We start from the raw sequence: 72,089 nt of genomic DNA, 5'->3' as shown, positions 1-72,089 counted from the left end.
TAATTTGTGTGGAAGGGAATTGGGAAAAAGTGAATTAAATAAAGTGAAGAAGAAATAAGAATGAACTTGTGATGGTGAGATGACTTGAGAGAAAGAATGCCTATGGGGTGGTACACACTTTTGGGAAAATCTGGCAAGAAAGGGGTCTTATAAAAGCTGATGGGAAACAGGTGGAGCATGTCCAGCAGGTGGAAGAACTTTGGAGATGCTGATGAGACCCCATAAAATTGCCGTAGTTTATATACCAGCTCATCAGAGAGGCCATAGCTCAGAGGTGGTGGGAAATCGGTGGGCAGATAATGGGCAAAGGAGGCCGCTGGCCAATTGGAATTACAAATGGTGGCGGTGCCAATTTTGGATCCTCCGGAGAGCCCAAATCTGGAAACCCACTGAGTAAGGAAAGAAAAGGTTAAAAGAGGAAGGTTGCAGAGAGACAGAGAAAGGATGGCAAATAGAAGGAGGGGGAGAAGTAGTATCTCCCGAGGTTATGAAGGGAATTCTGGAAAAAGTGCATGAAGGAGCATTGGGGAACCGATGCTTTGGTAGATGCAGTGAAAGGAAGGTTTTGGTGCTTAACTATGTGAACCATAAAGGGCACAGGTAGACTGAGCTGCCAGAAGAAGGGGGGTGCTGGCAGAGCCCATAAATGAACAGGGTGTTTGCAGAACAACCCCAGGAAGAGAGAGAAAAAGAAAGAAAGAAAGAAAAAGAAAGATGAAATGCCTCGTTTTTAGCTCAAGGTTTGCGGCCCCAAAGAGGGGGAGGCAGGGGGAGTTCTCGGAAGATCGGGTCGAGGAGGTATTCCATAGAATAGAGGGCTCGAGAAACAGACAGGCGCGGAAAGGCCCTGGAGAGACGCAGGCTCTCTGGGGAGGGGAGTTGAGTTGAATCACAATAGGGCAGTTGAGTGTGGATTGTCTCCAATAGGCATGGGAGTGGCTAGATTCATCTTGATGGGAGCTATCGCCCTTTTAATAAAGCATTCCTTTCTCCTGGCTGAGAGGCAGGGAGGAAGAGCTTCTGTGTTCTTGCAGGGCTGTGATGGATTGCATGTGGCAACAGCCTGTTGAGGCATTGGTGTGCGGTTTTCTTTTTGGGAGCATTTGTTTGTCTGAATGTGTGCGTACACGTAAGGTTGAGAAACTGTTTTGAGTTGTGAAAAGAGAGTTGAGAGATGGTGTGAGTTTATTCCTTAGGAGGCTGCAGGTTCTAGCCATGCCTGCATCCACCATTTATTCTGGTTTTGTGTGTGTGTTGTGATTTGTGTGCTTTGAATGCATATGATGGGAAAGTTGAAAGGTTTTTGTCAATCCTTTCCCATTTTTTTAATTGTTTGAGGTGTATGTGTGTTTCATTATTTGCCCAGTCTCACCCAAACTTCCCCCCCTTCTTCTGCCTCTTGCCTGCTTGTTGCAAGCTTGAGAATCCAGATGAGGGGAGAGAAGGGTGACAGAGGGGAGGGGCAATGCTTTTACAGAGGATCCTTTACTCCCCCATCTTTTTAGGATTCTTCCTTTTACAGTGCCTTTACACACACCGGGGGCAATCTTTTAAGTTTCAGAGATGTCTCTTTCCTTCTCATTTCCAAGAAGGAAATGATTACTCCTCTTGTGAAAGGGGGGGAATGTGGGCAGTTTCAGAGAGGCAATGACTCAGAGAAAGGGGGGGGCACCCCTTTGCTCTCACAGCTCCACTCTGCTCTGCCCCTGGCATTCCAGTTTTAGAGAAGTGTGTGTTTTTATAAATTTTATATGGATTAAATTTTAATCACTCCTCAACATAGCACATGATGATAAAAACAGGAGAGGGAAAAAAATTTGGACAATAGTAGAGCCTCCATGGACTGGTATGATCTATCTGAATTTTTGTTTTTGTTTTTGTTTTGACAATTTTGGTTATGGAAACAGTCCAAACACTAGATGGGCTCTTATGTCAATGCTTTCTTTTTGTGGTGATTGTTTTATAGGCTAAAAGGACACTTGGAGAGGCTAGGACCAAAGGCAGGATTAACATGGACACAGCCTTTTTAGTGACAATACTAAGTCTCTGGATTGCTCCTAAGAAAAGACTTAGAGTCAGTTCATTTGAGATGGGTGACTCTATCTTGGAATTCTTAATGGAGAAGTAGGAGACATGCATGCCATGGGGAAGAAATTTGTCTGCAGCATTTGAAACAGTTATCTGCGCAAGTCTTGTCCTTGTCTCCCTATCTACAGGAACACAGAGCCCTACTGTTGGAACAAGCAGGCATCCTTTTAAGTCTGGAAATCAAGTTAAACCAGATGGAGGGGAGTCGGCAACTGAGTTGGGAGAAACCCCAAAGAAGACACTGGTGTTGCCAAATACTGCTGGACACTGGACTGTGCAGAAAAAGAAAAAATGCGCCTGAACTTTTTTTGTCTAATACCTTGCAGTTTTGATGACCATACGGGTCCCTGAACCTGGAAAAGAGAGTCACAGGGTTCAAGGGAAGCTTTGAAGATGCACTCAATTTAGAACAATAGGGAATTTATATTTCCATATGAAAAGGGATTAGAATACAATTCTGAAATCCAGCCTACCTGTTAGCCTTATAGGCTGGTGCCTGAGTCACGAGTGGACTGATAAACAACTTTCAAAAGAGGAGGTGCTTTAAAACCCAGAAGGAATAAAAGAGATGCACCGGGAGGATCATTTGACAGTGAAGTATGTGTAGACGGGGTGGAAGTGCCTAGGGGAGTGCCGGATGAGGACAGTGGCAAGAGGCCAAATCTTGGTGGGATTTGAATCCTTTCTGTTTTGGTAGGTGACGGTTGACGGGGATATGGATTGGATCATCTATTGTGGCCAACAGGGGTTCATGAACTGTACCGGAGATGTTGTGAAGGGAATTGCAGAATGGTTGGATGCCACTAGTGGGGTGGCCTGGAAGAGTGAAATGGCATTGGATGTGCTGTTGGTGGGCTGTTCACGAGCTGGAAGCAAGCTCTCATGATGGGAATTTTGATCCTGGTAGGATTATTGTGTATCCCATGTCTCATCCCGCTGATCAAAAATATTGTTCAAAGCACAATTGAAAGTATGGCCCCCCAAAAGATTATGTACCAAAGATTAGAGGAAATTGATCCAAAAAAATACATAGAAGAAAAACACATTTTAAACATTTTGAGTTTAAGGCAGGAAATATAAGTCAGTAGAAGAAGGGGGGATTGTGAGCGGGGAAAAATGAGGGGTTCACAGAACCCCTGGATGTGCCTTAAACTCATCTAGAAGAAAAAAGGACTGCCTGAAAGGAGGGGAGGGGGAAGGAAAATGGGTGCTAAAACAGTCATTAGGTTTAGAATTTGTAGCTGAGATAGTGGGTAATAGCCGGCGCCAGCAAGGTCACGCAAGGGGGAGGGATTATTAGGATTGTGTAAACTTTTGTGTGAAGGGGGAAATGCAGGCCCTGATATATGTATACAAACATTAGAATTAGGATGAAGTTAAATACATTCCTGAGGATGTGATCGATATCCATAAGTGTCTCAAGGATGTGTTGATTACTTTCATCACATGTCTGTTCTTCCTCTTCCTGACAAAAAGGCAATCACGGTTATCTTGACCTTATGTAAATTAAACTAGGATCTGGTGAGCCATCAGAGTCAAAAACAACGATAAGGATTGTAAGAACATCCTGACATCCTGCTGGCATTGTGAATTTGTAAATCAAAGTGGGTACTTCAAGGTAACAGGAAGAATGTGAGCTGAACCCTCCAAGGAGGGGGATGACAGGCAAGGAGGGTATAAAGGTATAGGGTTAACTTCATTCAGGGTTCCTTCTTGCACGGAGGGACCCGCCTTTGCAAACGCGTTACCAAATAAACTCCTTTCTTTGTATCATCGAACCTGGGTGATTGGAATTCTTCAGGGACATTTTTCCCGCTGACATTTGTGATTACATTGCTATTAGCCACCTAAAATCCACCCAACTGCTTTTGTAATAGCTAAGTGTCTTCTTCATGCTTACCTTCTAAACACGGTAGGTGTAGCACTGAATAGTTTGTCACTTAGCTGCTGATCACCAATACATTTTTGAAAATGTTGCTTTACGCACTGAAGGAGTTTTGTAAGTGATCCTAAGGAGAAGCTTTGTCTGCGTGAAGCTTTGCCAGCTTTAATATTATTTTCTAGACAAAATGGGCTCATTTACAACCCTAAAAGTAAAACTTCCAAAGCTTTAAGCCAAACTCCCCAAACTCTTGAGCTCATCGACTGCTTCATGAAGTTTCAGATTGTTCATTGACCCCCAAACATTTATTATAATTTAATAAATACTACATTAACTAATATTACTACAAACAACAACAATGGATAGTCCCATCGATCCTTGGGGGTTGATATTGCCCATTTTGCTTTAAGCAGACCAAGCTTAATAAGATTATATTGCTCTATTTAACTTAATTTTTTCTATCTGTTCAATCGTGTCCAATTCTCGGAGACTGCCTGGAGAAATCCCTGCAGTTTTGGAGAAACCCCTGCAGTTTTCAGGAGTGGTTTGCCATTGCCTCCTTCCTAGGGCTGAGGGAGAGTGGCTGGCCCAAGGTCACCCAGCTGGCTTTGTGCCTAAGGTGGGACTAGAACTCACAGTCTCTCAGTTTCTAGCCTGATGCCTTAACCACTAGACCAAACTGGCTCTATTTAACTTAATTATTATGTTAACAATCTTAACAATTTAGGCCCAAGAATTCTGAAGGCAAATCCTAGGAAAACTGTATTATGCAACAGATAAGCTGTAAGAGAAGAGATTGGCATATGGAAAGATACTCCCAGTGCATCACCTCCTTGAGGAGTTTGTCCCCCAGCTGGGTTCTAGGAAAAGAAGATTTCCCAGAATAGATTGCAAGATGCCACACAGTTGCAGTGCAATTTGCTGGAGCAAGCAGATCAACACCATTTCTAGTAAGGAAAGAAGGGGACTATAAAGACATGGGCTGTTGATGAGGCTTTCAGTTAAATAGGTGGAAAGCCTCTGGTTAAATGCTGTAATTTTCATAGCCTGATGAGTTCAGAATAATGCTGTGTTTGTAAGCTGCTTTAAAAACGGGGGGTCTATATTTATCAGAGCATACAAACATGTGAGTAGAACCGAGCCTATTAAGACCATTCTAGATGCTGGCTGGGGAATTCTGGGAGCTGAAGTCCACACATCTTCCAGTGGCCAAGGCTGAGAAACACTGCTCTAGAGACAGATGCTTGAAGTCCAAATGGAGAATTAAGGTGTATTAAGGAAGTTACAGGCCATGATAAAAAACCTGCCTCTCTGAGCCATCTGTCCTTGTGAAGGTGGCAAGAAGGAAGGAAGGAAGGAAGGAAGGAAGGAAGGAAGCGAAGGAAGGAAGGAAGCGAAGGAAGGAAGGAAGGAAGCGAAGGAAGGAAGGAAGCGAAGGAAGGAAGGAAGGAAGGAAGGAAGCGAAGGAAGGAAGGAAGGAAGGAAGGAAGCGAAGGAAGGAAGGAAGGAAGGAAGGAAGGAAGGAAGGAAGCGAAGGAAGGAAGGAAGGAAGCGAAGGAAGGAAGGAAGGAAGGAAGCGAAGGAAGGAAGGAAGGAAGGAAGGAAGGAAGGAAGCGAAGGAAGGAAGGAAGGAAGGAAGGAAGCGAAGGAAGGAAGGAAGGAAGGAAGGAAGCGAAGGAAGGAAGGAAGGAAGGAAGGAAAGAAGGAAGGAAGGAAGCGAAGGAAGGAAGGAAGGAAGGAAGGAAGCGAAGGAAGGAAGGAAGGAAGGGAAGGAAGGAAGGAAGGAAGGAAGTGAAGGAAGGAAGGAAGGAAGGAAGGAAGGAAGCGAAGGAAGGAAGGAAGGAAGGAAGGAAGCGAAGGAAGGAAGGAAGGAAGGAAGCGAAGGAAGGAAGGAAGCGAAGGAAGGAAGGAAGGAAGGAAGGAAGCGAAGGAAGGAAGGAAGGAAGGAAGCGAAGGAAGGAAGGAAGGAAGGAAGGAAGGAAGCGAAGGAAGGAAGGAAGGAAGGAAGCGAAGGAAGGAAGGAAGGAAGGAAGGAAGGAAGCGAAGGAAGGAAGGAAGGAAGGAAGGAAGCGAAGGAAGGAAGGAAGGAAGGAAGCGAAGGAAGGAAGGAAGGAAGGAAGGAAGCGAAGGAAGGAAGGAAGGAAGGAAGCGAAGGAAGCGAAGGAAGGAAGGAAGGAAGGAAGCGAAGGAAGGAAGGAAGGAAGGAAGGAAGCGAAGGAAGGAAGCGAAGGAAGGAAGGAAGCGAAGGAAGGAAGGAAGGAAGGAAGGAAGCGAAGGAAGGAAGGAAGGAAGGAAGGAAGCGAAGGAAGGAAGGAAGCGAAGGAAGGAAGGAAGGAAGGAAGCGAAGGAAGGAAGGAAGGAAGGAAGGAAGGAACTTTTCCAGTTGGGAGCAGCCTAAAGGGGACAACCTAGAGAACCAATCTTCCAATTCTAGGAAAGCAGAGCAGAAAATAATCCTGGGAAATAAAGAGAGAATCCCTTGCTTGCTATCTCTATTCCTAATGCCTTTTGGGGTCAGTAAGATAAAAGGTGCAGAGCCTTGGCGCTTAACAGAGGTGTCTGCAGGATCCAGCGGTTTTATCACACTGCAAACTCCCCCCCCCTTTGTACAGGTGTGCAACGTCACAGCACATGCATAAAAGGGGGTAAAGCTTGAGGTGCATTGACATGAGACCGCTTTCAGTATTTATCTTCCCCGGTGTCTTCCCCAGCGGAAGCCAAAGTTCCTTAAGAGAAGGCACCTTTGCCCTTTGGCTAATGGGAGGGTTCTGGTTCAAACTTCTGAAGAAGGGGTAACACATACATACACACCCACACTTTTTTGATGAATAGGTTTTCTCTCACTGAAAAGTAGTATTCTTGTTAGCAATTAATGTCTTTGCTTCTTTGGGTGTGTGTGCGTGGGGGGGGGGCTGTCTCTTTAATCCCCCAACACATGGGCAGACTCAACCACAGTTTCAACTGGGAAAAACTATTAGTGTTAAAAAACAAGCCAAATCCAAAAATGCTAGGGAATTCCTGGAAGCTTGGGATTCTGACAAATCAGCTATCAATGGACACATGGACGGAGACCTCATTTACATAACAAAAGCCTGGGAAGGAAACAAACAGCCTAGAATACATCCTCTCCAGCAGCCAACACCCAGTTAAGCAGGATTAACACCAGGCAAACGATCAAGCAGAAAACAATACCCTAACCAAGGAACTGCCAAGGAGAAAACCACACCCCACCAACACTGGCAGAGCAAGGTACTGTATATAAATGGGGAGCAAACTCCACAGTCACCAGCACTGATGATGCTACTCAGTTGGGTAATGAAATGTCTGCAACCACATGTCCTCCGGACTGTGAATGCAACCACATGTCAGCTTGACCCATGCCCTTCCTGGCTGATAAAATCAGCCCGGGAAGTGACTTGTGGTTGGGTCCAGGCGATGGTTAATGGATCTCTGAGGAAGGGGGTATTTCCGGCTGCCTTTAAGGAGGCCCTGTTATACCCCCTCCTTAAGAAGCCATCCCTGGACCCTACTATACTGGGCAATTTTCACCCTGTCTCCCACCTTCCCTTTTTGGGGAAGGTGGTTGAGAAAGTGGTTGCGTTGCAGCTCCAGAGAATTCTGGAGGAAACGGATTATCTGGACCCCTTTCAGTCAGGTTTCAGACCAGGATATGGGACGGAGACTGCATTGGTCGCAGTTATGGATGATCTCTGGCAGGAGCGGGATGGAGGCAATGCATCCATCCTGGCTCTCCTAGACCTCTCAGCGGCTTTCAATACCATCGACCTTTTGGGGCGGCTCAGGGGGTTGGGGGTGGGCGGTGTAGTTTTGCGCTGGTTCACCTCCTTCCTCCAGGGCCGCTCCCAATCGGTGGTGATAGGAGAGGAGAGATCTGGCCCTCGACCCCTCCACTGTGGGGTGCCACCGGGTTCGGTACTCTCTCCTCTCCTATTTAACATCTACATGAAACCGCTGGGTGAGATCATCCATCACCATGGGATGAGGTATCATCAATATGCCGATGACACTCAGTTATATATCTCCATCCTGGGTGAAGTAAGTGATGCGGTCTGCACCCTTTCCAAGTGCCTGGGGGCTGTGGGGGTCTGGATGGGGAACAACAGGCTTCAACTGAACCCTGGTAAGACAGAGTGGTTGTGTATTGATGGCCCCTCGGGTTCCAGGAAGTTGTCATCCTTGGTTCTGGATGGGGTGGCACTGCCCCATTCGGAACCAGTGCGGAACTTGGGGGTCCTCCTGGACTCGCAACTCCTGCTTGAAGAGCAGGTGGCAGTTGTGGCCAGGAGGGCCTTTGCACATCTTCGGGTGGTGCACCAGCTATGCCCATTCCTGGACTGAGATGCCCTCTGAACAGTCACTCATGCCCTTGTCATCTCCCATATAGACTTGCAATGCGCTCTACATGAGGCTACCCTTGAAAAGTATTTGGAAGCTTCAGCTGGTCCAGAATGCAGCTGTGTGGACAGTTACTGGTGCTGTAAAATCAGCCCATGTGACACCACTGTTACGCGAGCTGCATTGGGTACCAGTTTGCTTCCGGGTCCAATTCAAGGTGTTGGTTATCACCTTTAAAGCCCTACATGGCATGGGACCAGGGTATCTGAGGGACCGTCTCATCCCCATAATATCGACCTGCCCCACCTGGTCAGGCAGGGAGGGCATGCTATGAACCCCATCAGTAAAGGAATTTCATCCACAGACCTGAAGCTCCTGGCTCAGTAAGAAAATCAGGTCTTCAAGGCTTTATGAAAGGCCAGCATCATTGGGCAAGTCTAATGATGGAGTCCTTGGTGCTCTTTGAGCTTGGTTGTTTGCTTGCAGATGTTTCATTACCTGACTAGGTAACATCATCAGTGCTAATGTCTAGGGCAAGCCTAATGATGTTAGAATGATGTTCCAGAGGGAGGGGTCCATGACAAAAAGGTTTCTCTTCCTGGGCGCCAGCAGTTGACACTCCCTAATGCACAGGACCTGAAGCATGCCTCTCTAACAGGATAGGTAGATACAATCAGTGAGAGGCCACTAATCCAACCTCATGCTAGGAAGGGCTTTATAGCCACCACCAGCACCTTGAATTGAACCTGGAAGCAATGCAGCTCATGGAGCAGAGATGTCACGTGTACTGAACAAAAGGTGCCCATAACTACCTATGTTGCTGCATTTTGCACCAGCTGAAGCTTCTAGATGCTCTTCAATGGCAGCTCCATGTAGGACATGCTGCAGTACTGTAGTTCAATACTTTTTGCTTCAAGTGAGCTCATGGATGAAACTCAGCAAATGATCTTCACAAGGGACACAGAAGTTGGACTTTCCTCCTGCTGCTAGCAGGACAGCTTCTTTTATTTCCCCTGTGACAGAGGTAAGTGATGTGAATTACAAAGCAAAGAGGAATAGAAACCTCTCTTGGGATTGTCAAGAGGTCATGCTTAAGTTTAATTCATAATGAGATAAGGAAAGAGACAATACGAGACAACAGAAATTATATAAAAACATGCCAACTTTTACTAAAGTCTGGGAAATGAATGAATGAATAAAGAATTTCAGCATACATTCAGAAGGACCGAAAAGGTACTCTTGTGACAATACAATAGGAAAACACATTCCACATTTGTTTGTGGGTGAATCAAGGGTAGGCAGGGATGAATGCCCAATTGCTTTCACTAATCAGATGGTGAGAGAGATCAGAAAGGCTTTCTTCCCCTTTAGGGGTCCAGAAGAAAATGTTAATTAAAATTTTGATTTAAAAAGGAGGTAGTTTTGGCTATTCCTAGCAGACTTTAGTCATCAACATGTTTCCTGTTTGGAAGCTCTGTGAAATTCCTGTGAGATTTCAAGCAGGCTGTAGCAGCCAGCTGTCACGGTTGTGATTGTTTATAAAAAGGAAAAAAAAGTCTGGAGTAGGTAGTCCCTGAGAGAGTGCAATGTTCATCCAAAGGAAGCTTGTCCATCCTGTCCTACCCAACAATAACTAGACTAGCCAAATTATTCAATAGAAAGTAACCTCTCTCTGATGGGAACTCCAATTTCCCAGATACGTGACTATGCATATTATTGCACATTGCTGCAGCTTAATAAATTTATTCCAATTTAGCAGCAGTTACCTTATGACAAAAAGATTTTTTTAAAAATCACCAGCTCCAACAGAGATTTGCCAGTTAGCACCAATCCCCAGGGATATACAGACTTTGAATCCCTTTGAAATCTTAATACATGGTGCCCCAGCCTTCTCCAATCTAGCTCTTTCCAGATAAATAGGGACCACAGCTCCCAGGATTCCCCAACCAGCTCAGCTAAAGGGAATTCTGGGAGTTGTAATCCCAACACATCTGGAAGGTACTTAATTGGAAGGACTACTCATCTGATTCACTGTGCTTTGTAACACTAACTCCTGTTATCAGCGTAGCTAGGAGCAAACAGATCCGTAGTGGGAGATAGAACAAGATGGTTTGCGATAAAAATGGCAAAAAAGGCATTTTTTGACAAGGGCTGGAATATATGCATATTCATATAATACAGCATATGTATAATCCTATACATGACTCCTAGGAAGCATACTTCACTGAGTACAATGGGTTTATTCCTAAGTAAATAGCTACAAAATTTCAGTATTTACAGTTCATCACAGGCAAAGGTGATGATATTGATATCATCATGATATTGATCCTAGAATTTTACCTCATGTTTAGCAAGATACTGCAAGTAAGAAATGACTGTCCAACCTAAGCTATATTTAAGCCTAGAGTGTATTCCCATATTTAGTAAGAGCTCTAAGTGCTTTGTCACCCACTTGTGTCTATGTGCGAACGTGCACACTGTCACTTACTGTAAAAGCCTTATGACCCTGACAACCATAAATGGTTGAAGCTAGTGTTTTTCTAAGTTTCTGAATGTAGGAGCCCTTCAGGCCAAATTGCACAAGGAGAGGACATCAGGGATTGGATGTCTTCATATTTTTATTTTACTTTATTTCTTTAAAGCAGCTGCAAGGAGGTTGCCAAGTTGGCCTAAAGTATTTGGCAAAGAAGGGGGATCTTTTCAATTCTTTTTTAGCATGCAGTTTTCCAGAACTACATTGCCTTATGAAGCTGCTATTTTGTCCCATGATAGAAGAAAATATATCTATCAGTGATGCTAAAAGCAGCATCAGAGACATCATTTAAAAGTGTTTTTTCAAACTTGGCAACTTTCAGATGTGTGGACTTCAACTCCCAGAATTCCCCAGCCGGCTTAATTTAAAATAAAAGAAGGAAACAGTTTCAAAGAAATCTTCCTCCAATCCAGTTCAGCGTGGTGCAGGTACCTTTGAATGAAAAGAATCCGTCATGGATCTTCCACATCATAGTTAGGTCCTAAATGTACTTTATTTAGTCCCACCCTTCCTTCCTACCTAAACTAGGCTGTAATCCAAGCAACCACAGCTGGAAGAGGAAGTCCTAAATACTCCATATTTCTGTGACTGAAAACATAAGACTTGCTCTATTCTGCCCCAAGGTATTTTTCAGAATATACTTTTCCACCATGTGCTTTCTAAATATAGGGGAATCCAATATTCATAATCCCTACCTGCAATCATGGGAACTCAAGTCCAGCACATCTGGAGGGCATCAGGTTGGCAAAGACTGTAATAACTCTTTGTACAGATCTACTGTCAAGATGCCGAGAACTAGCTATGCCGATCATGGAGACTGCCTGTGAAGGGATGGGAGGGGTATATAAGATGTAGGGTGTGACCTGGCCAAGAGAACAATCTGAGCAATAATACAAGACTTTCTCTGGCTGGCCTATTTATTTGTTTATAAACACCTACCGTTACTTCTATGCCACTTCATCTCCTGACTGTCAGTGGTTTACAATTCATAAAACCATAAAACATACAATAATACTATAGAATAATAAGGACATTGATGCCTAAAAGCAAGCTACTACAGAAGTCAGCCCCACACCAAGGACACCTCCACTGATCTTGCCCCCTTCATTCCAAAGCCTGTGCAGAAAAGAATGAGTTTGCACCCTTGCTGAAGGTTAATAAGGAAGGGGCTGTTTTAACACCGGGGAGCAGATTGCTGCAGAAAGAGGGGGCTGCACCTGAGACGGTCTGGTTTCTCAGCCCCAACGCTTAATGTCTTGGGTAGAGAGTCCATAGCATGCCCTACGGGCCAAAGTGTATTCCACCTGGGGCAGGCAGTCATAAAGTTAACTAGGACATGAGCCAGAAAAACCTTTAGATGTGTATTTACAGAGAACAAAAGCAGTAACACGAACTGTAGAATATATTTTCCTAGGCAACAATAGTATATTTTTTAACTGACATTTTCATATCAGATACACTGCAAACTACCTCTGCAAACAGGGGTGTCTGCAGTTGGGGGGATTTAAAATATAGTCAACATGGCAATCACAATGACATGACTGAACCCCCTTTTTTACAAGTCACATGTTTTATATCTGGGATATATGTAAAAAAGGGGTGGGGCTTTGATTGTGCAATAGTGGCTGCCATCTTAGCTTTTTTGACCTCCCTGTGGTTGATCTGGCAGCAAACAAATGTTTTAGTTTTGTTTCTCTGCCCTTCTTGTTTTTCTGCCCAGAGAAGCCTGTTAATTCTATGTGTTTGGCAATAATCCATTTTAGTTAATGCAGGAAATGAATCCAGTTGTATTGATCACCATAATCTCGTTTCCTATATAGCATGTATTAATGCACTACATGTTAATGGTTTTCCTACTAACAGATTAAGGTGCTATTGTATCTAATCATTTTGGCGGGTGCAGAGGTTGAATTCAACTGCCCCCTTTTCGAATGTTAATTATTGCACCTGGGGGGAGGAACCTGCCCGGACTTGTTTCAGTTCCTCTTTCTCTTGTCTGCCGGCATGTAGTCAGCCAGGCTTGCTCTCAATGAGAGCTAAGTCTTTTAAATATGTTTTGCTTTCTGTAGATAAATTATTTTTATAGATATGCCTGGTATGTGTGACTTTTCTGATCTCTCCTGGGCTAAAGGCTTTCCCAGCAATCTGCCAACAGGTTATGGGCCCGGCGAGCAGCCCAGTAAGCCCAGTAAAACCCAGAGAGAAAAAAGAGATCAGCTCCATACCTCATGCACAATTTAAAGGAAGGTAGCAAAGACCTGTGAAGATTTTCTTTGGAGCCACCTGGAGATTTTCCAGCAACTGCCGGTCTACAGGACAAAGAAGCTAGCTGAGGTGACTTGCAAAAGAAGGAAGAAGCCATGGCTACCTCCCAGCCCTCAGCGATGCCTCTGGAGCGCCTATCAGAGACCAACTATTTGAATTGGGCCCTGAAGATGGAAATGTATCTTCGCAGTGAGAATGTTTGGCTGCCAATTGGTGAGCAAACCCCCCCAAATCCCAGTGCTGAATGGCTGAGACAGGATGAGCGGGCTAGAGCCACCATTATCCTGGGAGTTGAGGACAATCAGCTAGTCCACGTGCGAGGCATGCAGTCTGCAAAGCAACTTTGGGACGCTTTGAGAGACTTGTATGTAAAGGCAACAGCAGGGAGTAAAGTTACTCTGATGAAAAAGCTGTACAGAGCCTACCTTGCAGAAGGAGATAGCCTTCCTGAGCACCTGCATTATATTCAGCAGCTGTTTGTTGAGTTGCAGGAGAGAGGAATGGAATTTACACCTCTCACAAAATCCTATATCCTCATGTCCTCACTGAATGAAACGTGGGACACGCTGATTTGTACCCTGGAGGCTATGCCTGAAGCAGACCTCACCCCATCGTATGTTACACAGCGCTTACTCGCTGAATGGGAGAAGAGAGAGGAAAGATCCCCCCCCCATCTCTTCTGGAAAGCTGCAGTACCAGAAAACAAGGGAAAAGAAGGGAAAGGAAGCTGAGGCCACAGCACTAGCCAGCCAGCGATGCTTCACTTGTGGTTCAGCTGGACATTTGCAAAGAGACTGTGCCATGAGACCCAAGAGTAGAAAGACAGAGAAGAAGAACACAAGGGCAACACAGAAGAAGGCTCTTCAGACAACCCAAATTGCACAGGTTGCCGAGAAGGGTAATTCTGATGTATGGGTGTTAGATCCTGGGGCCAGTTGTCATTTATGTAATTGTAAAAGCTCTTTTGTGTCACTGTCTAAAACTGAAAGACAAAGTGTATCTTTGGCTGATGGGTCTGTGACCAAAATTATGGGACAAGGTGACTTGTATTTATCCTGCTTAGGAGAAACTGTAAAAGGTGTGTTGTATGTGCCAAATTTACAATCAAACCTTTTATCTGTGGCACAATTGGCTGCAACAGGGTATATCATAACATTTAAGAAAAATGGTTGTGAGATACGAAAAAATGGGAAATTGTGTGCTACTGGTATGTTAAAAGACTCCTTGTACATTGTGCAAAATGCAAGGAAGCCAACTGCAAGGCTGCAGTTGGCAACACTCCATATCATGACCAATGTGTACACCTGATGCACAGGAGATTTGGTCATGCTAATTTCAAGTATATAGCACAAATGCCACAGCTGTGTGCTGACCTAAAGATAAAACCCTGTGACAAATACTTAGATTGTGTAGTTTGCAAAGAATGCAAAACACTAAAAGCTCCTGTGAGTAAGCACAGTGACAGAGTTACAACTAGACCTTTGGAAATTGTACACTCTGACATTATTGGTCCTTTTGCTCCAAGTCTTGGACAAGCAAGGTATGCAATGACCATCATTGATGATTTCTCAAGATACACATTTATCTACATCTTAAAACATAAAGATGAGGCATTTGAGAAATTTAAAAGTTTTGTGACATGGGCAAATGGAAAATTCCCTAGGCCTGTATCTGCACTCCAATGTGATAGAGGAGGAGAATACCTTTCTCACAAATTCAGAAGGTTCCTAGTGGAAAAGGGGATAGAACAAATTATTTCTAACCCTTACACCTCTCAGCAAAATGGTGTTGCTGAAAGAAAGGGCAGAACCTTGCAAAATGCGATGGAATGCATGCCAAAAGATTCGTATTTATCTTTTAAGTATTGGGGAGAGGCCATATCTACTGCTTGTTATGTACAAAACAGATTGTATAACTCTGAGATTCAGGACACTCCATTCCATTTGTTTTATGGTATGAAACCAAAGGTAAACCCATCTTAGAGTGTTTGGTAGCACTACATGGGTTCCCATTCCAAAACAGCAGAGAAGGAAAGGAGGCCCCACAACAAAGAAAGCCATCTTTGTTGGCTATGAACAAAGCCAAAGGAGCTACAGGTTCATAATGGGAGAGAAATTAATAATTAGCAAAAGCGCTTCTTTTGCTGAACAAAACTGGGGGAGATTAAATTCTAGCTCTCCAGTTGATCTGACCACCACAAGAGAACAGCAAGGACTTGCTGATGGTGATCTTTTGCCTGATGAGGACATTAAACCAGAAAAGCAAACTGAAGATCTGTCTGCTGAGACAGATGCTTCTCAGGAAAGTGATAGGAGTCAAAATTTAAGCCCTGTATTACCTCGCAGATCTCAGAGAAGTAATAAAGGCGTTCCTCCATCACGTTTTCAGGCTGAAACAGTAAAGGCTTTTCACATATTCACAGAACCTGAGTCTTTAGAACAAGTGAATGCTTTACCACCTGAGATTGCACAAAATTGGCATTCTGCCATGCAACAGGAATTAGCATCCTTGAAAGAAAATAAAACATGGAAACTGGTAAATCTACCTCCCAATGAACGCTGTCTGGGTTGTAGGTGGGTTTTCAAACTGAAAAGGGATGCTGATGGCAAAATCCAAAAATATAAAGCAAGGTTGGTTGCAAAAGGGTTCACTCAAAGGAAAGATTTAGACTTTGACAAGCCTTTTGCACCAGTTACTAAAGGTGAATCAATTAGATTACTGTTAAAAGTTGCTGCACTGAAAGGAATGTCAGTTAACCACTATGACATTCAGACTGCATTTCTCTATGGTGATTTAGACCACAGATTATACATGCAGCAACCCCCTGGCTATGAAAAAGGGGAGAATCTAGTCTGTGAACTGCAGAAGTCAATCTATGGGTTAAAACAAGCTGCTAGATCCTGGAACCAAAAATTAGATGAAAAACTGCAGAATTTTGGTTTTGAAAAAGGAAAAGCAGATCCCTGTGTATATATGAAGAAGGACAAACAAGGCTGTATGTATCTGCATTTATGTTGATGATTTGCTGCTGTTCACATCAACAGAAAAACAAAGGCTTGATTCTGAAGCCTGCATGAAAAGCCATTTCACATTAAAAAGCCTTGGAATTATAACAACCTAGGCTTGGAAAAACACAGGAAGAAGGATGGTAGCTTTCTGTTAAACCAAAGGGGAGATAATGGTAAAATAATGTGAATGGAAAGACGAAGTTGTCAAAGAAGATTGGTTTGCATCTTAATCTATAGTATAAAAAGGGGAGTGTTAATGGTTTTCCTACTAACAGATTAAGGTGCTATTGTATCTAATCATTTTGGCGAGTGCAGAGGTTGAATTCAACTGCCCCCTTTTCGAATGTTAATTATTGCACCTGGGGGGAGGAACCTGCCCGGACTTGTTTCAGTTCCTCTTTCTCTTGTCTGCCGGCATGTAGTCAGCCAGGCTTGCTCTCAATGAGAGCTAAGTCCTTTAAATATGTTTTGCTTTCTGTAGATAAATTATTTTTATAGATATGCCTGGTGTGTGTGACTTTTCTGATCTCTCCTGGGCTAAAGGCTTTCCCAGCAATCTGCCAACACTACAGTGGCCATCTTCTCTGATCATTCTGTGCATTTCATTCTCTTGCCAATAAAGTTCATGTTGATTAGTTTACAGTATTTCCAGACAGGTTCACCTGGAAACCTGTAAAAGAATGAGATGGGCAGCTCCTATGTCTTTTCTTTCTTAAAGCGTTTTCTGTAGAAAAAGAAAAAGATAGAAAAGGTGGTGGGAAGACATTGGAAGGATAAAATACAAGGTGAAGTTATTAGATGCCCTCCTCCTAAAATACCCATAAAAGCTTTGCATGGATGCAACCAGTAAGTCTCACATGCTACAGGCCCCAGAAACTCTTTCTTTTAATGAAATTTAGAAATCAAATGAAAAAGTGTGATAGGTTTCCTGACATAGAGAATTTAAGTGTTTTGTTTCAGAGGCTATTTAATTTTTCCTCTTATGGCATGGAGGAATAATGAAGGATTCAGAGAAATTGCACCAGGTTTCAGAGAAAGCAGTATAGATGATCAGGGGAGTAGAAGTGAACATCTATGAAAAGGGCTGGAGGAGATGTTTAGCCTGGAAAAAAGATGATACCCTGAGGGACAGGATAGTTGTCTTCAAATATCTGAAAGAGGAAGAATGTCAAGTCACGTTCTCACTCATTCTAGAATGTAGGATATGGAATATAGTAATGGATTTAAGATACAGGAAGGCAGATTCTGATTGTTAGAATAAGCCTGCTAGCTCTCAGAAGAATTTGACAGTAGAACCAATTCCTGAGAGATGATGGGTTCCCTACAGATGGAGATGGAGGTGGGCTGCTATCTGACTGGGATGCTTTGATTTGGATTCCTGCACTGAGCCAGAGGTTGGACTTGACTGTCTCAAGGGCCCATTCCAACCCCATCATTTTAAGGAGGTCCCCAAGTCCTGTCTGTGGCAGAAGATTTTGGATCAACAGATCTTTAAAGAAGGGCAGATGAAGGGAAAGGTTCCTGCTGAACAGCTGGGAGAATAGGCAATATTTGACTAGCTGGAAAAATGTCTCACTTGGTAGAGGGTGACTTTCCTGTTCAGATACAGGTATATATGGTGCCCTCTTTCCTGCAGTTCCAAAAAGCCCTTAAGACTTGGCTTTGACAGGCCTAAGATTAATGTCTTTGTGGGGCCCCTGAGGTGGTTTGTCACTGTTGATGGTTTTAGTCTGGGCTGCCCATGGTGTTGAATGTTTTTAAATAAAAAATAATAAAGGCGGGATAGAATATAAGCAAACAAACAGTCTTTATTGTTTTTGTATTTTGTAAACCACCCAGACTGGGTGACTACATCAATTTAAATGAAATTGTCTTTTTTGTTTTAATGTTTTTATTTCATTTTTTATACATACATACTTATTCATTTACTTATTTCTTTTGGGGGTGTGAGCCACCCAGAGTTTGGGTTAAGATGGGCAGCCATATAAATGTTACAAACAAACAAACAACAATATGCAGGGCAAATGATAATTTTGGGTGAGGATTTGAATCTGAAAAAGGATGCATGGAGTTCATTTCTTTTTGGTTCTCCTCTGATTTCCCTGTATTTGCAGTTAAAAGCAAGAGTGTAGAGATCCCTAGGATTAGCTCTCCCATTACATGACCTCTGCTGAGGTTATAACCCTGAGCCTGCACTCTCAAATTGTCTAGGAAAAGGCCTAGGAGGCCACCATCCTCAGATGGGGAGGGTGCTTTTCTGGGGGAATGTTCTGTCAACTGAGCTCCTACTGGCAATCCGAAATGGTACCATTCACTTTCTCACGATTAGGCTTTCTTACCTTGCTCTCTAGGACCAGGATGGCAATTACCTTTGTTCTTTCTTTGCACTTTAGGCCATCAAAGGGCTGGCGCTTAGCCCTCTTAGGAGAGGAGGGAGCAAAGGAATGTGGTCCAGCAGCTATTTAACATTAACTACACCATTAAAGAGAATACTTGAGTCTGGCAGTAGAGGCTGTTGTCTGAGAAATAAGTTGTGCTCCTCTTGAATGTATTTCCATAAATGTTCTGGGCTTAAAACCAGTCTTTTATACCCAGAAAATCCCGAAACATAAAGCTCATGATTAACGTTAATTCTTACAGCTCAGTCCAAAATGAGGTTGCAGACACAAGGACCAGAAAATTCAGCGGGTAGCTAAGTGCTCATGCAATTGCAGCCTTAGTGTCTTCAGAAGTCCTTTTATAAATTGTTGTTCAAACCCTGCACAGTAGTGCTAAATAGTTATTGCTTAAAAGCCAAATAGAGTGCAGTGTTCCTCTGTGGCAGGGAGAGTGCATTATGGCAGCACTTTGGTATACATTGGTGCATACGCTGCTTGTTTGTGGGCAAGACAGCAGATTGTGTGATTTCCCCAGCCAGCAGTGGCAGTAGGGACTATCATTTAAGATGGAAGCACGAATTTATTTCTTCAGAAGCCTATGCATTCAGTTCCCTGTGCGTGCTTTTCTTGGGTTTTGAAACCGAACTGGAAAAGTAAGTTGTATGGCCCTCATCACACACACTGGAAAGTCAATGGTGTATCTTAATTTGGAGTGAGTAAATGCAAAATTACAACTCATTTTGTTTAGCTCAGAGCTAAGAAGTCCTCTCTAGGGGCCCACAGTAAGAGAGCTGTGTAAGTATGTGGTGGTAAAAAAATCAGGAGTCTGGTAGCACCTTTTCCAATTAACACGTTTTAGTAAAAGGTATACACACAGATCAGTATCTCTGCTATGACACAGCACATTGTATCCGAAAGAAAGCAGTTGTGGGTTGAAATCTGTAGTGCCTCAAAAGGTGGGAAGGAAAAGGCATGGTGAGCCGGTAGCCTCGCATCATTATAGAGCACAGGCAATTCTCCGAGGGCAACTTTTTATATTCTTACTAGATTTCTACTCCGCCTTTCCTCCAGACTCCCAAGGCGTCTTACACGGGAATTTCCCCGGGGTTCTCCCACCGCCCGCTGTGCCCTCCTGGTCGCGCCAAGGTTCCCCACCCAAAGCCCTCTGCAAGAGGTCACCTCAGACCTCTCCAATGAGCGTCGTTTTTGGCACCATTTGTTTTTCCTCCTAAAAGGCGTCCCCTATTTTTTTTTCCAGCCGGGTCGATGCAATGGCCCAGACATGCGTCGGGAGTGCTGTTCACCCCATCCCCCACTTCCCTGGAGAGTTCAAGGAGGAGCGTTTTTTACGCGCGGGCCTTGCTTCTTCTGGAGCGGGAAGGGCGCAGCGCAAGAAACGCGGGGCCCCTGCGCCTCGCTGCTCAGCCCCGAGTGCCTGGGGAAGGCTAGCGGACGTGGGGGACGTGCGGGAAGGCATCCCTCGTCCGGGATGGCCGGAGGGGCCTCCTCCCCTTCCTGCTCATAGAAGGCGAGGAGGGGGGTCCGCCAGCCGGCGAGGCTCCTTTGCCAGCCCTGCCCGGCCATCTCGCCTCGCTCAGCCAATGGCAGCGCAGGAAGGGGGCAGGTTTTCGACTTAGTCACTCTCGCGTGGAGGCACGGCGGAGAAAGGAGCATCCTTTTTTCCCCCGGCCGGGTTGAGGACGGCACCGCTGGGGTCTTCTTTTCCCTTCTCGTGGCCAGGGAGCCGGGGAGCCGCGCGCTTCCTTCTCCATCCTCCCCGCCCAGATTCGGGTTGCCTTCTCTCGGGGCTGCTGTCCGGCGACGCCGTCAGGGACCCCCTTCGGTTTGCAGAATGATCGCTGCTCAGCTGCTGGCCTATTACTTCACCGAATTGAAGGATGACCAGGTCAAAAAGGTAAGGCGCGGGCCGTGCAGGGTCCCAGCTCCGCGGCCTTGGCGCGGGTTGCCGCGGAACGGCGCGTTTGGAAGCCTCCTCGCGCGCGCACATGGCGTGGCTTTTTGCACCTCGGAAATGGGCTCCGTCGCTTTTCGGGGCGCCTCGGTGGCCGACGGAGCAGCCGAAAGAACCTGCTCAATGGCAATCCGCTGCAATGTCCTTGAACGGGGATGTAGGTGTCATAGCGGCGATGAGTAACGCCACCGTCATGGTTCCCTCCCTCCCGCTTAGGGCGGAACTTGTCGAGCGGATCGTCCACGAGGGACTGAGGACTCAAGGCCTAAGGATGCCTCCTTGTATACAAAATAAATGTATGGGGAGGGGGCTGGCTGCAGGCATTCGCCGATGCTCGTTTCAGTGCCCCTGATGGTAGTTCTTCAGACCCCGAGCAGGAGCGAGACTTGGCGACGCCCCGAAGTGTGGCCCGGCACGTGTCTCAAATTGTGGTCCCCTTCTGTTTTTCTGTGATTAACTTGTATTAAAGTGGCGACCCCGCAGAAGGCCCCCGAAATAAAACAACCAAAGGCGGTGACATGACTCCAGATGGGGATTATTTAATTCAAAAATAAAATGGATAAAATTAGATCTCTTCTGCAGCTGTAATGATTTCATGAAGTTGTCCAGGAGGACTAAAATAGTCCTAAAAATTGCGATAAATATCCTATCTCTAGGATTATTAGGTTTCGGTTCGGGTGGAAGGCCAAGCTTTTTAAATGTTAATTTTCCTCGGTATTGTATGTTAATGAGCAGGCTTTGCAGAAATACTATTTTATTACCTACAGAAGGTTTACAAGTGAGCAGTTCTATATTGGAAGAAAGACCTTCTGATTATTTAAGAAAGAAATGGGTCTTGTGCTTTAGAGAACACTGTATTGTGACTTGCAAAAAAAAAAAGCTTGCTTTGTGAACTCAAAGCAAGTTTTATTACTTACCAATGGCTTTCATCCGATGATATTTAATATATTTTGGGTCAATCACATCCTTAATGGATTTTAATTTCAGATTGATACCCCAGCTTGGATTCCTAAGATTTTTTTCTAAATGATAGCGTGTAGCTCTTGCAATAAGGAAATGGTGCGCAGACAGCAATGGCAGTACCAGAAGAAACAGTTCATGGCCAGGGTGGGGAGCCCCTGTGCTCTGCATGTATTTGCTTACCGTATAGTATTATCTTCCTCCTGGTTTCTTTGAAGGCAGAGAATCTATGGTGGTGAAACAGTCAGGAGAAGGTTATGACCTTATGCCTTTCAATAAAACTTGCTAGTTGGAAAAGAAGCTACCAGACTCGTTTGGATTCCATTTCTTTTTTCCTTTACTAATCACATCTATATCACCTTTTCCATGCTTCTGCCCCTGCTGCCTCACAAATACGCCAAAACAAAACAAAACCAACATCATAAAATAAACTAAGCAAAGCAAACTGAATATGCAGAAAGAATAGAGTTGTTTAATCTGTTGTGATAAAATGTTGGTGGATTTTTTTTTGTAAGAGAATGAACATAGCTCTTAGTACTAAGAAAAGAAGGTAATTAGGTATGACTCTTTTTAAAAAAAATACTCTGCATTTAGCGGTTTTGAATTGAAAACTTAGAAATAACGTAAAAGTATTTTAATAGTAATTTAGAAGTATTAATATAATACTTTAAAATAATTCATTTGTCTTCTGCAAAGAGTGTTGAAAAGAACCCTGGTGCTTCATAAAATATAAAGCAGGACTTTATCCAAGATGTGAATATTCAGGAATCTTTTGCTACCTTGCTGGAAAACAGCATTCATATTCTAGAAGACGAGAAGCTTTAGATGATCAATATAAACTATATGATTGAGATGCTTGTGGCTGTTCTGTGGTGTGTGAGAGAGAGAGAGAGAGGGAGAGAGAAGTGGGGGTTACACATTATACTAAGCTATGGTTTGTTTTAACCGTGGTTTTCTGAATATGCCACAGTGACTGATTCATATGTCAGTGCTAAGCCATAAACTATGGTTTTCAAACCTAATAGTTTATGTTCAGGCAGAAACAAACAACATGATGTGGCTCCATTGAAACAGAAAGATGGAAGCAAGTCCAATTTTGTTAGTTGATGCTGAGATGACCCCTTAGAATTCCAGGATCCTTGGTAAATATGAGAGTTTGCTGTTTATGCCATGATTTTTTGTTTTATCTTGCACAGAATTGTATGGTTGATAAAAATACAGACAAATGAGAACACTGAAGTTTTAAGCAAATGTAATAGGGAAGCCACTTGAATTAGGCTGTGCCAGGAGGGTCCCTTCCATGGGATACCTCATATAGGAGCCCAGGTGAGATGGACTTGGAACACAGATGGCTTCAGAAAACATGGAAAGAAACAATTTCTTGAGCACCAATGTTTGAGTTTGCTTAAATTCTAAAAGCTGCTAGCTGCAGTTCCACTGGGGGAAAATTGTCAGTGTGCTGTGCTCCCACCAAATAAGTAAATGTTAACAAAACGGTTAGCTGCTGCTTTAAAATCAATTGCCTTTGTTTTGGATTCCTCAATCACAAAAGTCTGTCCTGTAAACCTCCCAAGTGAAATAGGGACTTAAAACTCTTACAAGATCTAAATCAACCAGGTACTAGTTGCAGCTGGAGATATGCCTGTAAAAGATGCCACTCTTGAGTGTGATTGAAGGTGGTAGAAGTGTTGGCAGATGCTGGGAAAGCCTTTAGCCCAGGAGAGGTCAAAAAGTCACACACCAAGCATTTCTATAAAAATAATTTATTTACAGAAAGCAAAAACAAAAGCAAAACATATTTAAAGGTCTTAGCTCTCCTTTGGAGCAAGCCTTGCTTGGCTACATTGCCGGCAGAGAAAAAAAAAGGAAGTAAGAACAAGTCCCGGCAGGTTTCCTCCCCCCAGGCTATTTTGCATGAAGCACGTGAGAGGAGACAATCTAATACAACCTTTTAACCGGGCCAAAATGATTAGGTACAATAGCAGCTTAATCTGTTAGTAGGAAAACCTCAACAAGAAGTTGGTAAGACTACCATCTTCTTGAGTGTTTCAGCTCTTTGGCCAATCTGGTTGAAGTAGAAGTAGCATTCTTCCAGTTTTGTTTTAATCTCATCAAAACCATCTGGGTTTTATTTAGGACTTTCTTTTGGGGTGGTTGAGGGTTTTGGTACAGTTTTCTTTTGCAGATTACAGGAACAGAGCATATCCCCTGTTCAATGATAACTGAAGGTGCTCCTTGCTGTGGATATCATATCTTGGAGAAATTGAAGGGACATCTCAGACAGTTTGATAGTCTCCAAATAGTTTGGTGTGTTCATGTTTCACATGGCAGCTGAACCAGATGCACAACCTACAGTTTGTCCCAAGATTGCCTTGTAACTTGGCAGCATCTTCTAGGGCTCCGTAGATGGTATGAGGAGTCAAAACTTTTCCCTGTTCTTGTATTTTGAAAGGTTGTAGTACCAGCAAAAGGATGGGCTGGATGGAATTTCAATTTCTGTATGGATTTCAGTGCCATCCCTTTCATGCATTTGGATGGCCAACTGATATTTCAGAGTGTGGTTGTTGATTGTTAGGTGCAACTAGAAAATGGTGTTCAGTTGGTGCTGTATATACAGTAAACAAAGCTTACAACAGTGCAAGTCATTGGTTTTATGTTACGCAAGTGTAAGTTTTGGAGTTCCCCAGATATCTATCTGTTTATCTTCTTGCCTGAAGAAGCTATTCTGCATTAAGATCATTGGCCAACCAGCATAAAGCAACAAAGTATGTGGGGCAGACATTAGAGCAATAAGATGATACATACTCTGACCTTAGCTCCAGTCCATTTAATTATCCATTGTCTTCCCCTTCTTCTATGTTCCTTCACCTCGTTCAAGTACTTATTTTTTCTAGTCCATCATCTGCTTATATCACATGGCAACCTTATGTGAGTTTCTGTTTGCTCGTCACTTCTTGGGAACAGGCAACCTTTATTTGTTCCAGGATTGGTTCTTGTAGTCCGTGGTGCTTTAGTACCCATCTCCAGATCCATAATTCGGTCTGTCTTCCTTCTCTTGTTCTTTCTCAGTGTCCTCTTTTCAGAGCTTATCATTACCAGCAGAAAACCATTGCTTTCATTACACTAGTCTTTCTTTCCTAGTAATATCCTCATCCTTCATGATCTTGTCTAAATTTGTCATTGCCTTCCTTCCTAGGATTAAACTCCTTTTTATTACTCCAGCATGAGAGCCAGTTTGGTGTAGTGGTGAAAGCATCAGGCTAGAAACTGGAAGACGGTGAGTTCTAGTCCCACTTTAGGCACGAAGCCAGCTGGGTGACCTTGGGCCAGTCACTTTCTTTCAGTCCTTGGAAGGAGGCAAGGGCAAACCACTTCTGAAAAACCTTGCGAAGAAAACTGCAGGGACTTGTCTAGGCAGTCTCGAGAATTGGATATGGTTGAACGGATTAAAAAAAAATTCTCCAGCACACTTTCTTTTTTTATTCTTGTCAACTATGAGTTGACAAGTTGGTTGATATGTTTTCGCCTTAAACCAGTTTGTGTTCAGTCATTGTAAACTCTTCTTTGCCCAAGGCTTACATCTCCTATCTTTCTTTGGCTATCAAGATAGCTTGTTTTGTAAGACTTTCATCTTTTCTTCTTTGAAATTTGTGGAATTTTTCTCCACTTTCGTTTTAACATGTCTCTTATCTTTCCCCAAACTCTTGGGCTCTTTTTTGCATGAGTTAAGAATACTAAATTTGTTCTTACATTGATCTTGTATTCTGACCTGTTTCCTCAGGTCAAATCTTGCTTGCATACCTCCTGCCCTTAATTTTCTAAGTTTAACCCTATATTTGATGCCAAAAAATAACACAAATAACACTTTAAAATAAAATCTATTTTGAACTCATTCTACTGTGTGCCGCTTCAAGGTTTTCAGTAATGGATGTGGCGTACAAATAAATAAAATTATCCTAGTCTTCTACTTGTTTTGATCAAGACTTGCTTTAAAAAGAATCTTTTTTCAGGATTCTTCTCTGCAAGGACTTCAGATCCTTGCCCATGTAGAGAATTACTTGAATTTTAATTGTGTTAATAAACTGCTCTAAGCTGTAGCAAAAGTGCGTGCCTTTGCAACGCAACAATTGTTTCTTCAAACCAGTTATATTTAGAAATTCATGCACCAGTACACATCAAAAATCCTATGGGTCATTATTGGCTGTAACTAACTGATTCAAGTTGGTGTTCCATTTCTCCCTGCATTCAGGGATGGTAGTCACATGGTATGTAAGCTGATACACTACAAACTTCCACCTCTTTTTGCCTGTAATACAAAAAGCCAAGTCACTGCCTTATCTGGTGGTTGTACCTGTACCAGAGGCAGGCCCAGTGAAGTTCCTATGGCAAAATAAAGAAGTGTGAGTCACACAGCCTTCTCTAATTTTAGCTGTATAACAGCAAGTTCTTTAACTTAAACTCTAAATAACCAAACTTCTTCAGGAAAGTTGTACCCACGATTCTGTTGACTATGTATGTGGCATCAGTAAAGACTCCCTGGAGCTGAGCTTGATTCCCGGTGACTTCATGGACATGTCCCTGTAGTTTTGTTGGCAACAATAAAGAAGAAAGTTTGCCATGGCCTTGGTTTTTTTTTTTAAACTTTCCAATCAAGCTTACAGCTTTGGGATTTTCTGATAGGCTCTCATCTTAAATAATCATTTGCATGGCACATTAGAAAGAATTGAGAATATTACAACTTGGAGATTTTTTTTCCTCTTTTCTCTCCCTACCCTCTCAAGTCTGAAGTCTCTTACCCAACCCTCAAAATGTGCTCAGGACAACTTAAATTTCTGAAAGTTGCTAAAATCTCATATTGAACACCAAGCAAAAATATTTCCAGTTCTCAAGTATACCAAATTCCTAGGATCCTAGGCAACTGGACCTCTAGGATCTTTTCTGTCCTGCTTGAGCTGGTGCAAACAATTTAAATTTGCCTTTTCTCAGTGGCATGACTGAATTGTTAGAGAAAGAGATGCCATTTCATTAAAAACAAAAATCAAGCTTTTTCTAGTTTGGGTGTATTCTTGGTGGTCGTGATTTAGTTGCAAAGGTGCCTTCATTTTAAAACAAATGATCGTTTATTTGTTTGCCTCCTGATTGGATTAAAAAAGAATCCCTTGATGGTTAGGCTGGATGTTGGTGCTCCTTGTGAGCAGAAGGAGAAGGTGCATCTGTTCGGCTTCTGAGCAGTACTCCAGCTTCAGAGCAAAGCTAAAAGCTAAAGTTTGTGCTTTGTGCCAGGGGATTTTTTGGGCCCTGAGGTGGCAAGCAAGTCACAACCAGATTCTTACATGAATTCTAAAAGGTGCCATTCCAAACAGCTTGTGTCTGGGTGTGTCTGAAATACAAGCATTTTTTTTCCCCTGCAACAAAGAAAGTTAATTGCACAGTTACGTTTTGATTTGATTTCACTGTTGCAAAACAAACCAGTGAGTACACACTTAGATTTGCAGATTTTAATATTTGGTGATGTGATGTAATAATAGGCAAGCTATAATCAGCCTTCAGCAAATAGGTTTTAAAGGTTTAAGGTAAGGAATAAAAAGCAAAAGCAGTTGTGTGCACCATGCAAAAAAGAATCCATATGAAGGGAGTTCTTTTATTAAGTCAACAAAATGTTAATTTAACAGTATGCAAGCTTTCAGTTTCCTAAAATCTCTTCATTAAGGTGGATACAAGTCCCGGAAAGGAGGAAGAGAAGAAAAAATACAGGTTTTTTAGTTGTGTCTGCTTCAGGGTTTGTAGCTTCAGTTCTATCCCTCTGTAAGAGTAGTTGGGAATGAATTTGGTGAGGGATGTGTTGGCCTAAGATGATGTAGCTAATGCTGATAATTGCAAAAATGTCGAGCTTGCTGTCCATGTAAAATATGCTTCCATTGATGCCTCTGTAATTTTACATTCCTTGAGGTTGAAACTGGGCTGGCTGCGCGAAAAGTTGCACAGTACTTTCAAGTGCCACATTCTGTCCCAGATAAATTACGACAGAGAATTCCCTTTTTTATACATTTGTGGTGAAGAATGAATGGAATTCTTTTCCTGTGAACTCAGGAACCTGGTAGGACCTCTTGAATTTAACTCAAAATAGCTTAGCGTCTGTGCCACCCCTTGAGTTCTATGCCAAAACAGAATCTAGGGCAGATTTATTGCAGACTGATCTGTCATGAATGACATCACTATTAAGGGCATGGGACTAGTTGGCCTAACCCTTCTCTGCCTTCCATGCCAGCAGGTGGATTCTCATCATTTCTGGGAGGGATGTCAGGTGCTGCATTTGGGGTGCAGTGCTGTGGTAGCAAAATCTTTTCTCAGTCTTTGAGGGCAGGTAGCCCTGCTGGAGTGCAGTCCCATTAGTGGGCTTCTGCATCCTGATCTCTGCACCCATCATAATGAAAATCATTTTGTTAATGCCTTAAAAGCAACTACTTAGCCTCATGTAAGTAGGATTGTAGGGAAGCAAATATCAGATTGGCAGAGCAAACTTGGGACAGTATTTCTGGCCTTGCCCTCCTACTGCCCTCTCCAAATCCTTGTAGCACTTCCCAGATTTACAACAGACCCTTGGGCTCCTGGTCCATTTCTGAGTACTATTAATTATTACAAATTATAACTTCAGTTTCTCAAGAGCTATCTTATCCTCACACTGGAGTGCATCTTAGAGCTCTCTTCCCTAAATTGAAGGTGGGGCCTTCTCTGTGAGGGTCTTCTCAGTCTCTTCTCCAAGAGGTTTCCCCTTTCAGCCCATTTAAGTTTCCAAAGGAGTTACAGATCTCTTGGTTTTAGCTCTGCTTTTATTGATTTGTTGTTTGCTGTGACATGGGAGTGAAAGCGTTAGACAGAGAAGAGCTGCTAAAACTAAGTGGGTCTGTATTTGATTTGATGGCAGACTGTTTAAGAAGCTTTGGAATCTATGGGAGAAGGAAGAACTACAAAGTAAATGCTTAAATAAAAACAAGTTATTTTTTTATAAGTCAGTGTATGTTGGGTGGGAATATTAGACCGAACAACAGGGCATCAGATGTCTAAAACAGTGATATTGTTTGTAGAAAGTTGGTAGGGGATTAAAGTTCTTTCATATGACCCTTTTTTCACATTCAGATGTGGATTTTTATTGTTTGAAATATTGGTTAGGGTTAGTAGGTTCTGCATATGTCTATTCAAACAATTAAGGGTGGATTCAATATGCTTTGGAAGGTGCAATTCCAGGACCACTTTTGTTCCCCTGAGTCATGACCATGGATAGAAGTAAGTTTAAAAAATGCTGATAAGGCTGAGCTGAGGCAATTGGATTGCCATAAGAAAATAAGAAAGAGACTTGGCCATTAATATGTTTTGTCCAAGTTTAAAATGGAATCTACAATTATGTGTTTCAGTGATCTGTGTTAATAGCAAATAGCATTAATATGTCTTTCTTCACCTCTAGCTGCTGGACCTTTTATTACTTTTACCTGCTTAATAGTATCTATGAAGGATGTGCAGTTTGGTTCCCTCCAGTTATTTGGATCATATTGACAAACCCTTGTTATTCCTCTTGCTAGTTGAGATTGATGTGAGTTGAAGTAAAAAATGCTTGGGGGGAATTAAGTATAGATTAATTAGGGGGAACTACTTTTGATCATGTAACATATGATTCCAAATCTCTCCATGAATCAGGATAGTCACTCGCTGAGATGGGCGGCTATAGAAATCAATCAGGCAATCAAATAAATAAATAGCTAGCTAGCTATCTCTATCCATGAGCACAGCAGGAGATGATACTCTCACCCCATGTGCATTGCCCAGGAAACACCTGCTCCTTACATACTTGTTGTGGGGAAGGTTAGACCTGTGTTTCTCAGCCTCTGCAACTTGAAGATGTATGGACTTCAACTCCCGGAATCCCCCAGCCTGCATGGCTGGCTGTGGAATTCTGGAAGTTGAAGTCCACACATCTTCAAGCTGCCAAGATTGAGATACACTTGGTTAGACTGACATTTCCAACAAGAGTCAAGAGATATGGTGATCTCTGCACATGGAAAATTAGCATGCTTTATGTAGAGCTGCCTTTGATTAATGGGAGAAGAACCATGTTAGAACGTGCTTTGCAGGTGAACATCTCAGGTTAACCAGTATCTTCAGTAAAAAGGATTAGGTAACAGATGATAGATATTATAAAAACTTTGCAATCTAGTTGCACTTGGCTTGTCATACTAAACTAGAAGGACCAGTGGTTTAGCTTTGGTCTGTAAAAAGTCTAAAAAATTTCAGCTGGACCATTGTGTTCAATTCGGTCTTCTGATTGGGGATGCATCACACTAGTGGTCATGTGTATTTGCTGCCTGCTTGTTGCTTTCTGGGCTCAGTTTAAGGTGGTGGTGACCAGTGAAATCTGAACTTCTTAAAACCAATGAAGAGATGCCTCCCTTCATTTATGTTCAGCTGAGAACCTCTCTACTTTGTCATCCCTGTACTATTAGGATATATATATACCATACATCAGCATTTTTAAAGATTAAGCAGCTTTATACATGTTCAGAAACAAAACCACACAAGATCTGAACTTTCTGTGTTTCTCTCTGCCTCCTCTATAGATCGATAAATATCTATATGCCATGCGGCTGTCGGATGAAACTTTGCTGGATATTATGGGTCGCTTCAGGAATGAAATGAAGAATGGCCTCTCAAGGGATTTTAACCCAACAGCCAGTGTAAAGATGCTGCCTACCTTTGTAAGGTCTATTCCTGATGGCTCAGGTAAGAGTTATCACTCTTGTGATGTGCTGTTATAATTGTTAATGAAGATGGTTTCTTAAAAAAACATTCAGGGTGGGAATAGAAGCAGAAGTTCCTGGGAGGCAACTTACTCTCTGCCTTCCCCTTAACACATCCACCCCACTCCTGAATTGGCCTGAAATTGGCCCAATAAGCTTTCTGTGCCCTCTCCTATTCTTCCTTACTGTCAACCTCAGAAAGAAAAAGGTTGAAAACATTTCAGGATTCTGAATTGTGACTTCTGACCTCTCAGGTATTGCCCACCCCTAGTTTAGTTGTGTTTGACTAGATAATTAAATTACCTAAGCATTATTTCCATGTAATATTTGGTTCCCATCTGTAATGTTACTGCCATATAGACTGAAGAAACAACATGGCGCGCTCTTTTCTGTATCCTGTTCAGTGAAAAGAGAAGTCTAGCTGGTGCCTTTTGATTTTGGTTTCTCTGTGTTTTTTCTTGCCTTGTTAAGAATCATAAGGAATTCAAGGTGAGGAGATATAACTGCAATTAACACCCATGTGCTGGCTGTGGAATTCTGGGAGTTGAAGTCCACACATCTTAAAGTCGCCAAGTTTGAAAAACACTGCTTTAGTGTTCAGAACTTCCATAATACTGGAGAGATTTGAGCACATTCAGGACTGATTAAATCCACCTCAATAGCTGTGTACAGAAATGCTCTTTGTTACTATTTTTAAAGGGTCATATATCAAAAGCCCAGGTGTAGGTTAGAGGGGAGTCCTGGGAGAAAAAGGTACTGATAGTTCCATGAATATGTGATGGATTTTTTTCTGAAGTAGTTTTTCCCAATCTGGCACCTTTTGGACAGCAACTTCTATGAGCTTTTGTAAAACTAGCCGCTGATTATTAGTTTGGAGTGATAGATTTATAGTCCAGAATATCTGGAGGGAATCAGATTGGAGAAAGCCAACATAACGATTAAGTAATAGTTACATTAATCATAAATACAGATTTAGTAATAAGGTTAAAACATTACAGTGTATTCATATGGGAGGTGAAGAACGTCACATGTGTCATGATGTCATTGATGTCATGAATTATGTCGTTTGCCTCATGACGGGATGACCACACATTGCATTATGGCGTTTACCAGATGCCTGTGAGTACATTCACATGAAAGACTGAACCATGAATTGGTACCATGTGCACAGACATCCACAACCCTTTGTTTTTAACATCTTCTCTTTCTCATCACTTTTCTTGATCACGTGATGTGAACTCTCACTTCTGAGAGGTTGGCAGACCACACTTGCTGTTCAATCTAGATACAAGGAACAATAGATGGTTCGAATTGCATTTTGCTTGCATTTTAAGATCGCAAGAGAGGAGCAGGTAAGAAGATGAGGAAAGCGCATTTCAGGTTTAGCTGCTCATGCAGATAATGGGGAATTAATTCATAACACCCGATCATGGTTTGCCTTTACATTGGAATGTTCTTTAAGTGTTCTGCTGACTGGGCATCCGATTTCTGTTTTCAGGCAGTAAGTTAATTTACTGGCTATTACAGAATACCCATTTGTTTGAAGTATACTCTGAGACTTGTTTACATTTGGTGAAAAAAAAAAGCACCATCTGTTCTACTGTTTATCTTTGAAGCTTTATTTTATGATAATGGCTTGATTTTAAGCAGTTGATGGGCTACAGTGATAAAGTCTATTTGTACACTTGGCATAATGTGAAGTACTTGTCCCAGATAGTGTCATTTCACATGGTTTGATCACCAGAATGTTACAAAAGTACAATAAGATGCATTGGCATCTGGAAGAATCATGGTGATGTCACATACGTTATGGCATCACACAAATGAGGCAGGTTATACAATTTTCATCAGTTGCTTCATATGATTCATGCCATTTGCATGATGATGTCATGACACGTGACATCATTTGCTCTCCGTGTGGTCACCCATGTTCAGTTTGGAAGTGGTGCTGATCCAAGAAACCATTGTGATATTTGTTGGGGAAGATGTGTCTTGTGTCCCTTGTTGCGTTGAGAGAGTGCTTGCCTTCAACTCTTCCAAATAGATTTCAGAATAATGACAGCATTGTGGGATTATAAGAGGTTCCGTGATGGCTCTCAGATTTTGCACAGCTTCAGTGCTCCTTCAGAATGGCTGATGGTTGAACCACACAATTAACTACTCTACTGAATGAGCCCACTTTCTGGATTTGCACAATAGATTGAACTGTAAACAGGTAAATAAATTGGGTTTGCAAAACATACTAAGACATAGAAAAAAATCTGAGATGAACATTGACCGTGTTTAGCTGGCTGTTCAACTATATCTGCTACATTTTGCAGTGTCTTGTTTAAATGTGTGTGTGCAAATGCAGGTGTATCAGGCTTGCTTTGAAATGAGGGTAAGATAGGACTTGGTTGAAAACAGGTTGTTGTTTATTCGTTTAGTCGCTTCTGACTCTTCGTGACTTCACGGACCAGCCCACGCCAGAGCTTCCTGTCGGTCGTCAACACCCCCAGGGACGAGTCCGTCACCTCTAGAATATCATCTATCCGTCTTGCCCTTGGTTGGCCCCACTTCCTTTTGCCTTCCACTCTCCCTAGCATCAGCATCTTCTCCAGGGTGTCCTGTCTTCTCATTATGTGGCCAAAGTATTTCAGTTTTGCCTTTAATATTCCCTCAAGTGAGCAGTCTGGCTTTATTTCCTGGAATAGGGCATGATTAAGATTTTCCAGGTCAGGCTCTGAAGTTTTGTGTTTCCTGTTGAAAGTAGCAGGAACTACAATGTCAGAAGGGTTTCTGAAGGTCACAAAATAAAGATTTGGGAGCTGTTTGTGGCCTTCAGATCTCAGGTTGCACACATCTATGAGAATGTCTACTTCCTGCAAAAGAGGTAATTCAAAATGCAGGGGAGCACATATGAAACACCTATTTTTGAATCATTAAAGCAGCCTCATCTTTTTCCAGGTTCACCTGGTTGCTTTAGAAGCTGTTCCCTGCTGTCTCCGTAGATGACCTTATCCAGAGACAGTGGGGAGCAGCTTTTGAAGCACTTGCATAAGCCTGGAAAAGGCTGTGGTTGCTTTAATGATGAATAAATCCAACTACTGCCTCTTTGGAGCATCTCCTTTGAAGGATATGCACAGCCATAAACTGCTGAGTGAGTCATTCACACGCTTTGGGGGAGGAGGGATACTAATGCTATAGAAAGTTGTGGCATTCTGCGCATTTTGACACTCTATAGGGGCTTTTCTAGAATTAGAGAGGAAGATTTTGATAGGGCATCATTGCTGGCAAGTGGGATGGGGTCCTCTCAGAAGTGTGAGAAGCAAACTCTTCAGTTATATTTGATCTCTGGAACAGGACCTCATGATGACAGGGAGCAAAACCCTTGGTTCTTCTGCTGCTCACCAACACTACCCATGTGGGAAGCCAAACCCAGAATTCCTACCACATTTTTACAGACTGTAGGACAGGGAAACTTAACCGGTCCAGTTTGATGACAAAGCCATATCATGGTGGTGACTCATGCTTTTGAGTTGTATATTTCACATCCCTCATCTTGTTTGTTTAAAGGCTATATAAAACAGTTTTTTGGCAGACTCATTCTTTGAGATTCTCCCTGCATAAATAATAGTTTCCTTTGGGGAAAGATGAACTTAATTACTTGAATCTTTCAGGTCTATTTTTGGTAATTTGCTTAGTTTCAGTCATATAGTAGTTTGGAGGAAGGAATTTCTGAATTGAGGTCTTCTTTGGGACAAAACTTGGCAGGTATAAGAATGCTTGTTTGCAGGGAAACAGTTTCAATACTTCCACTTAATGCTTACTTTAATCTCTCTCTCTCTCTCTCTCTCCCCCCCACACACACACAAATATAGTTTTGATCTCTTTATCCAAGAAAACTTTCGTATAGCTAGTAAATCTCCTTTTTTTAAAGATAAATTGGGGCATCTCATAATATTGTTTTGAATCAGCTTAGCTCTGCTGAAATGGTTCTTAAAGTTTTTGTAGAATTTAAAATTGAGTTTGAATTATAACAGGAGGCTTCTTGGTAGGCTGTTCTATAGGGGTGTACACACTTTTGAAAGAGGTGCTTTGCACAAGTGCATTTGTGAGCATGAAGCACTTCTCTCTGAAGCATTAAAGCAGCTACATCCTTTGCAAGGCTTGTGCAGATGCTTTGAAGGCTCTCCCTAGTTGCTTCTGTTTGTCTGTGCATACACAGACAACACATCCCTGGGCATGTCAGCAAAGCAAAGTGGTTGTGCATGTACACACATGTGGAGGTAGCTGAAGACAGCTTTCAGAATAGTTGAATGGACCTTGCAATGAACACAATTCCTTTAATGCTTCAAAGAAAGATGCTTTATTGGTGTACATGTGCTTTGCAGAGCACCTCCTTCCAATGCTTTGCACAGTCTGCTTAAGCAATTACTGTTTGGAGCTTTCAATCCTGATGCAAGTGCTCGGTGAACTTTTTGTCCATATAGGTTACATTATGGCTGTGAGCTTGGTTGAAATCCCTTGATTCCCAGCTGCTAATTTCATAATCACTTTTGGAAATTGCTTTTTGATTGCTATTTAACTATTAGGAACCTTTGCAACAGCAAGTTTTAGAGCACTGGTGAGTCTCCTTCAATTCTTAGTGAAGTTTAAATACAGGGTTAAGGATTTAAAATTTTTTTTTTTTTAATAAACAGCAAAAAGGTGATTAGAATGTTGATTTTGGAAAGTTCCAAACAGACTAAGGATCCAGGTGGATTTGAAATAAGATTTTGAAATTAATTATAAGAATCCTTCCTGTGGGAAAATGCTGTTGATTTGAATTCTTAAAAAAAAACATGATATGGTGGGACTTTGAAGGTTGGACACTAGAGGGAAAGAACTAAAGATTACAATTGAAAGAGAACACTTAAATTTGATTTACTGATACAGAATGGAACAAAATACTTTAACATTGGATGTATTGAAGGCTATTTGTAAACAATGGACCTGGAAGTTAATTTTAAAAATGTCTGCTGTTATAGATAGACTATGTTTAAAAGATGTTACGGAAGAAGAACATGTTTTACTAGGCAAGACTGATTTGAAAGTAGATTTAAAAATGACAGGCTACAAGAATGATATGGAAAAAGATGCTACATTAGATATGGAAATAAAACTGGCTGATGTCTTAATAATTAAAGGGGATATACAAAAACAAACCAAAATAGTTACCTGGATAATTTTCCTATATTGGATTTACAAAAGAGTCTTGTTAAAGTTTTGAAGGATTTTGTGAGACAGGACAAAGAAAAAAATGAAAAGAAATCAAGTTTTAGGACAGTATTTGAATGGATTAAAGATCAAGATTGTTAAAAGTAAAAGGAAGGAATATAAGAGGAGCCTTATGATGAAGATGAAAGAAGAAAGTGCAAAAGCTGGTTTGCAGCTAAACCTCAAAAAAACCAAGATTATGGCAACCAGCTTGATTGATAACTGGCAAATAGAGGGAGAAAATGTAGAAGCAGTGAAAGACTTTGTATTCCTAGGTGCAAAGATTACTGCAGATGCTGACTGCAGTCAGGAAATCAGAAGACGCTTAATCCTTGGGAGAAGAGCCATGACAAATCTCGATAAAATAGTTAAGAGCAGAGACATCACACTGACAACAAAGGCCCGCATAGTTAAAGCAATGGTGTTCCCTGTAGTAACATATGGCTGCGAGAGCTGGACCATAAGGAAGGCTGAGCGAAGGAAGATCGATGCTTTTGAACTGTGGTGTTGGAGGAAAATTCTGAGAGTGCCTTGGACTGCAAGAAGATCAAACCAGTCCATCCTCCAGGAAATAAAGCCAGACTGCTCACTTGAGGGAATGATATTAAAGGCAAAACTGAAATACTTTGGCCACATAATGAGAAGACAGGACACCCTGGAGAAGATGCTGATGCTAGGGAGAGTGGAAGGCAAAAGGAAGAGGGGCCGACCAAGGGCAAGATGGATGGATGATATTCTAGAGGTGACGGACTCATCCCTGGGGGAGCTGGGGGTGTTGACGACCGACAGGAAGCTCTGGCGTGGGCTGGTCCATGAAGTCACGAAGAGTCGGAAGCGACTAAACGAATAAACAACAACAAAATAAGTATGTTATTATCTCTGGTAACCCTTAATAGACTTTTGCTGACCAGGACTGAATGACGAGGCTTTAAAGATTTGTTTATAGATAAGAGATGAGATAAGAGATCATTTGTTGTATTTTAAGAGAAAATAAGTTACTAAAATTGTTTATATGTGTTGTTATGGAGGAGGTAGTCATTTCTTTATATATTTCTTTTCTTTATATATTTCTTTTTTTTCTTTTCTTTTTTTATATAGTCTTTATATATTTCTTTTCTTTTTCTTTACTATATTGTTTTTTCTTTTTTCTTTTTCTTTTTCTATTTTTTCTTTCTCTCTTTCACTTCTTTTCTTTTCTTTTCTTTTCTTCTTTTCTTTCCTTTCTTCACTTTCTTCTTTTTCTTCTTTTTTCTTTTCTTTTTTCTTTAGTTTGTATTAGTTTTTATTGTTGTAATCGTAATCTTTAATAAAATTACCATTTAAAAAATCCTGATGCAATTGCTGTTTTTGTAATTCTGTTTTCATTTATTTATTTTTCAAATTTAATTACTGCCCATCTCCCCCAAAAGAGGGACTCTGGGCGGTTTACAATAAAATCAAACAACGATCATAAACATTAAAATCTCATAAAAATCAGACACATTACAATTATTATAAAATGCAATAAATATAAAATCCAAGAGGCTATAGAATTCCAAGCTGGTGGGAGGGACTCTAGGGTGCGAGCCACCCCCACGAATGATTACCCACTTCCCCGCCCCAGGCGAGACTGCAGAGCCAAGTCTTCAGGGCCTTCCAGAAGGTCAGGAGTGAAGGGGCCTGCCTCACCTCTGGGGGGAAGATGTTCCAAAGGGCGGGGGCCACTGCAGAGAAGGCCAGCTTCCTGGACCCCGCCAGATGAAATTCTCTTACAGACGGGGTCCGTAACATGCCCCCTTCTGGATGATCAGGTGGGGTGGGCCGACGTAATGGGGATGAGACGGTCCCTCGGGAGCATTATATCGACATTATATGTCTTGGAAGTATTAAATGAGACTCCTCATCCAGTAACTTTGTAAGTTACTGATTTGATTTTGATTATTTATGCAGCCTTTGGAATAACAAACCTGAATATTCTGTTCTTGTAAAATGAGAGCAGGTTATTTTAAAAACTGGGAAACTAGTCTCTTAATCTTAAAATATGGTTAATGGAACATTTTATTTCATGTATATTGGACACCTCTGAGAATGTTTAGTAAAGGTGGTTAAAATTGCCAGGTGGTTGAGGATCATGACTTGTCAAAAGGAAATAGTGCTTGAAGAGGAAATTGTGCTTGAAAAAGAATCATCCATCTTTCCCAGCTTGATTGACATATTGGCTGGACATTCTGGAAATTGTATTCCCATCACATCTGTGTTTCTTGTGGACTGGTGCAGAGCGTGAAAAATCTTGGGGAAGTTGAAACATGATTGTGTGCATGATCTTCAGAGTTTGTCTAGGCCGTGTGGGTACAGAGCAATTTACCTTGTTCCAGTAAGTTCTTGTAAGTCTTGATTCAGACTTACTATCTTTATCCTATTAGACAGGCTGAGGCAAATGTTCTCAGTTGATTTATCAAATGTATTTGCAAGGTCAGAAAGTGAATGCTGATAAGATAATTTCCACTGCTTGTTTAGCAGCCTGATGGTATTTTACTTAATGGGTGGGAAAGTTTAAATGTGAGCTGCCTAAAGTGATACCTGTTTCTTCCCAACAGAGAAAGGAGATTTCATTGCCCTGGATCTTGGAGGGTCTTTCTTCCGTATTTTAAGAGTGAAAGTCTCTCATGAGAAAAAGCAGACGGTGCAAATGGAAACCGAGATTTATGAAACTCCAGAAGATATTATGCATGGCAGTGGAACACGGGTAGAGTCTTCTTTAAGTATATAGCTAACAGTCCAAATGTTTCCCATAGTGCTTGTTAAACTGGGATTATCTTTTGGATTTTCTGATACTTAATTTTGAAGGGAATAACAAAAGTAATTTGTAGGTTTAATATTCAGGGAAATGGAATGTTAAAAATCCTAAATATACGTTTCTTGCCGAGTTCGAAAATATATTTTGGGATAAATTTCCTCTCATTACTTTCTTGCTGAAAAAAAGATGTCGAGAATGCCAGATTTTATTACAAAAATTGGCCTTTTGTTGGGGGAGATGGGTGGTGGTTAAATTTGAATAATCAGTCAATCAATCAATCAATCAATCCATTCTTCCAATTCACTCATTACAAATGGGGGTGTTTTGCTCTCTAGCATAGAAAAGCAGAGCATGCATCAAATATGCAGTCAAAGCTGGCCAAACTAGCAGACAGATAAAAGTCCTGTGTGATGGGCATGAATGCATTGGCTTAGCTATGAGTTTAAAAAGGTATTGCTGTTTATTCTGTTTCTCCATATGTTTATTTTACCCATCTTTATTTTTCTTTACTGTGTTCTGGGATGGGTGAGTATCATTAAACATTTTTAAGAGCTGATTATTCAGAAGAAAATTCTTCGGTATAGTGCCTTAAGCGGCAATCCTATGCATGCTTACTTGGAAATAAAAAAGATAAATATTCCCTAAAGTTGAGCTTGATCCCTGTGACTTCATGGTTGCACCCCTGTAATTTTTGGGGGAGAACAGTATAGGAATAGCTGGTTTGGCATTCTTCCAGGATGTTTTTTCAGTTTCCCAGTCTAGAGTGCAGCCCTGGTGGTTTTGCTATCTGTGTACTATCCAGGTCTAACCTTGCTTAACCAAAATAAGATGAGCCAAAGGTGGCTGGATGCCTATCAACTTTGTTGAACTTAGAGTGTCTCCTCCTTGGTTGCATTTGTACAGACAGGGAAACTCTGGGGTAAGGCTACCCCAGGAAATGTTCCCAGGGAGAAGGAGGCTTGGCAAGTGGAAGATTGCCCATCTGTCTTTATCAGTCTGCACCCTTGAGTTATTTTCCTCTCCCTGCATCTAGGAGAGCAAGTCTTATTCTATTCAACAGGACTTACTTTAGTTGACATCCATAGAATTAAGGTTCTTGAAGTAATTGGAAGTCGATATTCCAACTTTTAACATTACCTGTTGAAAGAAATAAGGAGATGCTAACCTCTTTACTAAAAGTACTAATAAGCAAAATTTAAACAAGGTTAGTGGTGCCTGGAAGTATTGCTTGTTCTGGGTTTAGATGATATGCTTAACAGAGCAACCACATGCACACACACGTTAGAGTGTTTGCACTAACCAACTCTTGTGTTTGAGCATGCTGTGTGAGCCCAGTCAGTGGGTGCCACAAGCAAGACGTGGTTTTTATAGTAGTGCCAAAGCAGTCTGTTCTAGGGAAACAAGTCAGCGAAGAATAAACTTTGTTTGCATATTTGATGCATCTTTGTCTGGTTGCCATATTTTGTTGTATGGTGGATCTTCTGTATTTATTTTTTTACCAAAGGACCTTTCTGTCTCTTGCTCTTCAACCCATATATTGATCCCTACGTATACATTTTGCAGCCAGCAGCTCAAGCTGTAGACGTTATATGGATGGTTGGTGAAGTCAAGGAAGGCAGGAGAATTTCTCCTACTTCCTCCACTTAAAACTCTTGTGTAAGTTACCGAATTGGTATCTGCTATCACTGATGCTGCTTTTTTTTAACCCATATGACACCATCCATTGCCATTTCTCTTGCTTTTCCTGAAATGTACATTCACGATGGGGTTCTGAGCCCTGGCAGCATGGCTGTTGAGCCTAAAGGATGATGATTTGGCACTCTTCTCTTGCATCCTTTGGCATTGCTATTGCAAAAATTCTTATTTTGAGCCGGTTGATGCCAGGATTCTTTCAGTTTTTGCTGCTTATTAGTTCTTGAAAACTCCAGTTGGTTGCTTCCAGCATTGTCATGGCAGAATGAGAAGGTACCTTCAGTGGCCCTGTGATCAAAGCTTCTGATTTGCATCATTGATTGTAATCACTGATATGAAGCACCTCACATATTTTTGTAGGCATCATACAATTTATTTATAAGTTAGCAGGCGTAACAGCTGATAAACATTCAGCAGTTATTTAAAGTTAGGTTAGCTGTTGGTATTGGATGAACTATAAAAATCTGTCAGGTCCCAGGCTTGGTACTTCATTCATTTTTTTTAATGAACAAAGGTCAAACCAGGTCAGTTAGTACATTATGACCTGCTATATTTTCAGGCATGATTCTGCTTGGCAAATGAGGTTTTTATTTTGATTTCCTGGTGCTTTTTTATTTGAAGTTACAGTTGGTAATTTGGGAGAGTTAACACAGATCTGATCGTGTTAGAACACGATCCAGTGTTTTGTTTTGTTTTGTTTTAAATCTCAAAACAGGAAGCATTATACTGGCTTCCCCTACCTGGCACTGTACAGATCTGTTAGGGTTACAGCTGCCCAAACTTGGCCCTCCTGGTTGGGAATTCTGGAATTTTGAAGTCTTGGCACATCTGGAAGGCAACAGGATGAGATGGCTGTGTTACATCTTTGACTTTGCTGAAAATTTACAAAAAAGGATGTGTTTCATGAACATTGAGGGAAAATAAATTACAAGAATATAGTTAAAGGGCTTTGTAATGAAGTAATTTGGGATTTGCTTAATGAAGATTAACTTGGTGAAGATGCTCTGGCATTATAGTTCAACCATATTGTTGTGCTGGGCTACCATTTCTTATTTGTGTATTGTAGCGCTTGTTGTCAGACCTATTTCATAGCATGGAAGGGGACACAGTCTTGAAATCATATTCTAGTCAAAGAACTCTGCATAAATTGCCTGCATTGTGCTGCATTAAACACACACCCATTTCGCATGTTAACTATTAAGCAATTTCTGGGTGTGTACTTTTAAGAAATAACAGAAGATACTTTGCATGGGATCAATATTCTGGGTAAATGGAAAAATACATAGTTGAAGTGCCATGGCCCAGGAAACATTGGGCTTGGCCTCCTTAATAAAGAGTGATCACAAAATTAGCTCACAATACCACAACATTTATCTATAAGTGGATGAGGAATACAGTATCAGATTTGGTGTCACTGTTGCTTCCTAAATTCCATGCTATTTTGTTGTTAAAGTGTAATACAAGAAGAAATTGAATAAAATTATCCTAATATGATGGAGACGTAGTCTCCCAACAACAGTGAAGTAATCAGCGGTTGTCACCAAAATAATAATAATTATCAGTATGGATTCTCTAATTATTTTTCTCATTTTTCTGTTATGGCTTGTAATGCTTTTCTACTAATGTAATTAATATTTTTAGATTACTTCCTAACTTCCTTTTATCTGTTTTGCTTCCTTTTCAGCTTTTTGATCATGTTGCTGAATGTCTGGGAGATTTTATGGAGAAACAAGAAATTAAGGACAAGAAATTACCTGTTGGCTTCACATTTTCATTCCCATGTAGGCAATCTAAGTTAGATGAGGTATGACTTATCACAGGTTTGTAGATTCTACATTGTAGATGGAATATAGGAAACTGCCTTATAAGATGGGTGCACTCATTGGGGTCGTTCACACTTCTGACTTAGCTTCTGATATTTAAATGGTGAACACACCTCCTGGGAACTCTGTATCAGGCCAGTAGCTCTTAACTGCATCCTGTCAGCTTGATTGCTTAGTGATCTCATAGTTGATGACAACAATATGAAGGTGGTGAATAGTTTTGTTTTTGCTCAAGAGCAGGTAAAGATGGACAACATACTGGAAAAATAGAGAGGAGATTAGTTCTAGGGAGAAAGACAGTCACTTAGATAGGATCATGAAGGATAAAAGCATGTGACTGTGAGGATCAGAATAGTTACTGCAGTGGCCTTTCTGGAGATTATGTACGGCTGTGAAAGTTGGCCACTGGTAAAGAGCAAGCGAAAGAAGATAGATGCCTTCAGATTAAAGATCTTGAAACAGTTATTAAGATAACCTGGACTGCATGAAAAAAACAGCTGATCTATCCTGGACCAACTAAAGACTGACTGCTCCTTTGAGGTGATTAGCAAGCCAAAAATCATGTAATTTGTATGTGTGCTGTGAATGGATAATGGATGAGAAAAAAATGACTATTCTTGGCAAGGTTGAAGGAAGTAGACACAAAGGAAGAAAACTCTTATGGTGGATGGGTGGGATCAAAGAGATTACCAGGATGTCTTTGAAATGCCTACTCAAAGAGTAGTTGAAATGGTGAGTATTTGTCCCTAGCATCTTCAGGAATCAAACCTGATTTGGTGGCATTAACTAACTACCATGCAAACATGGTCAGACTCAGTTCTTTGGTTGGCAGGGTTTTCAAAAGAGTGCTTGCTGCCTGTACCAGAAGATGATAGAGGCTTAATTAGGGACTTTCCTATTGAACTATTGTACTTTCTTAGCTGGAAAAATCTGATGATATGAACGTAATCTTGTTGTTAGTAAAATAACAGCTACTATACAGCTATCACTACTACAGTGCAACTGCTTCAATACTGCATATGGAAAGCAACTGAATTTAAACCAGTGTTCAATATTGCAAGGTTATGGGAAGCTGCAGAAGTTCATGTGTGGACTATATTATACCAAGACCACTGAAACCCCATGAAAACCCTTTGGAAGAATTTGCATATGAGCACAAGTATAGGCGTACCTCTTTGAATGAAATTGCTCCGTCCCAGAATTGTGGAGTGTCTAAAATGGGGAGTCATAAATGTGGCAAGAGCGAGCAATGGGAGATTTATGCAGTGGCATTGCATGTATTCTGATCTATGGTTGTAATAAAACATTTTTATTTAATTTTGATTTTGCTTGTATTACCTCACTTGGAATGTCAGCAAGTGGACAGGTAGGACGTTTGCTGATGTTTCCCACATTTGAACAGGTTTTCAATTATTTTCAACCCTCCCTCTCCCACCCCAAAATAAGCTGTATCTTGGTGGAAAGAAATGTCACTAATGTCATGCAATTTGGCTAGTATTGTAATAGTTTAATTTTTCTAGGGTTTTCTGATTACCTGGACGAAACGTTTCAAAGCAAGTGGTGTCGAGGGAGCTGATGTAGTAAAGCTGTTAAACAAAGCCATCAAGAAACGTGGGGTAAGAATGTATTTCAGATATCTCTGTATAAAGCATATATGAGTTGGCTGATTTGGGACATACTTCGTTGGATGAATTAGATCTCTTTTGCTGATGTTTCTCAGTGTCATTGGAAAATAATAAGGTACTTGCTTATTTAAGAGCATTTTTATTCCTAGCAAAATTATTGAGTCAAGATAATGTCAGGCTGTTTTCTGTGTTAAATATATTCACGTGGACATAACTGCCATTTCTTTAAACAAACCACTCTGAAACAACGAAGATCATTTTACTGTAACCCCTTCAACCTATTTTATGTGGAAGCAAGTCCATTGGCATTCTCCTCTGAATGAGAGTTATTCTCAAGTTGGTGTAAGAATATACATTTATGGGATCTGCATGTGCTAGAATGTTCTTTTAACACAGCTACAAATCACAGTAGGTTTTTTATTGGCCCCAAAGTGGCTACAGCTTGGACTGAGTCACAAATGGAAGAGTCTTGCTTTTTTGATGAGGGACTTTTTTGAGAAGGAAATAACACTCGGTTCCAAGGACACAGTCTGTCTTGTGTGTAGCAGCAAGAAGAAAATGTAAAACCATGATCCATTGGCTGGCGTAATTATATGCTTGACATGCCAAACTTTGTTGAGATCTGACAAGTAGAATAAGCAGATCAACACTGATAATTAAATTGCCTGATAAAAGAAAACACTCTGTTTCATTCTAAAGGATTATGATGCGGACATCATGGCGGTGGTTAATGACACTGTTGGGACAATGATGACCTGTGGATTTGATGACCAGCGTTGTGAAGTTGGCTTAATTATCGGTACTAATCCTTTGCTCAGAATAATGCATAATAGCATTTTGATTTTGTGTTTGTGAGTATATTGAAGAATCCGATTTCCTTCTCTCAAGGTACTGGTACAAATGCCTGCTATATGGAGGAAATGAGGCACATTGATCTGGTGGAAGGTGATGAAGGGCGCATGTGCATCAACACAGAATGGGGTGCATTTGGAGATGACGGCTTATTAGAAGACATCCGGACTGAATTTGACAGGGAGATTGATCGGGGTTCCCTTAATCCTGGGAAGCAACTGTAATTGCGATTATGTTACTGTTGATAATTGTCTTACATAGTGTAGTCTGACAGAGTTCCTTTATGATTCTTAGCTCCGGGCACCTCTGGACAATTTTTTGAGCAGTTGCATGAGGTCTACAGCATTTAATTTATTAATGACTTATACTGTTCAGTTGGAATTTGCAGAGAGCCAACAGTTCTTGGTTGGGATTCCTTTCCGTGTGCAAACTCCAAGTCTTTCCCTGCTCCTTGCCCACAGGATAGTGTCACTGAAACTGTGTGGCATAATCTGGCAGAAAAGTAATGAAATTAGATAAGCTTTCAGATAGGCTTAACAAATTAGCAAGTCCTTAAAGGAATGGCCCTATTCATGTATGTGTTGTCACGATATCACCATCGTGCCTTTCTAAAGCTTTTGGCTGTCAGAAGAAATGCTAAAAGATGTGAAAACAGGTGGCTTTGGTAAAAAAAAAAATTACCTGACTCTGCTCTAGAGAATCAGAATAATGTGGGAAGCTGAATGTGAATGTAGCAGATATTGGGAGCAGGCAGTCTTCTTCTTGATTGACTTTTCTTGAAGACCTGTGGGTCCCACCCATCATTCTCAACTAACTGCTATTTGATCAACAACCCCCCAAAATGGGAACTTCCTATGTGGATAATACTTTAAACATCAAACTGCAACCTTACAGATTCCAAGTTAGGATGCACTTCTGTATATTAATTTGAATGTTTGACCTCTATGGTTGTGAAATTTCTTTTCAGATTTGAGAAGATGGTCAGTGGTATGTACATGGGTGAACTTGTCAGGCTTATCCTTGTAAAAATGGCCAAAGAAGGTCTCCTTTTTGAGGGGCGAATCACTCCCGAACTTTTGACCAAAGGGAAATTGGAAACTAAGGATGTTTCTGCCATAGAGAAGTAAGTAGTTTGGAAGCTTCCTCTAGATTTTTGAATGGATGTAATCCATCAGTGGATTTTAAGAATAATTATTGGATAACTTTGAAAAAGAGTGCCCTGGATTTGTGCTTAGTTGTAAGTACAGTAGATCCATTGAAATAAATGGGACAATATTTGTCACGATTCACTTGAATACCATTAATTTCTTTGGTCAGTTTGAAGCATGACAAAACCTGGATCTAATCCAATTTTTAAAAACTAAATTACTAGACAGTGCTAATCTTGCATTGTTCAGAGATCACTGGAGATGAATCATGGGTTGAAGATTGCCAACAATTTGGTTATCATTTTAATGAACCTGCAAGATTCTAAATTACAAAAATTATGAATGTTTCATTGGTTCTGTAATGTTCTTTTCTTGTATAATTGCCATTGTTTTCAAAAAGCTTGACTTGACCCTAGAAGTAATATTGACAAGCACTGTTAAACCCCACTGATGTATATGTCTGAAATATGTATCTGAATCTATTTTTGACATTACCTTCCAAATGCATCTCAGCAGCCTTGAGGATCAGACTCCTGTTTGTTCCAACAACTAGAATTCTGAAGTGTTGATCATATCTGTAGGCCATAGTTAGATGATTAGAAGGCCAGATGTGGCTCAGTAGTCGTATTTTGTTCACCAGTAACTTTTCAGGACTTCAGCAACAGGCCACAGATTTAAGCATAGGTGGTTTGAATTTGCATTTATGGAAGTATTTTCTCCTTATTAAGTGTTTTAGTTCTGTTTGCTTCCATAACAGTTTGGTCTTAGGGTACTATAACATCTTTCAGTTCACATTATTGCATCTATCCAACCATCCATCCATCCATCCCCCCCCCCTTTTTTTTTTGCACAAACACAAATATTGTGCCACAGAGTTATTATAGCTGTCATGGTATACTTACATTACTGCATTTTATCTGAAAATCACAATTTACAGTCTGTGTAGTATTGGTTTGGGAGGGGAGGAGATATTTGTGTGGATTGAAGAAAAATGGTATGCCAGGGTCCAACTTTTAAACAGTTAAAATGGAAAAGCAGTCTTAAAAAATAACAAAATAGTGGAATATATCATTGCAACAAGAAAGAAAGAAAATATTAATGTATGCCTCCAACAGCGGTATCCTGATTTTTTTAAACTTTATTCCTGTCTGTGTAGCTTATTTAAAAGAAAGACATCACAAATACTATTCCTAATTGATTGCTTTGTTGCAAATTAATTTTAAAACAGAGTGTCCTCTTTCCAAATCCAGTACTGCAGAACTGAACACTCTTGAGAAGAAAGTTATTGTGCTTTGTAGGTGACAATAACCAGTGGTGTCCATCCAGGCTTCCCATCTGTCCTGAACCCTCATAAGATTCCCATGACACCACCTTGGAGAGATTATTGTAACCCATTCTCAGAGTCTTCCAACACTATCCTGTAACCTTGATGAGTAACTTGCTATCAGATTCTCATGTCAAATCATGAACTTTAGAACTTCATAGTATGTTTCACTTCTGGTTTTAGGAGCAAGGAAGGTTTGCATAAAGCCAAAGAGATACTGACACGTCTTGGGGTTGAGCCTTCCCATGAAGACTGCATTGCTGTCCAGCATGTGTGCACCATTGTGTCGTTCCGCTCTGCAAACCTGGTGGCAAGTTCTCTGGGTGCTATCGTGAATCAGCTGCGAGACAATAAAGGAGTTGGCCGGCTGCGCACCACGGTGGGGGTGGATGGATCCCTTTACAAGATGCATCCACAGTAAGATCCTGTGCAGTTTCCATAATTATATCTTGGCACCTGTTAAGAGCCATCTCTAGCAAAGGTCAACTATGCAGCACATCATGCTGGCATTTAATACACACTCAGAACTTGAGCTGAATAAACAGAACTCTTCATAGAGAGAAATGTGAACAGTTAATAACACAGGCTAGAACCTAAAAAATAGCTAAATAAGATAGATATGAGGGCATTCCATATCCTGTGCATCCTTAATATGGATAGCTACTTACAGGAGACAATATTTGCAGACCGTTTTCCACATCTCTGTAACATGCAATGCTCTGTGGCTTCTATTATATTTTGCTGAGTATTCCATGGATACACATGCATGAAGGTATGGGGATGGTGATTCCTATGCTTCTTTCCACTCTTACCTATTCAGGACGTGGTTAATAATTGTATGGGAGACACTCAGGAAATCCCAGGGTTGTAGGTAACATTAAGGAGCTGAAAAACATCCTGGAAGAAGATAATGGGAAGCTGTCTGTCTGTCTGTCTATCTATCTGAATTTAATTCCATTTAGGCAACACCTGACTCCAAACCAACTCTGGGTGGCACACAATATAATAAACAATAAAAACACAGTACAGAACAAAAGAAGATGGGGTCTGGTCATTCTATACAAAAACAGAGACAAAAAGACATCCAAGAGTGGGCTCCATCCATCTTAATCCAAGGCCTGGAGGACAACCAGGTCTTCAAGGCCTTACGGAAAGCCGACAGGGTAGGAGTCCCATGGATATTAAGGGAGGCCTCATTCCAAAGGGCAGGTGTTACTACAGAGAAGGCGTGCTTCCTGGGTCCCAGTAGATGGCACTGTCTAATCAAAGGAATCTGGAGCATGCCAGCTCTGATGGCATGTACTGGCTGGGCAAACATCATGGGACATAGGCGGCCCCTCAAATAAACTGGACCTGTGCCATGTAGGGCTTCACAGATAATCACCAGCAATTTGAATTACACCCAAAGCAGTGGGTGGGAACCAGTGCAGCTTTGCAAAGCAACAGTGTCATGTTGGCATACTGAGGCATGCCCATCACTGCCCGTAGCACTGCAGCCCAGACCAGTTGAAGCTTCTGAATTTTCAAGGACAGCCCATGTAGAGTGCATTGCCGTGTGCTGACTAGGGCATGAGTGACTGTCTGAATTTCCATATTCCTAGAAAAAACAAGCCTTTTTTATATTGGGCAAACCAAGGGGTTAATTTAATAACCCAGTTAGTGTGCTACATGAACACAGCCTTTGTTACCAGACTGCCAGGGTGAGATAAGTTGTCACGTTTTGGATGATCTTCGTACTGTGTTCCTTTGAAAGCTGTAAAGAAGTGCATAGTCTGAACCTTGGAAAGGAGCACTTTTATTACTTGTAATAAAAACTTGATTCCATTCCTCCTGTCTGAACACTTAAAAATTGTATTTTGAAGGAGTTGTCTCGGTTTTCAGCCCTTGGAGATTTAACTCTAATTCTTTTTAATTGTCTTGAAACAGAGGGATTTTTTTTTTCCCTGAAGGAGTTACCCATGCCTTTGTACCTGTTGCTCCAAAATTAATTTAGTGCTATTTCTCACAACATACAGGATTTTTTAGATAAGGTTTTCTCTGTTTTTTTGCGGGAAGAACTATATTAATCAGTTGAACAAAATAGGCAGAGATGGCTTTGGCAGATCTCAATTCCATTTATCCTCAGTTCCTCTGGACAAATACTACGGGTAGTCCTCGCTTAACCACAATTGAGACCAGAATTTCAGTTGCTAAGCAGAGCGGTCATTGAGCAAATCTGACCCGATTTTATGACCTTTCTTGTGAAAGTCATTAAGTGAACCACATGGTCGTTAAGCAAATCACTTGGTTCCCCATTGATTTTGCTTGCCAGAAGCTGGCTGGGAAGTTCAAAAATGGCAGTCGTGACCACAGGATGCTGCAACTGTCATAAACGTGAACCAGTTGCCGAGCGCCCAAATTGTGACTGCGGGGATGCTGCAACGCTTATAAGGCCAGTTGTAAGTTTTTTTTCCCCCAGCACCATTGTAAGTCTGAACTGTCACTAAACTAATGGTCATTAAATGAGGACTACCTGTATTGTCTTGCGGGACCAGGTCAGCCCCTACATTTCCCAAATAGTAGTTACTCCTAGATGCCGTATGGTCTGATGCCTTTGTATAGCGGGCGATGCTGGTTAGCATGATGGGAATGATGCAGAAGATGGCACAAGGTGAGCCAAACCTCAGCTCTGACTTGTGAATGTGGTTGTGATGTACATCAGACTAAAGATGAATTTGACACTGATTTTTCCCTTTCTTGTTCTTTAGATACGCTAGGCGCCTGCATAAAACGGTGCGGCGCTTAGTGCCTGACTCGGATGTGCGTTTCTTGCTGTCTGAGAGTGGCAGCGGGAAAGGGGCTGCCTTTGTGACAGCTGTAGCCTATCGGTTGGCAGAGCAGCACCGGCTGATTGATGAGACCCTGGAGGAATTCAAGCTCACCAACGAACAGCTGCTTCAGGTGAAGAAGCGGATGAGGATGGAGATGGAGGCTGGCCTGAGGAAGAAGTCACATGACCACGCCAAGGTCAAGATGCTGCCCACCTTTGTCCGCAGCACCCCTGATGGGACAGGTAGCTCTCTGACGCCTCAAGTGACCTTTAGGGGAGATGATCGATCTGATGCCCGTTAGATATTTCAGACTACAGCCTCCATAAACCCCAACAAGCATGACCAGTGGTCTGGAATTATGGGCTTGAGAATCCAAAAATCAGAAGAGCCCCAGATTGATGCAGAGCGGAGATTTTTTTTAAAAAAATAAAATACTTTTTCCAGGACAGAGAAAAATGTTTTTCCAGGACAGAGAGAAAAATGCAAAGCATTTGTAAGCCACTAATGGAGTCACTGGCATATACAGTTTTCAAATACATAAATAAAAGTCAAAGTGTCATCACGTGAAACTAACAGAAAGGATTTTACAAAACAGTAAAAGTGGCTAGAAAATGTTCAGACCAGTGGGTACACCTTGGTCCTGGGTATTGCTTGGGAAAGCAAAGCCTCTAAGGCTGTATGTTACTAGGTGCCATTTCTCTTTGGATTTTCAGTGGCAAACAAAACGAAAATGGGGTGTAAGCTTTAGCACACCAAAGCCACATCTCTCGCCAAGCACCCCCATCTCTGGAAATGCTCACCCTGCCCACGTGTGGTTTTATTCAACCACTGCTGACCCCCCATCGGTTTGTCCTCCAAGTGAAGGAAGAATCTGAAGCAATCAGCAAACATTTTACAGCCTTCCCAGGATGCAAGCTGAGATAACTCTTTAGAAGGCACCTTCTTACAGCCTTTTCCCAGCAATTGCTGTTGACAGCCTGCTATGTCCAAAACACAATTAAAGTTGACCAGACTTTCTGATCTGAAATACCATTATCCATGCTTTGGTTTGTTATGAAGAGAAGGATGCCTGTTCCTCTTTTTAGATCATAATTTGGGAAAATTAAAAAAAGACCACAACCCCTGCTGCATTAGAATTGCTTTGGAAGGGCACATCCCTTTCAACCATGGTGGAGCTGCACCGCCACCTAGTGGCAAACACTGCATACCTGATGCACCTCCATCACATTCAGCATTGCTCAGCAATCCAACTTTTCTTGGTGTGGGATATTAATACTAGAATACTATATGCCTCACCTTCCTTTCTGCTTTTTCAGTACATTTTTAGGTCAATTAACTGAATGAGGTTAATCAGGTTCCTTTTTTGTTTGTTCGTTTGGAGAAACAAAAAACGAGTGGATGTGCCTGTAACTTTTTAAAAATGGAAGGAAATTGGATTAACCTTTCTGACCAGTGAAGCCTTCCAAGCTTCAGAGAAGTAGGGGTTATGCTCCTTTAAATTATTGGGAGAAAAAAAAGGAAATGGCTTAAAGCTTGTGTTTGGCCTGGATCATATGATTTTGGTAGTCGCTGGTTTCTTTTCTGTGGAGGTAAATCTTGCCACACCTTATTCCTGGATGTTCACAGAGGCAAGGGGCTTTGTGCAGGAAAGTGTTTACAGCTTGGAGGTAGTTCAAACCCCCACCCCTACAGTGGCAATTTCAGTGGATCTTTGCAGCTAGCTACTGGGCCAGTTAGCGCCCATCTTCCTGTTTTCCATGTATGGAAAGCAAAAATAATCTGGCATATTTTGTCTGCATTTCTGCAGTTCTCCAAAGCATGGAACTGCTTATCAGATTTTGGGAAGATCCATGTTTGATTTTGTTTTTTCAGAGCCAGTGAACCCTTTCAAAATGGCTCTATATTAATTAGCTATATTAATTAGTCCAGTGTCTATTCTTAAAAAGACTTGTACAGTCAAAGGCCGGTTAAGTGGAATATTTTCCTCCTGCAGTGGCCAACCAGATATCTGATTAAAAGCAGGACATGAACACAGTAGAACCTTCACATTCTCCCAACAGAATTTAGGTGCTTTATTCCTAACGTTCCAAAATGCTTTACTTGCAGAAAATGGAGACTTCCTGGCTCTGGATCTTGGTGGAACAAATTTCCGTGTCTTGCTTGTGAAGATCCGAAGTGGTAAAAGAAGAATGGTAGAAATGCACAATAAAATATATTCAATTCCTGTAGAAGTTATGCAGGGGACCGGAGAAGAGGTGAGCATTACATGGAATGTCTTTTATGTTGTTACAATTTAAATGCATTAAAAAAAAACTATATTTCATGATAGGAATTTCTTTCTCTTCTTAGCTGTTTGATCACATTGTCACCTGCATTTCGGACTTCTTGGATTACATGGGAATAAAAGGAGCTTGCCTCCCTCTGGGCTTTACGTTTTCTTTTCCTTGCAATCAGACCAGCTTAGATGCTGTAAGTGACTATTGTTATTTATAATGGCAAATTTTCATTATCTGCTTTTGAGGGTTTACACATTTCCTTCGGTGTTTTATGAATGGAAGAGCAGTATAGATGAAAAAAGAGAAGTCCTACTGTTGTTTTCTGAACCATAACGTTGTCTTTGGAGCAGGAAAACCTTTGGTTCCAGGTTAAATCTGTCCTTGGGAAGAAAATCTGGGTGTAAGTTCTGTGCCTACATGGGTTGCTGTATCTCAGGCATAGCAGAGATGTTGCCTTATCTTGATTTCAGGTCATTTGATCCACATTGTTTAGTATTGTCTACACTTAAGTGGTAGCTGCTGTCTCTGGTGTTTCAATCAGAAGCATTTCCCAGCTTGTCAACCTGGGGCTTCTTGTATTGGTGCTGTGCTCCTTTGTTTGAAATGCAGTTGCAGCGATCAAAAATGCAGTCATCTGGCAATTAATTCCCAGATTACTGCATTTTTTTATCACTCCATGTGTGGCTGTGCTTTGAAAGTGATCCTGAAATGGAGGTCAAAATAGAGTAAGTGGTTGGCATCAATTTATATTGCTGATTTATAGCATAGAACGGTGTTTTCAACCTCAGCATGCTGGCTGGGGAATTCTGGGAGTTGGAGTCCACACATCTTAAAGATGCCGAGGTTGAGAAACACTGGCATAGAGGGAAAGGAAAGTGTCATATCTCTCAAGGGTTTGCTTCTTCTTGCTTCACTTGACTTTTTATGGGTGGGAGATTTAGCACAGTAATACTGAATAGCAAATAATCTTATATTAGATCTGGCTGAGGAAAAGTAGGTTGCTGTCTACTTCTAGTCCCAAGTAGCAGTAGCTTCGCCTAAAGTTCCACAGATTTTATAAATGTCATGGAAGGTCGTCTTAATGCCATCGTTTTGCTTGGAACTACAAGGCTGTTGGCCAAGGGAATTTTGCAAGTTGTAATCCCAACGCAGTTTGGGATTACAAGGGCATGCAATAGTAAAAAGCTGCAGTATGTGCTCATTAATTGTTTTGGTCCAGTATTGCTTCTGATAACCATTTCTGGTTTGTTCTGATAACACATGTGTAAAGTCAGAAATGGACTTTATTTGTTTTGCTTTTTAGGGTATCCTTTTGAATTGGACCAAGGGTTTTAAGGCTACTGACTGTGAAGGAGAGGACGTTGTTAATTTGCTAAGAGATGGAATTAAAAGAAGAGAGGTGAGTTACATCTGTTTTGGTTTAAGATTAAAGAATTGTGATCATATTAAAATTAATGTATTATTGGCCTGAGTCACTGATTTATCTTCACATTCTCTGCACCGGTTAAAATATAGTACAGTACATTTCTGTAAAGTGGGGGACATGCAAAGAAGATGCTGGTGGAACTATGCATGCAGGTTTTAACAGCCTTGGCAGTCCGTGGTGAAGTAGTGGTCTTGGCGGCGAGTTAATAAATGTCTGATCTACTCAAAAATTATGTAAACGGGTTTCCCATTGGACTATTATTGCTGGCGTAATTGAGAATATGCTGCTTTTTGGCAAAATGTATCAAAACAATATAACCAGAAATGTTTGGGGGGGGGGTGTTAAAAAAAAATAAAGGCCAGATGGAAGCCGTAAGCATATGGGTGAAGCTCTGCCTCTGTACATGTGTTGCATGTGCAAAATGTTTTAAAAAGAGCAGGGCTTTGCTTCATTTGCACAATCATGGCTGCCATCTTGACTTTTTTGACACCCCCAGATGTCCCAGGAAATAATGGATTGAATTAGTGTGAGCAGATCTCTCATTCTATACCATTCCTGGAGATTGGCATGTTTTGTGAATGGAATTAGAGACCCCAATATTAAGATCTATTGTAATTTGAATCACATTAACAGCAGAGAGCCAGTGTGGTGTAATGGTTAAGGCACCAGGCTAGAGACTGGGAGACCATGAGTTCTAGTCCTGCCTTAGGCACAAAGCCAGCTGGGTGGCCTTGGACCAGTCACACTCTCTCAGCCCTACGAAGGAGACAAGGGCAAACCACTTCCGAAAACTTGCGAAGAAAACTGCAGGGACTAGTCCAGGCAGTTGCCAGAGTCAACAATGACTTTAAGGCACCAAAACAGCAGCAGCAGCAGCAGCAGCAGCAACAACACAGCAGTTCCCTACAGCATAGATAGGTTGGAACATGGCAATGTGACTAACTCTTAGTCAGTAGGCATAGAGAACGTCAACTGTTCTAGGAGCAGAGTGTTAATTTGGAAAACTGTGGAATATTGCGTTTCCCCTTTGGACCTGGCTAACCAGGCCATCCTGAGGCTGGAACAGGCAAGACAGAATGTCCAGAGGAAGAATAGAATATTCTGGAAGGGCAAGTTTTGCAGATCCCTGTTAGTCATGCAATAGCATGAAGGACTGGCAGACAAAAAATGGATTACTGTAAGGTCCATGCTGCTGCATTCAAGTCTGTATTTTCTTATTACTGTTGGAAAGCGTCTGGTATTACATTCTGGTAGAAGGGAGAAACTATTTTTTTCGTACCTCTATTTAAATTTTTCATTTTTCTGAATTGTTAAATGGAAGTGTCTCAACTCGCTATTTTTAAAAAATTCATAGCTGATGTGTAAATTTCTTCATCTTGGCTATAGAGCCATGAGAGAATCATAGCTTTGCAATATAAATCACCATGTAGTAGTCTTTTCTAAACTGATGCCTTCCAGCTGGTTGGATCTAAACCTTTCACTGCCCACGCTGACTGGAAATGCTGGGAATTGTAAGCCCAAAATACCTGGAGGACACTAGATTGCCTTGGAGATACATCTCAAACTGAAATTAAAATGAAGAAGAAATAGGATTAATCCCATACAGTAATTATTAGTATATTGCATAGTATAAGTTTTTTTTAAATGAAGGAAAGTTTGTTTTTGAACACCATCCCTATATAGTATTTGACTGTCAGAAAACCACACACAATGTACAATGTCAAGTTGTTGATCCTGGAAAGGAGAAAGGGCTGCTTTTAGATCTTACGTATTGTGAGTGGCTCTCATGAAATCGGAGCAACGTGATTCAGCAAATTTGAAATAATGTAAGAGAGTAAAGGATAATGGTCTTCTGTCAGAACAGTTTGTACTTCTGTTTCAGCTTAAGTAGATGAGGAAGATGTGGAGTCAGTGCTAAGCTTTCAATCATTGGCAAAATTGGATGGAACACTGAGAAGATGAATAAACTGGGAAATCTGGCTGTAAAGATAAAACGGAAGATAAAACATAGCAAAATCTGAATTATCTCATCATTGTGGTGGATTGGGAATAAGCCACGTAGCACTCAGGAATCATCCTATCATTTATTTACTTCCATGTAAGAATTATAGTTGGGAGTTACTGCATGGTTGTGTGTTTACCCATCCTCATTTGAATTGATACACTTCTTGTAATATCTGTACATGATAAAGGACTTTGAAGAGAAAATTAAAATAGAGCGTAGCATTTTTTCTCTTTTCTTAGCAAAGGATAAATTACACAGCAGACTGGGTGGAGCAAAATAAAGATATGTCAGGCCCAGCTCAAGGACGACAGTGAATCAATCCAGTCAAACTTCAGCTCTTTATTTGCTCACACCGTATAGACAGAATCTTGCCAAACTAAAGCTACTCTAGCTAACCTAAGGGGAAATATCCTGGGAGGCTCCAGGGCATGGCTACTCTGAATCTTAGTCTTCCCATGTTCCATCTCCGGCCTGAATTTTCTCTTAACTTGCTCCCCTCCTTGGAATGTGCTCCCTCCTTCCTGAGAACCAGCAGCATTACTGAAGTCCATCACATCACCTCCCCCTTCAGAGACACATTCCATCACAAGATATCCCTAAATATGCGATGTAACAATCAGCATTTTCTAATACTTACCACTTTAGCTGTCCTTCAATATGTGAAAAAAACCCCACCTTCCTCAAACTGAGCTTGACTCCTGGTGATATGTGACATTTTACTGGCATTCTTCTGGGACCTGTCCTCAACTTCCCAGTCAGTTCCATAACCCTGGCAGCTTCCCATTCAAGTCCTAACCAGATCTGACCTGGTGTGAGAGAGCTGGTTCTTGGACTGACCAGTAGCCACTTCCAAACCTGTTGATTGTTTGTCCCTTCTTCAGAAAAGAGACAAGCTTACTTCCCTTTATATAGAAAGTGTGTAAGAAAGAGAAAAGGGACCACCTTCCATATCCATATCAGTTGCCTATCTGTGGGTTGAAGGGAGCTGTTGCTGGAATTCTTGTGCTCTTACCGTACTTTAAACTCCTTCTTAATCAATCTTTGTAATAGGAACTCAGAACAATTTCTTCTTGGGATTAACTGCTTTCATTCCAGGCTGCTACCAGAAGCCAGGCTTAGTCTTTTTTCAGATCAGTCAAGTCAGCTACTGTGACATTTCCTCAACCTAGCATTCTCAGGTTGGAGAGGAAGATGCTGGGTTGGTCCGTGGGTGTACTAGTAATTAGGAGCAAGAATGTTTCATTGCTATCAATTAAAAGAAAATCCTCTTTTCTTGATATTTGAACATTGATAAATAGCAGAGAACAGATAATAAATGCTGGCTTGACTTTTTTGTGTAAATAAAATGGTGGTGTTATAATGTTGTTTCTTTAAAGGAATTTGAACTCGATGTTGTGGCTGTGGTGAATGATACAGTTGGAACGATGATGACTTGTGCCTATGAAGATCCAAATTGTGAAATAGGACTTATTGTGGGTATGTCTGAGGCTTGCTTTAAATTTTGTTGAGTTTAGTATTTAAATACTCACACAACAGATCATGTGTCTTCAGCTATGCCAAACCTTCCTTTTTATTTCAATAATTTTACTTTATATTCTAACTCATCTGACATTTACAGCTCTCAAATTCAGAAGGCAGATAAGAATAGGAGGTTTTGACAAGGGTACGGCCAGGAAGTGTGAATGGCTGTGGACCACATTCATCTATGCTTGGGAGAAGCTGTTTGACTTGGTTTCTCATCAGACCAAAGCATTTCCCTCTTCCCTTGCCCTTCATTGCTGTTCAGTTTTATTCCCTGCTTCCTATTTCTCTTCCTTTCCAGTTGCTGCTACCCCTTCTCCTGAACCCACCTTCTTCCCATTTCTTTCTTTCTTTTGTTGTTGTTGTTTGTGCTGCAAGGCAGTGTGTATGCCATGTGAGAGAATGGCTTGTGCATATGGGAGAGAATGGTTGGTTATACAGATGGGGGAATCAGTTAATTTTATTAAAATATTTTAAGAGTTTTAAGTTCAGTTAAGATTACATGTTTTTTAAAATTCATTTTGACCCTGGTCTTTTTTGGAGTCTGGTGTGTGTGTGTGTGTGTGTGTGTGTGTGTATTCTTACATACATTTATGCAGATAAGCTGTACACATTCATTGGGGAGTAGATTGGTTTCAGTTGGAGTTAGAAAGCCTAGACTGAAAAAATGGCAAAGATGGATTTTGTTTTGTGTATATACTTGTTTTTTTTTCTATTTTCTTTTCCTTTCTGGATGGAGAAATCTCAGGATCTTTTTCCTTTCTGAAGTTAGTATAGAAGGTGACCCCAAGTGGAAGGCAGTGAAGTCTCAAGATCTCTAAGTTTTATTGGTGTAAAACAGTGATTGAAATAAGTCTGATTGGAAATCAAGAACAAACAGATGCGAATTGCCAGAGATACCAGAGGCTGGGAAAAATCTTGCTTGAAACTTTAGAAAGTCATTGACAGTTGTCATAGACCTGGGCAAAAAAGAAAAGAAAAAAAAAGTGGTTTTCTTATGTAAGATCTTGCAAGATTTCAAAATTGTCACAAAAGCTCAGCTATTTTCAAAATCCTCTTTGAAAAGAATATTTTAACTGAATTTGGTAAGCTGCTTTATGTATAGACTTAACAACGTACCAACAAAGAATTTGGTAAATTGCTTTATGTATAGACTTAACGAAGAACATTTCATCTGCATAGATTTGTTAGATCCATACAATGTAAACAAGACAGGTTGATCTGCAGTCTTATCTCTGCCACAGTTCCCCAACCTGGTGCTCTCCTGATGTGTTGAATGTGGAACTCTTGGCTATATTTGAGCCCCAGGCAAGAAGATGGTCAAAATCTCCCATTTTCCTTTTTAATTGCCAGGACCTCTTCAACAGCTTGTACTTTTTCAGGATTGAATTTTTCAGAATATTGGTTTAGCAAGTGACATAAATGCAAATTCCAGGTTGAATTTAATAACTTGTGCAGTATGGATAGTTCTTAGTTATATTTTGTAAAAGCTAAAGTCATTGTCAGAAGTGTTGAAAACAATTAACAAAATGATCCACAAATAGATGCCTTTTATTTGCCATTCATGTTTCTGAACTGAGATCTAAGTTTGCATTTCTGTTCAGCTGTGGAGATCACAGGATGACATTGGAAAACTCACTGTTGCTCAGCCTAATCTCCCTCAAAGTATTATTTGGGAGGGGGAAAAATCTAGAATTCAGCTGAGTGGAGTGTATTTTTGTCTCCACTTCTGGGTTTGTACCATGACCACAAGATATGTGTTTGGTCTCTGGGGCCCCTGCCCCCTTTTGAATACCCATAACTGGCACATCCCTCGAGTTAAGAAAGTTGCATGTCCCCACTCTTGGAAGTTAACAACAAACTGCTGTTCAGGTTGTGAGCCTATTTATTGCCATATCCTAGGAACTGGAAGCAACGCATGCTACATGGAGGAAGCAAGAAATATTGAAATGGTTGAGGGAGACCAGGGAAGGATGTGTGTGAACATGGAATGGGGTGCCTTTGGGGACAATGGATGCCTAGATGACATCCGGACAATCTATGACAAAGCTGTGGATGAATATTCATTAAATAGTGGCAAGCAAAGGTATGTATTCATTTTTTTACTGAAATATGAAGAGAAATGTGAAGTCATGTGGCTTTTTTCCAGCAGAGGTGATTGTCACCAGCTGTGTGCAATACTGTTGGAGGACAGAAGGGTGTACAATTCAGCCAGGGCCTGAGAACTTACACTCAGAAGGGGGATGGCATGGAAGAGTACAATTACCAAGGCTGTGGTTTCTTTTACAATAGCCTGAGGGTAACACCGAGAAAGGCAGAAATCCAGTGTGAAGTGAGAAGTATTTTTATCCACCACTATTAAAGATGGGCAAAAACCATCCTTGATTTGAAATAGGCTAGGTTTTTCTGAGGTAGGTAGGATGGCCTTCCTCCCTTCCTTCCTTCCTTCCTTCCTTCCTTCCTTCCTTCCTTCCTTCCTTCCTTCCTTCCTTCCTTCCGTATGGGAGAATTCTTGGCAAAACCTTGAGGTTCCTTGTAACCTCAGAAAGATCAAGCATATTTTTACAGTGATCTTACCTGCCAGCTTCCATGTGCTTCCCATTTGGGGTAGGGGAAGAAGAAACATCAGAGGAAGGAACATAAAAAACCAGTGGTTCTCCCTGAGTTTTCACAAGTCTGTACTAAAAAATTCTGAGCATCCTCATACTCTACAGGAATCCTATCAACAATTGTGCTTTATGATAAACCATGGAGGATTAACTACATGCATAATTCTTTCTCTCACACACAGTTCTTGACTTCTCAGTCAGCAGTGGAGACTCTGAGCAAGTTCAGAAATCTTTACAGTGGAATGAGAAGAAACAGCTGTTGGTTTAACTTTGATTTTTACTTCAGTTTTGACTCCTGATCAGTGTGGAAGAATAAAAACAGCAAATTACTATCATTCCCTCCTCCCCCAAATTTCCAGGAGAAAATCATCCTTTACTCTTTCCTTCCTTCCTTCGGCCTGTAATCTGTCAGTACAGGTAGTCCTCATTTAGTGACCATTTGCAATTACAATGGTGATGAAAAAGTAACTTGGCGACCAATCCTCACATTTACAACCTAGGCAGGTCTGTAAAGTGAAGGAAGTAAGATTGTAAGTACAGTTGCAGTTTCACTTAGTGACCACTTTGCTTAATGACCGAGTTGCTAGTCCCAATTGTGTTCGCTAAATAAGGATCACCTGTATAGGAAAAGCAGAGGAGGTTGGAAATGTGTGAAATGGAAAGATTGTCATACTCATTAACAGAGGTAGAAGCATGGGATATGGCTACTCAGGTCACATGGATTTCTGAATCAGGAAGAATAGTTTACTGACTGCCTTGTTTTTATATTTTTGCTTCATGTAAATGAAGTGATGTAAAAATTCTCCTCCCCGACATGCTTCTGTGATGCAGGAGATTTTTAAAAACGTTTTCTTACAAGAAAGGAGAAAGAAGCTTGCATATAATCTTTTCATGAAATCTCCTTGGTCTTTCTAGGGACAGACAGTTGCCAATCAGTTTTGGGCTAAATGATCCAGTTCTTAAGTGATCCGTTGCTTACAATTCTTTCCCCCCAAAAATGTATCTTGTTCTCTATAAAAATGTTTAATTTCTTTCATTCCTGGCAACAGTGTTTCTGAACCAGTATTTTTGTCCATGACTGTAGGTATGAGAAGATGATCAGTGGGATGTATTTAGGGGAAATTGTCCGTAACATTTTGATTGACTTCACAAAAAGAGGATTCCTCTTCAGAGGTCAAATTTCAGAGACACTGAAAACTAGGGGCATTTTTGAAACCAAGTTTCTTTCACAGATTGAGAGGTAAGTGTGCACAATATATCTGGAATGGAGCTTGTTATTATCTCAGTATATTAACAGTTACTTTTCTTTAGCCATCTCATTTAACATTTTCTCCATAAACTCAGATTAATACTTTGTCCTGACCATCTAGCTGGTCTTGACTGATTTTGCAAAATCTAACCAGAATTAGGGCTGCTAGGCACTTAGATTGGGAAGATCCCAAACTTGTGAAGGCAAGAAACATCAGTGGCAAGAAGTGTTCGTGTAATCATCTGGAGTTAAGTTGGATCTGAAGAAAATTTTATCCATCTTTTTTTTTGGAGTGCCAGTCTATGATGACTTTCACGTAACAGGCTTCTGCAATACCAGAAATATTTGGAAATACTTGGCTTCAACAGAAGCTCAGAAAGGAAACAGAATGAGGTTTTTTTGTTTTTGGTCCTTCAAGTCAGTGTTGACTCCTGGTGACTGCCTGGACTAGTCCCTGCAGTTTTCATGGCAAGGTTTTTTGGCAGTGGTTTGCCATTGCCTCCTTCCTAGGGCTGAGAGAGAGTGGCTGGCCCAAGGTAGCTTAGCTGGCTTATACCTAAGGCAGGACTAGAACTCACAGTCTCCCGGTTTCTAGCCTGATGCCTTAACCACTACACCAAACTGGCTCTCAAGCATAATGTAGGAACTTATTAACATAAAAACTGAGGAGTAATGCTGAATATCTCCAGAACATCTAATTCCTCAGTGATTGTCTCTAGTACAGTAGTGCAATCCTCTCCTCTTTCTGTGACTAGGCCTTTTAAAAACCAGGGAAGAGCTAATGAAGTGCACTCAGATGGATGTCTGTGTTTGTGAGACACTATAGTTCCACCTTGCCAGAGGTCTTTATTTAGAAACTTTAATATTGTGAAACATTACAAGAGCATTAGATGAGGGCTAAAATTGAAGAAGTGAGGGCTTGGGTTCAGAATTTGTCATGCTTGGAATATTCCCACTGAAATCAGTGATCTAGTCTAGGTTTGTGTAAAATCTAGTGTTCCAGGAATAACATGTACTTCAGAACTTGGGAACAATTTCATTCCATCTTTGGACCAAGCTAGTCAGACTGTTCTGTAGGTGGTCCTATGATTTTCCAGAAGTTCATGAAATTGGATCATTTTTTAAAAGGGCTTTGACTCAAAGAAGTTTACACCACACTGATGATAACGTTCTCATAGGCTATGTCATGTTCACTGTTTCAATGTTTACTGTACATCGTAACGTTTCACATGCCATGGTGCTGACACACGTTTCTGTTGGGAGGGAGCTGCTGTGAAACCTTGTGCCAAGCTCTGTATCTATGTTCATTTCAATGGAATGTGTTTGGGTTATGTGCTTGGCTCAAGGACTTTTCTCGTGGACCATCAGAAGCCGTTAGGAGCACCTGGGATTGTGAGCCTGGGAAGATTCTACGGGGGGAGGGATCTCATTTGTACCGAGGGTTTTTTAGTTTGCATTTGGCGCGCTTTTTCCATTCTCAGCTTTCTTTGTGAACCTGCATACTATTCTTTAATAAATCAGATATCTTCGTGATCCTGTTTATGAGTCTGATGGTGTTTAGAATAGGCAATCAGTACATAAAGCTGAGAATCACCAAAGTTGTACTGTTAGCTCCTACCCAGATTAATTTCTTGTGAGGGAAAACAGTTAATGATGGCCAAATCCAAACCCACGACCGGGAGACTTGAGGAGCCGACTGGCTTGATGCCTGAGTCAATGGTCAGGAGCAGAGAACGGAGCCTCTCCCCAGAACCTTCAGGGGTACGGGCGGATTCGAGTTCCAGCCTTGAGGGAGAGGAGTTCGAAGATGGGAGAGCACCAGAGCAACCGGCACCCAGCGAATCGCCTGCAGAGTTGATCACCTGGGATGAAATAGAAGAACCCCGGCCAGGGACGTCCTGGCCATCCTGGAAGTATCGGGTCCTGCTATCCCCAAACGTCACGGTATTAGAAGGGAGACAGCCTAACGCACGAGGGAGGGAAGAATCTCAACCCCCTGAAAGGCTAAGAGTAGTAGAGGCTAAATTGGAATCGATGGAGTACATGCTTAAAGCCCTGTCTCTGTCATGGGGGGGCAGCCGAGGTGCGAAGGAGATTCCAGCTCCACGCAATCATCCTCCATCCCCTCACCCAGACCACCGGCGGAGCAGGGCCGGAGACAATGCCGGGATGAATCTCCACCCCGCAGAGCTCGTCCATCAGTGTCCCCACCCCGAGACAGGAGAACTACTGTAACCTGGGGCCCAATTACTCAAGCAGGTGCTAATTCGGCTCCAACAGGAGCAGGGGTGAAAGACTTTTCTGTCAAGTTTGACGGGGATCCAACTAAGTTGTCTTTCTTTCTCACTAATGCTAAAAGTTATATGAAGCAGTTTGGACCATGCTTCCCTTCCGAAGAGGTTAAAATAACTGCCATTGCCACCAAGCTGAAGGGACGAGCGGCTGACTGGTATGTTCAATTAAGTGAGGCTAGTTCCCCGGAGCTTGAGGATTTTGAGAAATTCATGTGGGCGTTAAAGCTGCATTTTGAGGATCCTCTAGCCAAGGCAAGGGCTAAAACGGCACTGAAGGATCTTACCCAGGGCCAATTAGCTGATTATGCCCTGGAGTTTAAGGCTTTAGCTGAGAAAGTCCCTGACTGGTCTCAGTCAACCTTAATAGAATGATTTAAAGAGGGACTCAACAGGGATGTCCTGCGGTGGGTGTTGTGTAGAGACGACCCAGAGTCATTGTACGAATGGATCTGTCTAGCCGGCAAGGCTGAGCATACCCAGCATACCTATATGCAAACCAAACAACCTGAAAAGCAATCAGCTACCATGAGGGGACCCCAAAGTGCCGCAGCTGCTACCCGGCTAGGCTATAGAGCCTGGGAAGAGGAGAGAGATAGGCGTTATGCGAAGGGTCAGTGTCTCCGATGCGGAAAAGAAGGGCACTGAGCAGTTGATTGCCCAAAAGCCAAGGCTGGAGACCGGGCGGGCAAACTGCCCGCCAAATCGCCACCCTCATCCCAGCGAATGACGGCAGCCAAGGGGGCGGCCGACGCTGAAGAAGTACCCTACTTCTCGGGAGAGGCTGAAGACTCTAAGGAGCCGATGGGAAACACCAGTCACCTGCCCTGAAAAGCGCCTGCGGGCAGGTGGAGGAGGATGGGCACGAAGTTGCTATGGTGAGTGCTGACTGTCCCACTCTAGCAGTGAAAGTGAAATTGGGCTCCCGCACAAAGACTACCGAGGTCTGGGCTTTAGTTGACTCTGGGTGTTCCACGTGTCTGATTCACCCTGATTTGGTTGCTGCTTTGGACCTGCCTAGCTTTCCCCTCCAGCAGCCTTTGATCTTCACACAGTTGGATGGTTCAACAGCGGGGGGGGGGGGGACCCATTTCACTGGAACTGTTGCAATGCAAATGGGCAGCCACCATGAGACTTTGAAATTCGTTGTAGCACCTGTTGGCAATCCCTTGGTAATTCTGGGGATCCCCTGGTTGACCTATCAAAGCCCCTATATAAACTGGGAACACAGAACTGTGACTTTTAAAGATGGGTTTTACCAAGCTCCTACAGCGGAGAGAGCTGCACGTGCGGGGGTTGGAAGGGCTTCAATGGCCACGCTGCGTCCTAGTGTGGCACATTTAGAGGGCTTGCCCGATTGATACGAAGATTTTGCAGACGTTTTTGGAGAAATGGAAGCAGATCAACTACCCCCCCCCCATCGGAAAACTGATTGTGCCATAGAGTTGGTTCCTAACGCTCAATTGCCCAAGCCAAAAATTTATCCGATGACTCAGAAGGAGCTTGGGGCATTACGGGACTTTATCGACAAAAATCTGTCAAGGGGGTTTATTGAACCTGCAAATTCCCCAGTTGGGGCCCCTGTGCTATTCCGGGAAAAGAAGGATGGCACCCTTAGACTCTGTACGGACTATCGGGGGTTAAATTCTGTCTCGATCTGCAACAAATATCCTCTACTCCTAATGAAAGACATGTTAGCCCATTTGTCAAAGGGCAAGATTTTTTCCAAGCTCAACCTTCGTGAAGCCTATTTTTGCATGTGCATACGAGCTGGAGATGAGTGGAAAACTGCTTTTATTGCCCATTGAGTTCGTTCCAGTATAAAGTCTTCCCTTTTGAATTAGCAGGGGCGCCCAGAGTCTTTGTGCAATTGATTAATGAAGTATTACATGATCATTTGTTTAAAGGGGTCCTGGTTTACTTGGATGATGTGCTCATTTACACTGAATCCGAGGAGGAACACGAACGCCTTCTCAAACAGGTGTTAAGTAAGCTTAGAAATGCCAAGCTTTATGCTAAGCTTTCCAAATGTGAATTTCACAAAACCCAGCTTGACTATCTAGGCTATAGGGTATCTGACAAGGGCATTGAGATGGACCCTGAAAAAATTCAGGCAATTTTAAGTTGGGAACGTCCCTGCACCTGGAGGCAACTACAAAGTTTCCTAGGGTTCAGTAATTATTATCAGCAGTTTATCCAGGGGTTTGCTGAGATTGCTTTGCCCCTTACTGACTTGCTACGTACCAAGGGTTTGGGAGAGACACGCAAGGTGAAAAACCCTGGGGCAGTGCTGAATTGGACACCTGAATGCCAGGCGGCATTCGAGAAGTTAAAAACACTCTTCACTGCTGAGCCTATTTTACAGCACCCCGATCCTGAACGCCCCTTTGTGGTCCAAGTTGATGCTTCTGACTCCTCAATTGGGGCTATATTGCTACAGGGGGATTTTGAAAATCACTTAAAACCCTGCGCTTATTTGTCTAGAAAAATTTCTGAAACTGAATGCCAGTGGCATGTTTGGGAAAAGGAGGTGTTCGCTGTAAAAGCCACTTTGGAAGCCTGGCGTCACCTCTTGGGAGGCACTAAATGCCCTTTCGAGGTTTGGACTGATCATGGGAATTTGGAAGCCCTCCGCACCCCCCGGCGACTCAATCCTAAACAAATTCGCTGGGCTCAATTTTTCAGTCACTTTAATTTCCAGTTAAAATTTATTCCGGGAAAGAAAAACTTTCTGGCCGATGCTTTGTCACGTTTACCTCAGGACCTTGACCACGTGGCAGATATAGTTGGGACTGTTCTTACTGAGCCACAATTGGGCTTGGTTGCCGTCACCCGGAGCCAAACCCGTGCGCAGGCAACCCTGCCCCCAGCCCCGTCTGGGAGGTGAAAAATGCAAGTTCCTTGTCAGTTACAGAAGGACTTTCTCCAGGCACTGAAATCTGACACTTGGTTGCTAGCTAATAGAGACAATGTTTCTTTTGAAAACGGTCTAGTGTGGGTGGAACACTGCCTTTATGTGCCTGAAACTTTGAGGGCTGATGTTTTGCAGCGTTCCCATGATGACAAGCTTGCTGGACACTTTGGTTTTGTAAAAACCTTGCATTTGGTTCGCCGTCAATTTTGGTGGCCAACCTTAAGGCGTGATGTAAAAGACTATATTGCTTCCTGTCCTGTTTGTGCCATGTCAAAGCGAAAAGGGGGTAAACCACAGGGGCTTCTGCAGCCAGTGGCCAGCCCATCCCGTCCCTGGGATGAGATTTCTATGGATTTTATTGTGGACTTGCTTCCCAGTCAGAAGAAAACTGTCATTTGGGTTGTAAAAGATTTTTTTCTCCAAACAAGCCCATTTCATTCCATGTGCGTCCATCCCATCGGCCCCGCAATTGGCCTGCCTTTTTCTCATCCACATCTACTGGCTTCACGGTAGCCCCTCCCGTTTGGTCACCGACCGCGGGACACAGTTCACTTCCCAGTTTTGGAAATCATTTTTAAAATTGATTGGCACCAAACAGGTGCTGTCCACCTCATCGCATCCTGAGACTGACGGACCTGCGGAGGTTTTGAACTCTGTCCTGGAACAGTTCCTTAGAGCATACATAAACTACCATCAGGACAATTGGGTGGACTTGCTGCCTTTTGCTGAAGTGGCTTACAACAATGCTGTCCCATCAAAGCACCAGACAAACCCCTTTTCGTGTGGTTTCTGGTCACGATTTTGTTCCCATCCCTGAGCTGCCACAAACCCCTCCCCAAGCCTGTTCTGACTGGGCTGTTAAGCTGCCTGATTCCTGGCCGGTGATTAAACAGGCTTTGGCTGATGCCCAGGCTGCTTACAAGTTTCAAGCCAACAAACGTTCTTTGCAACACGATTTCAAAATTGGGGATCAGGTTTATCTTTCTACCAAGTTCATCAAGTCCCCACAGCCCTTGAAAAAGCTTGCTCCCAAGTTCATTGGTCCTTTCCCTATTGTCGGTCTTATCAATCCAGTTACTGTTAAGTTGGACCTGCCTCACAATTTGAAACACTTGCACGCTGTTTTCCATTGCAGCCTGCTCAAGCCTGTCCACCACTCTTCCCGCTGGCATCCCCAACCTCCTCCTCCTGCTCCAATCATGATTGACGGGGAGCAGCACTTTGAAGTCAAGGAGGTCGTTGATTCTCGCAAGCTTTGCGGCACCCTCCAGTACCTGATTCGCTGGAAACACTTTCCTCATCCTGAATGGGTGCCTGCTTGCCACGTTAATGCTCCTGATTTAGTTAACTGTTTCCACTTGGCTTACCCATTAAAACCTTCTGCTTAATGCCTTCTTTCTTTTGGGGGGCAGTATGTCATGTTCACTGTTTTAATGTGCACTGTACATTGTAACGTTTCACGTGCCATGGTGCTGACACACGTTTCTGTTGGGAGGGAGCTGCTGTGAAACCTTGTGCCAAGCTCTGTATCTATGTTCATTTCAATGGAATGTGTTTGGGTTATGTGCTCTGCTCAAGGTCTTTTCCCGCGGACCATCAGAAGCTGTTAGGAGCACCTGGGATTGTGAGCCTGGGAAGATTCTACGGGGGGAGGGATCTCATTTGTACCGAGGGTTTTTTAGTTTGCATTTGGCGCGTTTTTTCCATTCTCAGCTTTCTTTGTGAACCTGTATACTATTCTTTAATAAATCAGATATCTTTGTGATCCTGTTTATGGGTCTGTTGGTGTTTAGAATAGGCAATCATTACAGGCTATCACTGATGTTTGATTCGAGCCAAATTTCAAAGTAATGCTGGTCAAATGAAAACATCTTGTTTATGTGGAATTATATGGATCCTGATTTATACTTCAGCTGGCATTAGTTGTTAGACAAGAAGTACTAGCTCTGTCTTTATTGTAAGGTTACATGAACAGATTCTAGCAAAACAAAGTATTTCCCCTCTCCTTTTATTCTCCAGAAAACTAGGGAGGGTCACTTCTGAAATGCTTCCCACACCCTCCCTCCTTCTGTGGGCTGAGATTGTCACTTGTCCAGTCTGCAGCTCTTCCTCCTATCTCCCAAGGTCATTCCCACATACTGTTACCTTAGCTGAATATATAGTGTGTAGGGTTTGCATTTTGCTGTTGAAGATACTCCAAATGTGAAACCTCTCCCCAGAACTGTTTTGCCTAATGTTGAAAATAGTCCCTGAGCTAATAGTCCATGAGATCCCTGAGCTAATTTGGCCCTCAGATGAGATGCTTAGCTTTGGAAAGCTGTTCAAGTACCTGACTCCGCCCCTGGTACCCTTTCTCTACAGCGATAGGTTAGCATTGCTTCAGGTCCGTACCATCCTCCAGCAGCTTGGTCTGAACAGCACTTGCGATGACAGTATAATCGTGAAGACGGTTTGTGGAGCAGTGTCACGGAGGGCGGCTCAGCTGTGTGGGGCTGGAATGGCTGCTGTCGTAGATAAAATAAGGGAGAACAGAGGCTTGGAGCATCTGGACATAACCGTGGGCGTAGATGGTACACTATACAAGCTTCATCCACAGTAAGTATTTTGTGTGAGTTGTTCGCCTGGGGAGTGAGCAGATGCTGGATTCTGAGTGGCTTAAATCTTCTCCCCCAGTCCATGTGGGGGAAATTTTGTGGGAGTGGGAAATGCTGTAATTCAATCCCCTAAGCAGCCCTTTCCCCCCTTACTCAGCATGTCAGTGCAAACATGGGGTGTTGTGGTGGTTCATTGTGAGTTGTGTAGTTTACAGGGGATGGAATTGCTGGCAGGGTGGGATCTTTTCTTGGAGGTGTAGGGTCGCCTTACTGGGTTGAAGCTGTCACAGATTAGTTTTCCTTCCCATGTTGCGCCATCTTTTATATGTGCAGGGTATGCAGATGTGCGTATAAATTATATGTGGCAATTTATTTCCAAGTACAAGAATATGGCATATGTGATCACTGCACAGTCTCTTCCTCCAGCATTATTTTCTGAGTGATAAATTAAAGCAGGGGGATGTATACAACTTAAACGGCTGTCAATTCTTGTTTCCTTGTGAATAAAAAGATGTGCCTCCCTATTTCATTCATATCCTTGATTGTGCATACAGCATTTGCCAATCTTTGCATCTGCTCTCCTTTGACAGTTTCTGCCAGGCATTTATGCATTAGCAGCCTCCCCCAAGGCTGTTGGTTGGCAGTTCTAGGAAAAGCAGTCTCAACACATCTTGAGAACACCAGGTTGGAGAAGGCTGCTGTATAAAATGTATATGACGTTATTCTATATAATAATGTACGGCCATTCATATGCACAAGCATTGAGTCTCGGGCTTAATATAGGAAAAACACTCCCCCACCTCAGTCATTCCTGCCTACACGGGCGTCCACCGGTTGAGCCAAAATCTGCAAGATGGTGGGTATTGCATTGCGATAGATGCTCTGCCACTTTTGTACACGTGTGACATCGCCATGCATTCTCGTGCGTCGCTATGCCTGCCATCCTGCAGATGTTGACCTTCCCGCGGATGCTGTTCTTGCCTGTGTGCTGTGAGACAAGCCAAGTGAATCCCATCCAACATACTTTGATGATGGTGCCGTTTTCAGCTGGGTAGAAGAAGGACCTTTCACACCTCCTCTGCTTTCTGCAGCTTTTCAAGGGTCATGCACCAGACGGTGAAGGAGCTGGCACCCAAATGCGATGTGACATTCCTGCTTTCAGAAGACGGCAGCGGCAAGGGAGCTGCCCTCATCACTGCGGTGGGTTGCCGACTCCGTGATTCTGAGCATAACTGAACTCTGCTCCCTGGGCTGCTCACGACTTCCAAGCACTTTCTTGACAAGCAGCGGTTCTGTAGTCTGGACTGGCGGGGAGAGCCCAGAATTTACTGCTTGGTGGAAGAGTTGGGTTTAAAAAAAAAGTAAAATAAAAATAGAATGCTGATTAAGTATGCTGTTGCTGATAATATCTCCCACTTTGGATCCTTTGTCTGCATGTGTCTCTTTCTGCCCTATTTAGTACATTCCCCATCTGTAGATCATGAAAAAAATGGACCTATAATTTAAACAAATGTCAGAAATGAGTTTATGATTTGGGGTTCTAAAATTACAGCCAGAAAATAGATGTGAGCAAGAGCAGGTGGTACTGTGTCAAGTGTATTCTTTGCAGCTGCTGCTACATCCATATTAAATACATATACCACCAACAGCGTGAATATGAAGCAAATGCTTATGCAAAGGGAACTTAGCAATTCTCATCTGAACTTTCCGCCTGATGTTTTATTCCCTCCTCGCCCGTCTTGGAGTTTCCACAGATGTCTGGTAGCATCTGAACTTTCAGTTTTCCTTTAACAACCTGAATTTTCTTCTTTTTGCACTGAACCGTTGGATGGACAGATCAATTAATCAGTCAACCAATATCTCTCCCCGCGTGTCTATTATCACTGGCATTTCCCTTTGCTTTGGTGATCGATGTCGAATTTCCAAGTAAAATGTGTACCATTGCAAAAGGCAAGTCTTTATTAATAAAATCAAGTTCCCTAGGGTAATCCAAATCTCTAGTTATGAGAAATGATTTTTGCCTTTTTATTGGCTTGCTATTTTCCAGGGTTTCCTTCCCTCCCTTCTCTTAATAAAAAAGTTTGGAATTCCCTTGTTTTATGTCCTGCTGAGAGCCACTTTCAATTTATAAGGTCCTGAATTCTGGGAGAAACACGAGAGCTTGCATGGGGGAATATAATGTGATGTAGGGGGCAGAGCCTTGAGTTTCTGTCACAGATGCACATCTGGAAGAACTGAATCAGTGTAAGGCCAGTATTACCATCCAACATCCAAGCCTATAGGCATCTGCAGAACTGGAGCCTCATCTCTTTTTCTTATGTGTTGAGGTAGGACTTTGTGTGGTTTTGGCCACCATCTTCACTTTTTTTTAACAACATCCACCCCTCTGCCCCCCCTCGACTCCCCAGCCAATCCTGTTCAGCCTTTGCTCTGGACTTACAACAGCACTGACTATGGACCTGACCACCATTTTGATTTTCTCTCATAGCCCAGGGTGCCTGCTATGATATTATTCTAAAGCTTGCAGGAAACTGAACAGGTGTGGGTGGCTTCCTAATTCAGATGCATCTGTATAGCGGCATTTACACAATTACAAAACATTAAAAAGTCTTGACTTTGCTATAGCCAAAGAATCAGAGGGGGAAATGTGACATACTCTATCTTCTATTAATGTTACAGTAGCAGAATTCATGGTGGTGAAATCATATTGATTTTTATGGAGTTGAATTGCACCCATTATACTTCTGAAAACGGGCACTTGGAGGTAGTTTTAAGAGCAGTGTTAACTTTTAAATTAGGCATGTGGGTAGCACTCTTTAACAATTCTAGGAACATTAAATTTCAAGGCCTGGTTTATGCTCCAGCTGGATTTGGTGGTGTGATTTACCAAGATACTTTAAAAATATTGTTAGCGGTAGCGCCAAAGAAAACAATGTGCAAACCACGGATATCCCAGTCACAAGATTTCTCAGTGTGACCTAGACTTGAAATTTCAAACTAGAATGTGACCATAGAGATATCTGAGAACCATTCTCTTGTTAGTAATAGCCCAAGTAGCAAGTATGTCAGCTGGTCTTTTTAAAGGCTGGCCAGCTACCTCCATTCCAGTATGAGATGATATCAATCTCATCATTGGCAACAGCAACAAGAAGATAAAGCAAGCTTAGTGGATTACTTTATATATCAAGATTTGGATTGCCCTCTCTTTTAATAAGCATTTTCAATACACATTTTGATGCATTGTGATTGAATGTTGCGGTAAAATGAGTCTCGCCCAGTATTTTGCAGCTTTGTGCGTGTGTGTGTGTGTGTGTGTGTGTCTGTCTTCCTGAAGGGCTGCATGATTCCCATGGTTTTCCTATGCTAGAAAGTTTTTTTATATTGCCTAGTAGTAGTGGTGATACTACATAGTGCAAAGTGGATATTTGTGACATAATTAAACTTTATTTTGATGTGTGTTTATTGGTGTCTGGTGATTCTTTCTGACAAAGGAATGAAAGGGGTATTTACGTTGTATAAATGCAAGAGAAACAAAGGAGGAATAATTTACTCTAATTTTTTAGACTAGAGCCTCCATGAAGAATTTACAGATCTAGCAAATTTTGAGTTTTACTAGACCAGTTTAGAAGGTCTCACTGTATTTCAGTATCTGAAATACTGAAATGCAAAATGCAAAACTATAGTG

General features: G+C 41.9%; 1 protein-coding gene across 1 annotated transcript; it reads left to right on the top strand.

Moving 5' to 3' along the window:
- Positions 1–19,884: 19,884 nt before the first annotated feature.
- LOC134500311 (hexokinase-1) lies at positions 19,885–71,866 on the top strand. The gene is made up of 18 exons (XM_063307534.1): positions 19,885–20,425; positions 30,052–30,214; positions 38,046–38,194; positions 41,622–41,741; positions 43,281–43,376; positions 44,085–44,184; positions 44,274–44,457; positions 45,205–45,360; positions 46,893–47,126; positions 49,457–49,761; positions 51,626–51,774; positions 51,869–51,988; positions 53,099–53,194; positions 56,603–56,702; positions 58,650–58,833; positions 60,441–60,596; positions 68,172–68,405; positions 69,496–71,866. The coding sequence occupies exons 1-18, from the start codon at positions 20,363–20,365 to the stop codon at positions 69,638–69,640; spliced, it is 2,754 nt and encodes a 917-aa protein (XP_063163604.1). The 5' UTR covers positions 19,885–20,362; the 3' UTR covers positions 69,641–71,866.
- The last annotated feature ends 223 nt before the right edge of the window (positions 71,867–72,089 follow it).

Source organism: Candoia aspera, chromosome 6 (assembly GCF_035149785.1).
Source record: "Candoia aspera isolate rCanAsp1 chromosome 6, rCanAsp1.hap2, whole genome shotgun sequence".
In the NCBI taxonomy this organism is placed as follows: domain Eukaryota; kingdom Metazoa; phylum Chordata; class Lepidosauria; order Squamata; family Boidae; genus Candoia; species Candoia aspera.
The sequence above is the reverse complement of the archived record's forward strand: the minus strand, read 5'-3'. Positions and strand labels throughout refer to the sequence as shown.

Bases quoted from the DNA above. Each gene is read 5' to 3' on its own strand.
- LOC134500311 (XM_063307534.1), top strand. From the start codon at position 20,363: ATGATCGCTGCTCAGCTGCTGGCCTATTACTTCACCGAATTGAAGGAT. The intron at 44,185-44,273 runs GTACTAATCCTT...CCTTCTCTCAAG, and splicing joins TGAAGTTGGCTTAATTATCG to GTACTGGTACAAATGCCTGC. The intron at 51,989-53,098 runs GTAAGTGACTAT...TTTGCTTTTTAG, and splicing joins ATCAGACCAGCTTAGATGCT to GGTATCCTTTTGAATTGGAC.